Source organism: Vicugna pacos, unplaced genomic scaffold (genome assembly GCF_048564905.1).
Source record: "Vicugna pacos unplaced genomic scaffold, VicPac4 scaffold_20, whole genome shotgun sequence".
Taxonomy (NCBI): Eukaryota; Metazoa; Chordata; class Mammalia; order Artiodactyla; family Camelidae; genus Vicugna; species Vicugna pacos.
In genome coordinates, this window is record NW_027328741.1 from 52515062 (window position 1) to 52587150 (window position 72089).

Sequence of the window (72089 nt, forward strand, 5' to 3'; positions counted from 1 at the left end):
CCATGATCTAAATTCTGGGTTCTACATTCTGTTTTCCATATTCTATATCCTGTGTTCTACATTCTATATTCTGTATACTCTTTTCTGCATTCCGTTTTCTACATTCTATATTCTGTGTTCTACATGCTATATTATAAATTCTATATTCAGTATTCTGTATTCTATATTCTAAATTCGGTGTACTGCATTCAATGTACTAAATACTGTGTTCTGCATTTAATGTTCTAATTCCTGGGTTCTATATTCTCTATTCTATATTATATATTCTGTGTTCCGCATTCTATGTTCCAAATTGTATATTCAGTATTCTGTGTTCTATATACGAAATTCTGTGTTCTGCATCCCATGTTCTAAATTCTGTGTTCTGTATTCTGTTTTCAATAGTCTATATACTGTTTTCTGCATTCTATATACTGTATACTATATTCTGTATTCCGTATTCTATATTCTATATTCTGTGTTCTACATTCTATATTCTAAATACTTTATTCACTATTCCGTATTCTATATTCTAATTTCTGTGTTCTGAATTCTGCGTTCTGTATTCTGTTTTCCGTATTTTATATTCTGTGTTTTATATTCAATATTCTGTATTCTATATTCTACATTCCGTATTCTGTACTCTATATAATGTGTTCTTCATTCTATATTCTACATTCTATATTCTGAATTCCGTAATCTATATTCTATATACTCTGTTCTACATTCTTATTTTAAATTCTATATTCAGCTTTCTGTATTTTATATTCTATATTCTGTGTTCTGGATTCCATGTTCTAAATTCTGGGTTCTATAATCTATATCCTATATTCTATATGCTGTGTTCTATATTCTATATTCTAAATACTATATTCAACTTTCTGTATTTTATATTCTATATTCTGTGTTCTGGATTCCATGTTTTAAATTCTGGGTTCTATACACTGTTTTCCATATTTTTTATTCTGTGTTCTAAATTCTATATTCTGTATTCTATATTCTGCATTCCGTTTTCTACATTATATATACTGTGTTCTACTTTCTATATTCAAAATTCTATATTCAGTATTCTGTATTCTAAATTTATATTCTGTGTTCTGCATTCCATGTTATAAATTCTCTATTCTATATTCTATATTCTGTGTTCTACTTTCTATATTCTAAATTCTATATTCAGTATTCTGTATTCTATATTCTAAATTCTGTGTTCTGCACTCAATGTTCTCAATTCTATATTCAGTATTCTGTATTCCATATTCTAAATTCTCTGTTCTGCATTCTATGTTTCAAGTTCTATGTTCAATATACTGTATTATATATTCTAATTTCTGTGTTTTGCATTCCATGTTCTAAATTCTGGTTCTTTAATGTATATTCTATATTCTATATCTGTGTTCTACATTCTAAATTCAAAACACTATATTCAGCTTTCTGTTTTCTCTATTATAAATTTGGTGTTCTACATTCTATATTCTAAATTCTATATTCAGTGTTATGTAATCTATATTCTAAATTCTGTGTTCTGCTAGCATGTTCTTTATTCTGGATTCTATATTCTGTATTCTACATTCTATATTCAGTGTTCTACATTCTATATTCTAAATTCTATATTCAGTAATCTTTATTCTATATTCTAAATTCTGTGTTCTACATTCTATATTCTTAATTGCATATTCAGTATTCTGTATTCTATATTCTAAATTCTGAGTTCTGCTTTCCATGTTCCAAAATCTGGCTTCAATATCCTCTAAGCTATATTTTTTATTCTGTTTTCTACATTCTTTATTCTAAATTATATATTCAGTGTTATGTATTTTATATTCTATATTCTGTGTTCTACATTCAATTATTTAATTGTTTATAAAGTGTTCTGTATATTATATTCAAAATTCTGTGTTCTTCATTCCATGTTCTAAATTCTGGGTTCTATATTCTGTATTCTATATTCTATATTCTGTTTTCTACATTCTATATTCTAAATTATATATTCATTATTATGTATTTTATATTCTATATTCTGTGTTCTACATTCAATTTTTATTGTTTATTAAGTATACTGTATACTATATCCTAAATTCAGTGTTCTGCAATTCAATGTTCTAAATTCGGGGTTCTATATACTCTATTCTATATTTTCTATTTTGTGTTCTTCATTTTATATTCTACATTCTATATTCTGCATTCCGTATTCTATATCCTTTATACTATGTTCTACATCCTATATTGTAAATAATATCTTCAGTATTCTGTTTTCTATATTGTAGATTCTGTGTTCTGCATTCCATGTTCTAAATTATGGGTTCAATATTCTTTATTCTATATTCTATATACTCTGTTCCTCACACTATATTCTAAATTCTATATTCAGTATTCTCTATTCTATATTCTTTATAATGTGTTCTGCATTGCATATTCTAAATTCTATATTCAGTATTCTGTATTCTATATTCTAAAATCTGTGTTCCGCATTCCACATTCTAAATTCTATATGCACTATTCTCTATTCTATATTCTAAATACTGTGTTCTGCATTCCATGTTCTAAATTCTGTATTCTGTATTCTTTTTTCCATATTCTATAATCTGTTTTCTACATTCTATATTCTCTATTCTATATTCTGCATTTCGTATTCTATATTCTATATTCTGTGTTCTACATTCTATATTCTAAATTCTATATTCAGTATTCCGTATGCTATATTCTAAAATCTGAGTTCTGCATTCCATGTTCTAAATTATGGGTTCAATATTCTTTATTCTATATTCTATATACTCTGTTCCTCACACTATATTCTAAATTCTATATTCAGTATTCTCTATTCTATATTCTTTATAATGTGTTCTGCATTGCATATTCTAAATTCTATATTCAGTATTCTGTATTCTATATTCTAAAATCTGTGTTCCGCATTCCACATTCTAAATTCTATATGCACTATTCTCTATTCTATATTCTAAATACTGTGTTCTGCATTCCATGTTCTAAATTCTGTATTCTGTATTCTTTTTTCCATATTCTATAATCTGTTTTCTACATTCTATATTCTCTATTCTATATTCTGCATTTCGTATTCTATATTCTATATTCTGTGTTCTACATTCTATATTCTAAATTCTATATTCAGTATTCCGTATGCTATATTCTAAAATCTGAGTTCTGCATTCCATGTTCTAAATTCTGGGTTCTATAATCTATATCCTATATTCTATATGCTGTGTTCTATATTCTATATTCTAAATACTATATTCAACTTTCTTTATTTTATATTCTATATTCTGTGTTCTGGATTCCATGTTTTAAATTCTGGGTTCTATACTCTGTTTTCCATATTTTTTATTCTGTGTTCTAAATTCTATATTCTGTATTCTATATTCTGCATTCCGTTTTCTACATTATATATACTGTGTTCTACTTTCTATATTCAAAATTCTATATTCAGTATTCTGTATTCAAAATTTATATTCTGTGTTCTGCATTCCATGTTATAAATTCTCTATTCTATATTCTATATTCTGTGTTCTTCTTTCTATATTCTAAATTCTATATTCAGTATTCTGTATTCTATATTCTAAATTCTGTGTTCTGCACTCAATGTTCTCAATTCTATATTCAGTATTCTGTATTCCATATTCTAAATTCTCTGTTCTGCATTCTATGTTTCAAGTTCTATGTTCAATATACTGTATTATATATTCTAATTTCTGTGTTTTGCATTCCATGTTCTAAATTCTGGTTCTTTAATGTATATTCTATATTCTATATCTGTGTTCTACATTCTAAATTCAAAACACTATATTCAGCTTTCTGTTTTCTCTATTATAAATTTGGTGTTCTACATTCTATATTCTAAATTCTATATTCAGTGTTATGTAATCTATATTCTAAATTCTGTGTTCTGCTAGCATGTTCTTTATTCTGGATTCTTTATTCTGTATTCTATATTCTATATTGTGTGTTCTATATTCTATATTCCAAACTCTATATTCAGTATTCTTTATTATATATTCTAAATTCTGTGTTCTAAATTCTATATTCTAAATTGTATATTCAGTATTCTATATTCTATATTCTAAATACTGAGCTCTGATATCCATGTTCCAAAATCTGGCTTCAATATTCTCTAAGATATATTTTTTTTTCTGTTTTCTACATTCTATATTCTAAATTATATATTCAGTATTATGTGTTTAATATTCTATATTCTGTGATCTACATTCAATTTTTTAATTGCTTATAAAGTATTCTGTATTCTATTATCTAAATTCTGTGTTCTGCATTCCATGTTCTAAATTCTGGGTTCTATATTCTCTTTTTTATTTTCTATATTCTGTGTTCTACATTCAATTTTTTAATTTTTTATTAAGTATTCTGTATTCTATAATCTAAATTCTGTGTTCTGCTTTCCATGTTCTAAATTCTGGGTTCTCTATTCTCTATTCTCTATTCTATATTCTGTGTTCTACATTCTATATTCTGTAGTCTGTATTGTATACTCTAAATTCTGTTCTGCATTTCATGTTCTAAATCTGGCTTCTATAATCTTTATTCTATTTTCTATATTTTGTGTTATTCATTCTATATTCTACATTCTATATACTGCTTTCCGTTTACTATATTCTGTATTCTGTTTTCTGCAATCTATATTCTAAATTCTATATTCAGGATTCAGTATGCTATATTCTAAACTTTGTGTTCTGCATTCCATGTTCTAAATTCTTGGTTCTGTAATCTATATTCTATTTTCTATATTCTGTGTTCTACGTTCTATTCTCTAAATACTATATTCAGCTCTCTGTATTCTATATTATAAATTCGGTGTTCTACATTCAATATTCTAAATTTTATATTCAGTATTATATAATCTATATTCTAAATTCTGTATACTTCATAGCATTTTCTTTATTCTGGATTCCATATTCTGTATTCTTCATTCTATATTCTGTGTTCTACATTCTATATTCTAAACTCTATATACATTATTCTTTATTCTGTATTCTAAATTCTGAGTTCTGCTTTCCAAGCTCCAAAATCTGCATTCAATATTCCCTAAGGTATATTTGTTTTCTTTTTTCTACATTCTATATTCAAAATTATTTATTCAGTATTATGTATACTATATACTATATTCTCTGTTCTACATTCAATTTTTTAATTGTTTATTAAATATTCTTTATACTATATTCTAAATTCAGTGTTCTGCATTCCATGATGTAAATTCTGGGTTCTATATTCTCTTTTCTATGTTCTATATTCTGTGTTCTTCATTGTATTTTCTAAATTCTATATTCAGATTTCTGTATTCTATATTCTAAATTTTGTGTTCTACATTCTATATTCTAAATTCTAAATTCAGTATTATTTATTCTATAATCTAAATTCTCTGTTCTGCATTCCATGTTCTAAATTCTCTATTCTTTATTCTTTATTGTATGTTATTCTTTCTATATTCTAAATTCTATATTCAGTATTCTGTTTTCTATATTCTAAATTATGTGTTCTGCATTCCATGTAATAAATTCTGGGTTCTACATTCTCTATTCTATATTCTTAATTGTGTGTTTTTCATTCTAGATTCTACATACTATATTTTGCATTCCGTATAGTGTATTCTATATTCTGTGTTCTACATTCTTTTTTCTAAATTCTATATTCAGTATTCCGTATGCTATATTCTTTTCGGTGTTATGCATTCCATGTTCTAAATTCTATGTTCTATAATCTATATTCTATATACTATATTCTGTGTTCTACTTTCTATATTCTAAATACTATATTCAGTTTTCTGTATACAATAATATAAATTCTGTGTTCTGCATTCTATATTCTTAATTCTATATTCAGTATTATGTAATCTATATTCTTAATTCTGTGTTCTGCATAGAATGTTCATAATTCTGGATTCTATAATCTGTATTCTACATTCTATATTCTGTGTTCTACATTCTATACTCTAAATTCTATATATAGTATTCTTTATTCTATATTCTATATTCTGTGTTCTACATTCTATATTCTAAATTGTATATTCAGTATTCTGTATTCTATATACGAAATTGTGAGTTCTGCTTTCCATGTTCCAAAATCTGGCTTCAATATTCTTTAAGCTATATTTTTTATTCTGTTTTCTACATTCTATATTCTAAATTATATATTCAGTATTATGTATTTTATATTCTATATTCTGTGTTCTACATTCAATTTTTTATTTGTTTATTAAGTATACTGTATACTATATCATAAATTCAGTGTTCTGCAATTCAATGTTCTAAATTCTGGTTTCTATATACTCTATTCCATATTTTCTATTTTGTGTTCTTCATTTTATATTCTACATTCTATATTCTGCATTCCGTATTCTGTATTCTTTATACTATGTTCTACATTCTATATTGTAAATACTATCTTCAGTATTCTGTGTTCTATATTGTAGAATCTGTGTTCTGCTTTACATGTTCTAAATTACGGGTTCAATATTCTTTATTCTATATTCAATATACTGTGTTCCTCACACTATACTCTAAATTCTATATTCAGTATTCTGTATTCTATATTCTAAATAATGTGTTCTGCATTGCATGTTCTAAATTCTATATTCAGTATTCTGTATTCTATATTCTAAAATCTGTGTTCCGCATTCCACATTCTAAATTCTATATGCACTATTCTCTATTCTATATTCTAAATACTGTGTTCTGCATTCCATGTTCTAAATTCTGTTTTCTGTATTCTTTTTTCCATATTCTATAATCTGTTTTCTACATTCTATATTCTGTATTCTAAATTCTGCATTTCGTGTTCTATATTGTATATTCTGTGTTCTACATTCTATATTCTAAATTCTATATTCAGTATTATTTAATCTATATTCTAAATTCTGTGTTCTGCATAGCATGTTCTTTATTCTGGATTCTATATTCTGTGTTCTACATTCTATATTCTGTGTTCTACATTCTATATTCTAAATTCTATATTCAGTATTCTTTATTCTACATCCTAAATTCTGTGTTCTACATTCTATATTCTAAATTGTATATTCAGTATTCTGTATTCTATATTCTAAATTCTGATTTCTGCTTTCTATGTTCCAAAATCTGGCTTCTATATTCTCTAAGCTATATTTTTTATTCTGTTTTCTACATTCTATATTCTAAATTATATATTCAGTATTATGTATTTTATATTCTTTATTCTGTGTTCTACATTCAATATTTTAATTGTTTATAAAGTATACTGTATATTATATTCTAAATTCTGTGTTCTGCTTTCCATGTTCTAAATTCTGGGTTCTATATTCTCTTTTCTATTTTCTATATTCTGTGTTCTACATTCTATATTGTAAATTCTATATTCAGCATTCTGTATTCTGTATTCTAAATTTTGTGTTCTACATTCTATATTCTAAATTCTATATTCAGTATTATGTATTCTGTAACCTAAATTCTGTGTTCTGAATTCCATATTCAAAATACTTGGTTCTTTATTCTCTATTCTCTATTCTATATTCTTTGTTCTACATTCAATATTCTAAATTCTATATTCATTATTCTGTATTCTATATTCTATATTCTGTATTCTACATTCTATATTCTAAATTCTATATTCAGTATTCTGTATTCTATATTCTAAATTCTGTGTCCCGCATTCTATGTTCTAAATTCTATATTAAGTATCTGTATTGTATATTCTATATACTGTGTTCTGCATTCAATGTTTAAATTCTGTATTCTTCATTCCATGTTCTAAATTCTTGGTTCTATATTCTCTCTTCTTTATTCTATATTATGTGTTCTTCTTTCGATATCTGAATTCCATATTCAGTATTCTGTATTCTATATTTTTAATTCTGTGTTCTGCTTTCCATGTTCTAAATTCAGTGTTCTGTATTCTGTTTTCCATATTCAATATTCTGTGTTCTAAATTCTATATTGTGTATTCTTTGTCCTATATTCCGTATTCTATTATCTATATTCTGTGTTCTGCATTCTATATTCTTAATTCTATATACAGTTTTCTCTTTTCCATATTCTTAATTCTGTTTTTGAATTCCGAGTTCTAAATTCTGGGTTCTATATTCTGTATTTTATATTGTATAATTTGTGTTATTCATTCTATTTTCTAAATGCTTTATTCTGCATTCAAAACTCAATGTTCTAATTTCTGTGTTCTACATTCTATATTATAAATTCTATATTCAGTATTCTATATTCTATATTCTAAATTCTGTGTTCTACATTCCGTGTTCTAAATTCTGGGTTCTATATTCTGTGTTCTAAATTGTATATTCTGTGTTATACATTCCATAATCTCAATTCCATATTCAGTATTCTATCTTCAATTTTCTAAATTGTGGGATCTGATTCCATATACTAAATTCTGGGTTTTACATTCTCTATTCTATATTCTATATTCTGTGTTCTACATTATATATTCTAAATTCTATTTTCAGTATTCTGTATTCCATATTCTAAATTCTGTGTACTACATTCTATATTCTAAATTCTTTATTCAGTATCCTGTATTCTATATTCTAAATTCTGTGTTCTGCCTGCCATGATCTAAATTCTGGGTTCTACATTCTGTTTTCCATATTCTATATCCTGTGTTCTACATTCTATATTCTGTATACTCTTTTCTGCATTCCGTTTTCTACATTCTATATTCTGTGTTCTACATGCTATATTATAAATTCTATATTCAGTATTCTGTATTCTATATTCTAAATTCGGTGTACTGCATTCAATGTACTAAATACTGTGTTCTGCATTTAATGTTCTAATTCCTGGGTTCTATATTCTCTATTCTATATTATATATTCTGTGTTCCGCATTCTATGTTCCAAATTGTATATTCAGTATTCTGTGTTCTATATACGAAATTCTGTGTTCTGCATCCCATGTTCTAAATTCTGTGTTCTGTATTCTGTTTTCAATAGTCTATATACTGTTTTCTGCATTCTATATACTGTATACTATATTCTGTATTCCGTATTCTATATTCTATATTCTGTGTTCTACATTCTATATTCTAAATACTTTATTCACTATTCCGTATTCTATATTCTAATTTCTGTGTTCTGAATTCTGCGTTCTGTATTCTGTTTTCCGTATTTTATATTCTGTGTTTTATATTCAATATTCTGTATTCTATATTCTACATTCCGTATTCTGTACTCTATATAATGTGTTCTTCATTCTATATTCTACATTCTATATTCTGAATTCCGTAATCTATATTCTATATACTCTGTTCTACATTCTTATTTTAAATTCTATATTCAGCTTTCTGTATTTTATATTCTATATTCTGTGTTCTGGATTCCATGTTCTAAATTCTGGGTTCTATAATCTATATCCTATATTCTATATGCTGTGTTCTATATTCTATATTCTAAATACTATATTCAACTTTCTGTATTTTATATTCTATATTCTGTGTTCTGGATTCCATGTTTTAAATTCTGGGTTCTATACACTGTTTTCCATATTTTTTATTCTGTGTTCTAAATTCTATATTCTGTATTCTATATTCTGCATTCCGTTTTCTACATTATATATACTGTGTTCTACTTTCTATATTCAAAATTCTATATTCAGTATTCTGTATTCTAAATTTATATTCTGTGTTCTGCATTCCATGTTATAAATTCTCTATTCTATATTCTATATTCTGTGTTCTTCTTTCTATATTCTAAATTCTATATTCAGTATTCTGTATTCTATATTCTAAATTCTGTGTTCTGCACTCAATGTTCTCAATTCTATATTCAGTATTCTGTATTCCATATTCTAAATTCTCTGTTCTGCATTCTATGTTTCAAGTTCTATGTTCAATATACTGTATTATATATTCTAATTTCTGTGTTTTGCATTCCATGTTCTAAATTCTGGTTCTTTAATGTATATTCTATATTCTATATCTGTGTTCTACATTCTAAATTCAAAACACTATATTCAGCTTTCTGTTTTCTCTATTATAAATTTGGTGTTCTACATTCTATATTCTAAATTCTATATTCAGTGTTATGTAATCTATATTCTAAATTCTGTGTTCTGCTAGCATGTTCTTTATTCTGGATTCTATATTCTGTATTCTACATTCTATATTCAGTGTTCTACATTCTATATTCTAAATTCTATATTCAGTAATCTTTATTCTATATTCTAAATTCTGTGTTCTACATTCTATATTCTTAATTGCATATTCAGTATTCTGTATTCTATATTCTAAATTCTGAGTTCTGCTTTCCATGTTCCAAAATCTGGCTTCAATATCCTCTAAGCTATATTTTTTATTCTGTTTTCTACATTCTTTATTCTAAATTATATATTCAGTGTTATGTATTTTATATTCTATATTCTGTGTTCTACATTCAATTATTTAATTGTTTATAAAGTGTTCTGTATATTATATTCAAAATTCTGTGTTCTTCATTCCATGTTCTAAATTCTGGGTTCTATATTCTGTATTCTATATTCTATATTCTGTTTTCTACATTCTATATTCTAAATTATATATTCATTATTATGTATTTTATATTCTATATTCTGTGTTCTACATTCAATTTTTATTGTTTATTAAGTATACTGTATACTATATCCTAAATTCAGTGTTCTGCAATTCAATGTTCTAAATTCGGGGTTCTATATACTCTATTCTATATTTTCTATTTTGTGTTCTTCATTTTATATTCTACATTCTATATTCTGCATTCCGTATTCTATATCCTTTATACTATGTTCTACATCCTATATTGTAAATAATATCTTCAGTATTCTGTTTTCTATATTGTAGATTCTGTGTTCTGCATTCCATGTTCTAAATTATGGGTTCAATATTCTTTATTCTATATTCTATATACTCTGTTCCTCACACTATATTCTAAATTCTATATTCAGTATTCTCTATTCTATATTCTTTATAATGTGTTCTGCATTGCATATTCTAAATTCTATATTCAGTATTATGTATTCTATATTCTAAAATCTGTGTTCCGCATTCCACATTCTAAATTCTATATGCACTATTCTCTATTCTATATTCTAAATACTGTGTTCTGCATCCATGTTCTAAATTCTGTATTCTGTATTCTTTTTTCCATATTCTATAATCTGTTTTCTACATTCTATATTCTCTATTCTATATTCTGCATTTCGTATTCTATATTCTATATTCTGTGTTCTACATTCTATATTCTAAATTCTATATTCAGTATTCCGTATGCTATATTCTAAAATCTGAGTTCTGCATTCCATGTTCTAAATTCTGGGTTCTATAATCTATATCCTATATTCTATATGCTGTGTTCTATATTCTATATTCTAAATACTATATTCAACTTTCTTTATTTTATATTCTATATTCTGTGTTCTGGATTCCATGTTTTAAATTCTGGGTTCTATACTCTGTTTTCCATATTTTTTATTCTGTGTTCTAAATTCTATATTCTGTATTCTATATTCTGCATTCCGTTTTCTACATTATATATACTGTGTTCTACTTTCTATATTCAAAATTCTATATTCAGTATTCTGTATTCAAAATTTATATTCTGTGTTCTGCATTCCATGTTATAAATTCTCTATTCTATATTCTATATTCTGTGTTCTTCTTTCTATATTCTAAATTCTATATTCAGTATTCTGTATTCTATATTCTAAATTCTGTGTTCTGCACTCAATGTTCTCAATTCTATATTCAGTATTCTGTATTCCATATTCTAAATTCTCTGTTCTGCATTCTATGTTTCAAGTTCTATGTTCAATATACTGTATTATATATTCTAATTTCTGTGTTTTGCATTCCATGTTCTAAATTCTGGTTCTTTAATGTATATTCTATATTCTATATCTGTGTTCTACATTCTAAATTCAAAACACTATATTCAGCTTTCTGTTTTCTCTATTATAAATTTGGTGTTCTACATTCTATATTCTAAATTCTATATTCAGTGTTATGTAATCTATATTCTAAATTCTGTGTTCTGCTAGCATGTTCTTTATTCTGGATTCTTTATTCTGTATTCTATATTCTATATTGTGTGTTCTATATTCTATATTCCAAACTCTATATTCAGTATTCTTTATTATATATTCTAAATTCTGTGTTCTAAATTCTATATTCTAAATTGTATATTCAGTATTCTATATTCTATATTCTAAATACTGAGCTCTGATATCCATGTTCCAAAATCTGGCTTCAATATTCTCTAAGATATATTTTTTTTTCTGTTTTCTACATTCTATATTCTAAATTATATATTCAGTATTATGTGTTTAATATTCTATATTCTGTGATCTACATTCAATTTTTTAATTGCTTATAAAGTATTCTGTATTCTATTATCTAAATTCTGTGTTCTGCATTCCATGTTCTAAATTCTGGGTTCTATATTCTCTTTTTTATTTTCTATATTCTGTGTTCTACATTCTATATTCAGCATTCTGTATTCTATATTCTAAATTTTGTGTCCTACATTCTATATTCTAAATTCTATATTCAGTATTCTGTATTCTATATTCTAAATTCTGTGTTCTGCATTCCATGTTGTAAATTCTGTATTCAGTATTCTCTATTGTATATTCTATATTCTGTGTTCTGCATTCTATATTTTAAATTCTATATTCAGTATTCAGTATTCTATAATCTAAATTCTGTGTTCTGCATTCCATGTTCTAAATTCTGGGTTCTGTTTAAGTTTCCATAATCTATATTCTGTGTTCTAAATTCTATATTCTGTATTCTATATTCTGCATTCCGTATTCTATATTCTATATTCTGTGATCAACATTCTGTATTCTAAATTCTATATTCAGTAATCTCTACACTATATTCTAAATTCTGTTTTCTGCATATCTTGTTCTAAATTTTGGGTCCTATATTCTATTTTCCATATTTTATATTCTGTGTTCTAAATTCTATACTCTGTATTCTATATTCTGCATTCCGTATTCTACATTATATATTCTGTGTTCTACATTCTATATTCCAAAATCTATATTCAGTATTCTGTATTCTATATTCTAAATTCTGTGTTCTTCATTCAATGTTCTAAATTCTCTATTCTATATTCTATATTCTGTGTTCTAATTTCTATATTCTAAATTCTATATTCAGTATTCTTTATTCTATACTCTAAATTCTGTGTTCTGCATTCCATGTTCTAAATTCTCTATTGTATATTCTATATTCTGTGTTCTGCTTTCTATATTCTAAATTCTATATTCAGTATTCTGTATTCTATATTCTAAATTCTGTGTTCTGCACTCCATGTTCTCCATTCTATATTCAGTATTCTGTATTCCATATTCTAAATTCTGTGTTCTGCATTCTATTTTCTAAGTTCTATGATCAGTATACTGTATTATATATTCTAATTACTGTGTTTTGCATTCCATGTTCTAAATTCTTGGTTCTATAATCTATATTCTATATTCTATATCTGTGTTCTACATTCTATATTCTAAATACTATATTCAGCTTTCTGTATTCTATATTATAAATTCTGTATTCTACATTCTATATTCTAAATTCTATCTTCAGAATTATGTAATATATATTCTGAATTCTGTGTTCTGCATAGTATGTTCTTTATTCTGGATTCTTTATTCTGTATTCTACAATCTATACTGTGTGTTCTACATTCTATATTCTAAAATCTATATTCAGTATTCTTTATTATATATTCTAAATTCTGTGTTCTACATTCTATATTTTAAATTGCATATTCAGTATTCTGTATTCTATATTCTAAATACTGAGTTCTGATTTCCATGTTCCAAAATCTGGCTTCAATATTCTCTAAGCTATATTTTTTATTCTGTTTTCTACATTCTATTTTCTAAATTATATATTCAGTATTATGTGTTTTATATTCTATATTCTGTGTTCTACATTCAATTTTTTAATAGTTTATTAAGTATTCTGTATTCTATAATCTAAATTCTGTGTTGTGCATTCCATGTTCTTAATTCTGGGTTCTTTATTCTCTATTCTCTATTCTATATTCTGTGTTCTACATTCTATATTCTGTAGTCTGTATTGTATATTCTAAATTCAGTGTTCTGCATTTCATGTTCTAAATCTGGCTTCTATAATCTTTATTCTATTTTCTATATTTTGTGTTATTCATTCTATATTTTACATTCTATATATACTGCTTTCCATTTACTATATTCTATATTCTGTTTTCTGCTATCTATATTCCTAATTCTATATTCAGGATTCCGTATGCTATATTCTAAACTTTGTGTTCTGCATTCCATGTTCTATATTCTGGGTTCTGTAATCAATATTCTATATTCTATATTCTGTGTTCTACATTCTATACTCTAAATACTATATTCAGCTTTCTGTATTCTATATTATAAATTCGGTGTTCTACATTCAATATTCTAAATTCTATATTCAGTATTATGTAATCTATATTCTAAATTCTGTATACTGCATAGCATTTTCTTTATTCTGGATTCTATATTCTGTATTCTACATTCTATATTCTGTGTTCTACATTCTATATTCTAAACTCTATATACAGTATTCTCTATTCTGTATTCTAAATTCTGAGTTCTACTTTCCAAGCTCCAAAATCTGGATTCAATATTCTCTAAGGTATATTTTTTTCCTGTTTTCTACATTCTATATTCAAAATTATTTATTCAGTATTATGTATACTATATACTATATCCTCTGTTCTACATTCAATTTTTAATTGTCTATTAAATATTCTTTATACTATATTCTAAATTCAGTGTTCTGCATTCCATGTTGTAAATCCTGGGTTCTTTATTCTCTTTTCTATATTCTATATTGTGTGTTCTTCATTGTATATTCTAAATTCTATATTCAGCATTCTGTATTCTATATTCTAAATTTTGTGTTCTACATTCTTTATTCTATATTCTAAATTCAGTATTATGTATTCTATAATCTAAATTCTCTGTTCTGCATTCCATATTCTAAATTCTCTGTTCTTTATTCTATATTCTGTGTTATTCTTTCTATATTCTAAATTCTATATTCAGTATTCAGTATTCTGTCTTCTATATTCTGGGTTCTGCGTTCCATGTTATAAATTCTGGGTTCTACATTCTCTATTCTATATTCTAAATTGCGTGTTTTTCATTCTAGATTCTACAAATTATATTCTGTATTAGGTATTCTATATTCTATATTCTGTGTTATACATTCTATATTCTAAATTCTATATTCAGTATTCTGTATTCTATACTCTATATTGTGTGTTCTTCATTCCATGTTCTAAATTCTGGGTTGTGAATTCTGATTTCCATATTCTATATTCTGTGCTCTATATTCTATATTCTGTATTCTATATTCTACATTCCGTATTCTATATTCTATATTCTGTGTACTATATTCTTTATTTTATATCTATGTTCAGTATTCTGTATTCTATATTCTAAATTCTGTGTTCTGCATGCCATGTTCTAAATTCTGGCTTCTATATTCTCTATTCTATATTGTATATTTTGTGTTTTCATTATATATTCTACATTCTGTATTCTGTATTCCGTATTCTATATTCTTTATACTGTGTTCTACATTCTATATTCTAAATTGTATATTCAGTATTCTGTATTCTATATTCTAAATTCTGTTTTCTGCATTCCATGTTCAAAATTCTGGGTTCAATATTCTTTATTCTATATTCTACATTCTGTGTTCTACATTGTATATTCTAAATTCTATATTCAGCATTCTGTATTCTATATTCTTAATTCTGTGTTCTGCATTCCATGTTCAAAATTCTATATTCAGTATTCTGTGTTCTATATACGAAATTCTGCGTTCTGCATTCCATGTTCTAAATTCTGGGTTCTGTATTCTCTATTCTATATTCTGTGTTCTGCATTCTATATTCTAAATTCTATATTCAGTATTCTGTATTCTACATTCTAAATTCTGTGTTTTGAATTACATGTTCTAAATTCTGGGTTCTATATTCTCTATTCTGTATTCTAAATTTTGTGTCTTCATTCTATATTCTACAATCAATATTCTGTATTAGGTATTCTATATTCTATATTCTGTGTTCTACTTTCCATATTCTAAATTCTATATGCATTATTCTGTATTCTATATTCTAAATACTGTGTTCTGCATTCCATGTTCTAAATTCTGTGTTCTATATTTTCTTTTATATTTTCTTTATTTTGTGTTCTACATTCTATATTTAAATTCTATATTCAGCATTCTGTATTCTATATTCTAAATTCTGTGTTCCGCATTCTATATTCTAAATTCTCTATTCTATAATCTAAATTCTGTGTTCTACTTTCTATATTTTTAATTCTATATTCAGTATTCTGTATTCTATATTTTAAATTCTGTGTTCTACTTTCTATATTCTAAATCCTATATTAGGTATACTGTATTCTATATTATAAATTCTGTGTTATGCATACCATGTTCTAATTTCTGGGTTCTATATTCTCTTTTCCATATTTTATATACTGTGTTCTAAATTCTATATTCTGTATTCTATATTCTGCATTCCGTATTCTACATTATATATTCTGTGTTCTACCTTTAATATTCCAAATTCTATATTCAGTGTTCCATATTCTATATTCTATATTCTGTGTTCTACATTCCATATTCTTAATTCTATAAGCACTATTCTGTATTCTATATTCTAAATACTGTGTTCTGCATTCCATGTTCTAAATTCTGGGGTGTGTATTCTGTTTTCCGTATTCTATATTCTGTGTTCTATATTCAATATTATGTATTCTACATTCCGTATTTTATATTCTATATTCTGTGTTCTACATTTTATATTTTAAATTCTATATTCAGTATTCTGTATTCCATATTCTAAATTCTATGTTCTGCATTCCATCTTCTAAATTCTGTGTTGTATTTCTCTATTCTATATTCTATATTTTGTGTTCTTCATTCTATATAGTACATTCTATATTCTGCATTCCGTATTCTATATTTTGTGTTCTGCATTGTATATTCTCAATTCTATATTCAGTATTCTGTACTGTATATTCTAAATTCTGTGTTCTGGATTCCATGTTTTAAATTCTGGGTCCTGTATACTCTATTATATATTCTGTGTTCTGCATGCTATGTTCTAAATTCTATGTTCAGTATGCTGTATTATATATTCTAAATTCTGTGTTCTGCATTCCATGTTCTAAATTCTGTTTTCTGTATTCTTTTTTCCATATTCTAAATTCTGTTTTCTACATTCTATTTTATGTATCCTTTATTCTGAATTCCGTATTCTATATTCAATATTCTGTGTTCTTCTTTCTATATTCTAAATTCTATATTCAGTATTTTGTATTCTATATTCTAAATTTTGTGTTCTGGATTCCATGTTTTAAATTCTGGGTTCTGTATTCTCTATTATATATCCTGTGTACTTCATTCTCTATTCAAAATCCTACATTCAGTATTCTGTATTTATATTCGAAATTCTGTGTTCTGCATTCCATGTTCTAAATTCTGGCTTCTATATTCTCTATTCTATATTCTATATTTTGCGTACTTCATTCTATAGTCTGCAATCTATATTTTGCATTACGTATCCCATATTCTATATTCTGTGTTCTACATTCTATATTCTAAGTTATTTATTCAGTATTCTGTGTTCTACATTCTATATTCTAAATTCTATATTCAGTAATCTCTATAGTATATTCTAAATTCTGTGTTCTGCATTCCATGTTCTAAGTTCTGTGTTCTATATTCTGTTTTCCATATTTTATATTCTGCGTTCTAAATTCTATATTCTGTATTCTATATTCTGCATTCCGTATTCTACATTATATATTCTGTGTTCTACCTTCTATATTCCAAATTCTATATTCAGTATTCTGTATTCTATATTTTAAATTCTGTGTTCTGCATTCCATGTTCTAAATTCTCTATTCTCTATTCTATATTCTGTGTTCTGCTTTCTATATTCTAAATTCTGTATTCAGTATTCTGTAATCTATTTTCTAAATTCTGTGTTCTGCACTCCATGTTCTCCATTCTATATTCTGTATTCCATATTCTAAATTCTGTGTTCTGCATTCTATTTTCTAAATTCTATGATCAGTATACTGTATTATATATTCTAATTACTGTGTTTTGCATTCCATGTTCTTAATTCTGGTTTCTATAATCTATATTCTATATTCTATATCTGTGTTCTACATTCTATATTCAAAATACTATATTCAGCTTTCTGTATTCTATATTCTAAATTTTGTGTTCTACATTCTATATTCTAAATTCTAAATTCAGTATTATGTATTCTATAATCTAAACTCTCTGTTCTGCATTCCATGTTCTAAATTCTCTATTCTTTATTCTATATTCTGTGTTCTTCTTTCTATATTCTAAATTCTATATTCAGTATTCTGTATTCTATATTCTAAATTCTGTGTTCTGCACTCAATGTTCTCAATTCTATATTCAGTATTCTGTATTCCATATTCTAAATTCTCTGTTCTGCATTCTATGTTTCAAGTTCTATGTTCAATATACTGTATTATATATTCTAATTTCTGTGTTTTGCATTCCATGTTCTAAATTCTGGTTCTTTAATGTATATTCTATATTCTATATCTGTGTTCTACATTCTAAATTCAAAACACTATATTCAGCTTTCTGTTTTCTCTATTATAAATTTGGTGTTCTACATTCTATATTCTAAATTCTATATTCAGTGTTATGTAATCTATATTCTAAATTCTGTGTTCTGCTAGCATGTTCTTTATTCTGGATTCTATATTCTGTATTCTACATTCTAAATTCAGTGTTCTACATTCTATATTCTAAATTCTATATTCAGTAATCTTTATTCTATATTCTAAATTCTGTGTTCTACATTCTATATTCTTAATTGCATATTCAGTATTCTGTATTCTATATTCTAAATTCTGAGTTCTGCTTTCCATGTTCCAAAATCTGGCTTCAATATCCTCTAAGCTATATTTTTTATTCTGTTTTCTACATTCTTTATTCTAAATTATATATTCAGTGTTATGTATTTTATATTCTATATTCTGTGTTCTACATTCAATTATTTAATTGTTTATAAAGTGTTCTGTATATTATATTCAAAATTCTGTGTTCTTCATTCCATGTTCTAAATTCTGGGTTCTATATTCTGTATTCTATATTCTATATTCTGTTTTCTACATTCTATATTCTAAATTATATATTCATTATTATGTATTTTATATTCTATATTCTGTGTTCTACATTCAATTTTTATTGTTTATTAAGTATACTGTATACTATATCCTAAATTCAGTGTTCTGCAATTCAATGTTCTAAATTCGGGGTTCTATATACTCTATTCTATATTTTCTATTTTGTGTTCTTCATTTTATATTCTACATTCTATATTCTGCATTCCGTATTCTATATCCTTTATACTATGTTCTACATCCTATATTGTAAATAATATCTTCAGTATTCTGTTTTCTATATTGTAGATTCTGTGTTCTGCATTCCATGTTCTAAATTATGGGTTCAATATTCTTTATTCTATATTCTATATACTCTGTTCCTCACACTATATTCTAAATTCTATATTCAGTATTCTCTATTCTATATTCTTTATAATGTGTTCTGCATTGCATATTCTAAATTCTATATTCAGTATTCTGTATTCTATATTCTAAAATCTGTGTTCCGCATTCCACATTCTAAATTCTATATGCACTATTCTCTATTCTATATTCTAAATACTGTGTTCTGCATTCCATGTTCTAAATTCTGTATTCTGTATTCTTTTTTCCATATTCTATAATCTGTTTTCTACATTCTATATTCTCTATTCTATATTCTGCATTTCGTATTCTATATTCTATATTCTGTGTTCTACATTCTATATTCTAAATTCTATATTCAGTATTCCGTATGCTATATTCTAAAATCTGAGTTCTGCATTCCATGTTCTAAATTCTGGGTTCTATAATCTATATCCTATATTCTATATGCTGTGTTCTATATTCTATATTCTAAATACTATATTCAACTTTCTTTATTTTATATTCTATATTCTGTGTTCTGGATTCCATGTTTTAAATTCTGGGTTCTATACTCTGTTTTCCATATTTTTTATTCTGTGTTCTAAATTCTATATTCTGTATTCTATATTCTGCATTCCGTTTTCTACATTATATATACTGTGTTCTACTTTCTATATTCAAAATTCTATATTCAGTATTCTGTATTCAAAATTTATATTCTGTGTTCTGCATTCCATGTTATAAATTCTCTATTCTATATTCTATATTCTGTGTTCTTCTTTCTATATTCTAAATTCTATATTCAGTATTCTGTATTCTATATTCTAAATTCTGTGTTCTGCACTCAATGTTCTCAATTCTATATTCAGTATTCTGTATTCCATATTCTAAATTCTCTGTTCTGCATTCTATGTTTCAAGTTCTATGTTCAATATACTGTATTATATATTCTAATTTCTGTGTTTTGCATTCCATGTTCTAAATTCTGGTTCTTTAATGTATATTCTATATTCTATATCTGTGTTCTACATTCTAAATTCAAAACACTATATTCAGCTTTCTGTTTTCTCTATTATAAATTTGGTGTTCTACATTCTATATTCTAAATTCTATATTCAGTGTTATGTAATCTATATTCTAAATTCTGTGTTCTGCTAGCATGTTCTTTATTCTGGATTCTTTATTCTGTATTCTATATTCTATATTGTGTGTTCTATATTCTATATTCCAAACTCTATATTCAGTATTCTTTATTATATATTCTAAAATCTGTGTTCTAAATTCTATATTCTAAATTGTATATTCAGTATTCTATATTCTATATTCTAAATACTGAGCTCTGATATCCATGTTCCAAAATCTGGCTTCAATATTCTCTAAGATATTTTTTTTTTCTGTTTTCTACATTCTATATTCTAAATTATATATTCAGTATTATGTGTTTAATATTCTATATTCTGTGATCTACATTCAATTTTTTAATTGCTTATAAAGTATTCTGTATTCTATTATCTAAATTCTGTGTTCTGCATTCCATGTTCTAAATTCTGGGTTCTATATTCTCTTTTTTATTTTCTATATTCTGTGTTCTACATTCTATATTCAGCATTCTGTATTCTATATTCTAAATTTTGTGTCCTACATTCTATATTCTAAATTCTATATTCAGTATTCTGTATTCTATATTCTAAATTCTGTGTTCTGCATTCCATGTTGTAAATTCTGTATTCAGTATTCTCTATTGTATATTCTATATTCTGTGTTCTGCATTCTATATTTTAAATTCTATATTCAGTATTCAGTATTCTATAATCTAAATTCTGTGTTCTGCATTCCATGTTCTAAATTCTGGGTTCTGTTTAAGTTTCCATAATCTATATTCTGTGTTCTAAATTCTATATTCTGTATTCTATATTCTGCATTCCGTATTCTATATTCTATATTCTGTGATCAACATTCTGTATTCTAAATTCTATATTCAGTAATCTCTACACTATATTCTAAATTCTGTTTTCTGCATATCTTGTTCTAAATTCTGGGTCCTATATTCTATTTTCCATATTTTATATTCTGTGTTCTAAATTCTATACTCTGTATTCTATATTCTGCATTCCGTATTCTACATTATATATTCTGTGTTCTACATTCTATATTCCAAAATCTATATTCAGTATTCTGTATTCTATATTCTAAATTCTGTGTTCTTCATTCAATGTTCTAAATTCTCTATTCTATATTCTATATTCTGTGTTCTAATTTCTATATTCTAAATTCTATATTCAGTATTCTTTATTCTATACTCTAAATTCTGTGTTCTGCATTCCATGTTCTAAATTCTCTATTGTATATTCTATATTCTGTGTTCTGCTTTCTATATTCTAAATTCTATATTCAGTATTCTGTATTCTATATTCTAAATTCTGTGTTCTGCACTCCATGTTCTCCATTCTATATTCAGTATTCTGTATTCCATATTCTAAATTCTGTGTTCTGCATTCTATTTTCTAAGTTCTATGATCAGTATACTGTATTATATATTCTAATTACTGTGTTTTGCATTCCATGTTCTAAATTCTTGGTTCTATAATCTATATTCTATATTCTATATCTGTGTTCTACATTCTATATTCTAAATACTATATTCAGCTTTCTGTATTCTATATTATAAATTCTGTATTCTACATTCTATATTCTAAATTCTATCTTCAGAATTATGTAATATATATTCTGAATTCTGTGTTCTGCATAGTATGTTCTTTATTCTGGATTCTTTATTCTGTATTCTACAATCTATATTGTGTGTTCTACATTCTATATTCTAAAATCTATATTCAGTATTCTTTATTATATATTCTAAATTCTGTGTTCTACATTCTATATTTTAAATTGCATATTCAGTATTCTGTATTCTATATTCTAAATACTGAGTTCTGATTTCCATGTTCCAAAATCTGGCTTCAATATTCTCTAAGCTATATTTTTTATTCTGTTTTCTACATTCTATTTTCTAAATTATATATTCAGTATTATGTGTTTTATATTCTATATTCTGTGTTCTACATTCAATTTTTTAATAGTTTATTAAGTATTCTGTATTCTATAATCTAAATTCTGTGTTGTGCATTCCATGTTCTTAATTCTGGGTTCTTTATTCTCTATTCTCTATTCTATATTCTGTGTTCTACATTCTATATTCTGTAGTCTGTATTGTATATTCTAAATTCAGTGTTCTGCATTTCATGTTCTAAATCTGGCTTCTATAATCTTTATTCTATTTTCTATATTTTGTGTTATTCATTCTATATTTTACATTCTATATACTGCTTTCCATTTACTATATTCTATATTCTGTTTTCTGCTATCTATATTCCTAATTCTATATTCAGGATTCCGTATGCTATATTCTAAACTTTGTGTTCTGCATTCCATGTTCTATATTCTGGGTTCTGTAATCAATATTCTATATTCTATATTCTGTGTTCTACATTCTATACTCTAAATACTATATTCAGCTTTCTGTATTCTATATTATAAATTCGGTGTTCTACATTCAATATTCTAAATTCTATATTCAGTATTATGTAATCTATATTCTAAATTCTGTATACTGCATAGCATTTTCTTTATTCTGGATTCTATATTCTGTATTCTACATTCTATATTCTGTGTTCTACATTCTATATTCTAAACTCTATATACAGTATTCTCTATTCTGTATTCTAAATTCTGAGTTCTACTTTCCAAGCTCCAAAATCTGGATTCAATATTCTCTAAGGTATATTTTTTTCCTGTTTTCTACATTCTATATTCAAAATTATTTATTCAGTATTATGTATACTATATACTATATCCTCTGTTCTACATTCAATTTTTAATTGTCTATTAAATATTCTTTATACTATATTCTAAATTCAGTGTTCTGCATTCCATGTTGTAAATCCTGGGTTCTTTATTCTCTTTTCTATATTCTATATTGTGTGTTCTTCATTGTATATTCTAAATTCTATATTCAGCATTCTGTATTCTATATTCTAAATTTTGTGTTCTACATTCTTTATTCTATATTCTAAATTCAGTATTATGTATTCTATAATCTAAATTCTCTGTTCTGCATTCCATATTCTAAATTCTCTGTTCTTTATTCTATATTCTGTGTTATTCTTTCTATATTCTAAATTCTATATTCAGTATTCAGTATTCTGTCTTCTATATTCTGGGTTCTGCGTTCCATGTTATAAATTCTGGGTTCTACATTCTCTATTCTATATTCTAAATTGCGTGTTTTTCATTCTAGATTCTACAAATTATATTCTGTATTAGGTATTCTATATTCTATATTCTGTGTTATACATTCTATATTCTAAATTCTATATTCAGTATTCTGTATTCTATACTCTATATTGTGTGTTCTTCATTCCATGTTCTAAATTCTGGGTTGTGAATTCTGATTTCCATATTCTATATTCTGTGCTCTATATTCTATATTCTGTATTCTATATTCTACATTCCGTATTCTATATTCTATATTCTGTGTACTATATTCTTTATTTTATATCTATGTTCAGTATTCTGTATTCTATATTCTAAATTCTGTGTTCTGCATGCCATGTTCTAAATTCTGGCTTCTATATTCTCTATTCTATATTGTATATTTTGTGTTTTCATTATATATTCTACATTCTGTATTCTGTATTCCGTATTCTATATTCTTTATACTGTGTTCTACATTCTATATTCTAAATTGTATATTCAGTATTCTGTATTCTATATTCTAAATTCTGTTTTCTGCATTCCATGTTCAAAATTCTGGGTTCAATATTCTTTATTCTATATTCTACATTCTGTGTTCTACATTGTATATTCTAAATTCTATATTCAGCATTCTGTATTCTATATTCTTAATTCTGTGTTCTGCATTCCATGTTCAAAATTCTATATTCAGTATTCTGTGTTCTATATACGAAATTCTGCGTTCTGCATTCCATGTTCTAAATTCTGGGTTCTGTATTCTCTATTCTATATTCTGTGTTCTGCATTCTATATTCTAAATTCTATATTCAGTATTCTGTATTCTACATTCTAAATTCTGTGTTTTGAATTACATGTTCTAAATTCTGGGTTCTATATTCTCTATTCTGTATTCTAAATTTTGTGTCTTCATTCTATATTCTACAATCAATATTCTGTATTAGGTATTCTATATTCTATATTCTGTGTTCTACTTTCCATATTCTAAATTCTATATGCATTATTCTGTATTCTATATTCTAAATACTGTGTTCTGCATTCCATGTTCTAAATTCTGTGTTCTATATTTTCTTTTATATTTTCTTTATTTTGTGTTCTACATTCTATATTTAAATTCTATATTCAGCATTCTGTATTCTATATTCTAAATTCTGTGTTCCGCATTCTATATTCTAAATTCTCTATTCTATAATCTAAATTCTGTGTTCTACTTTCTATATTTTTAATTCTATATTCAGTATTCTGTATTCTATATTTTAAATTCTGTGTTCTACTTTCTATATTCTAAATCCTATATTAGGTATACTGTATTCTATATTATAAATTCTGTGTTATGCATACCATGTTCTAATTTCTGGGTTCTATATTCTCTTTTCCATATTTTATATACTGTGTTCTAAATTCTATATTCTGTATTCTATATTCTGCATTCCGTATTCTACATTATATATTCTGTGTTCTACCTTTAATATTCCAAATTCTATATTCAGTGTTCCATATTCTATATTCTATATTCTGTGTTCTACATTCCATATTCTTAATTCTATAAGCACTATTCTGTATTCTATATTCTAAATACTGTGTTCTGCATTCCATGTTCTAAATTCTGGGGTGTGTATTCTGTTTTCCGTATTCTATATTCTGTGTTCTATATTCAATATTATGTATTCTACATTCCGTATTTTATATTCTATATTCTGTGTTCTACATTTTATATTTTAAATTCTATATTCAGTATTCTGTATTCCATATTCTAAATTCTATGTTCTGCATTCCATCTTCTAAATTCTGTGTTGTATTTCTCTATTCTATATTCTATATTTTGTGTTCTTCATTCTATATAGTACATTCTATATTCTGCATTCCGTATTCTATATTTTGTGTTCTGCATTGTATATTCTCAATTCTATATTCAGTATTCTGTACTGTATATTCTAAATTCTGTGTTCTGGATTCCATGTTTTAAATTCTGGGTCCTGTATACTCTATTATATATTCTGTGTTCTGCATGCTATGTTCTAAATTCTATGTTCAGTATGCTGTATTATATATTCTAAATTCTGTGTTCTGCATTCCATGTTCTAAATTCTGTTTTCTGTATTCTTTTTTCCATATTCTAAATTCTGTTTTCTACATTCTATTTTATGTATCCTTTATTCTGAATTCCGTATTCTATATTCAATATTCTGTGTTCTTCTTTCTATATTCTAAATTCTATATTCAGTATTTTGTATTCTATATTCTAAATTTTGTGTTCTGGATTCCATGTTTTAAATTCTGGGTTCTGTATTCTCTATTATATATCCTGTGTACTTCATTCTCTATTCAAAATCCTACATTCAGTATTCTGTATTTATATTCGAAATTCTGTGTTCTGCATTCCATGTTCTAAATTCTGGCTTCTATATTCTCTATTCTATATTCTATATTTTGCGTACTTCATTCTATAGTCTGCAATCTATATTTTGCATTACGTATCCCATATTCTATATTCTGTGTTCTACATTCTATATTCTAAGTTATTTATTCAGTATTCTGTAATCTACATTCTAAATTCTGTGTTCTACATTCTATATTCTAAATTCTATATTCAGTAATCTCTATAGTATATTCTAAATTCTGTGTTCTGCATTCCATGTTCTAAGTTCTGTGTTCTATATTCTGTTTTCCATATTTTATATTCTGCGTTCTAAATTCTATATTCTGTATTCTATATTCTGCATTCCGTATTCTACATTATATATTCTGTGTTCTACCTTCTATATTCCAAATTCTATATTCAGTATTCTGTATTCTATATTTTAAATTCTGTGTTCTGCATTCCATGTTCTAAATTCTCTATTCTCTATTCTATATTCTGTGTTCTGCTTTCTATATTCTAAATTCTGTATTCAGTATTCTGTAATCTATTTTCTAAATTCTGTGTTCTGCACTCCATGTTCTCCATTCTATATTCTGTATTCCATATTCTAAATTCTGTGTTCTGCATTCTATTTTCTAAATTCTATGATCAGTATACTGTATTATATATTCTAATTACTGTGTTTTGCATTCCATGTTCTTAATTCTGGTTTCTATAATCTATATTCTATATTCTATATCTGTGTTCTACATTCTATATTCAAAATACTATATTCAGCTTTCTGTATTCTATATTCTAAATTTTGTGTTCTACATTCTATATTCTAAATTCTAAATTCAGTATTATGTATTCTATAATCTAAACTCTCTGTTCTGCATTCCATGTTCTAAATTCTCTATTCTTTATTCTATATTCTGTGTTCTTCTTTCTATATTCTAAATTCTATATTCAGTATTCTGTATTCTATATTCTAAATTATGTGTTCAGCATTCCATGTTATAAATTCTGGGTTCTACATTCTGTATTCTATATTCTAAATTGTGTGTTTTTCATTCTAGATTCTACATCCTATATTTTGCATTCCGTATACTGTATTCTATATTCTGTGTTCTACATTCTTTATTCTAAATTCTATATTCAGTATTCCGTATACTACATTCTTTTCTGTGTTATGCATTCCATTTTCTAAATTCTGGGTTCTATAATGTATATTCTATATACTATATTCTGTGTTCTACTTTCTATATTCTAAATTCTATATTCAGTTTTCTGTATACAATATTATAACTTCTGTGTTCTGCATTCATTATTCTTAATTCTATATTCAGAATTATGTAATCTATATTCTTAATTGTGTGTTCTGCATAGAATGTTCTTAATTCTGGATTCTATAATCTGTATTCTACATTCTATATTCTGTGTTCTACATTCTATACTCTAAATACTATATTCAGTATTCTTTATTCTATATTCTATATTCTGAGTTCTACATTCTATATTCTAAATTGTATATTCAGTATTCTGTATTCTATATACGAAATTGTGAGTTCTGCTTTCCATGTTCCAAAATCTGGCTTCAATATTCTTTAAGCTATATTTTTTATTCTGTTTTCTACATTCTATATTCTAAATTATATATTCAGTATCATGTATTTTATATTCTATATTCTGTGTTCTACATTCAATTTTTTATTTGTTTATTAAGTATACTGTATACTATATCCTAAATTCAGTGTTCTGCAATTCAATGTTCTAAATTCTGGGTTCTATATACTGTATTCTATATTTTCTATTTTGTGTTCTTCATTTTATATTCTACATTCTATATTCTGCATTCCATATTCTATATTCTTTATACTATGTTCTACATTCTATATTATAAATACTATCTTCAGTATTCTGTGTTCTATATTGTAGATTCTGTGTTCTGCATTCCATGTTCTAAATTATGGGTTCAATATTCTTTATTCTATATTCTATATACTGTGTTCCTCACACTATATTCTAAATTCTATATTCAGTATTCTGTATTCTATTTTCTAAATAATGTGTTCTGCATTCCATGTTCTAAATTCTATATTCAGTATTCTGTATTCTATATTCTAAAATCTGTGTTCCGCATTCCACATTCTAAATTCTAAATGCACTATTCTGTATTCTATATTCTAAATACTGTGTTCTGCATTCCATGTTCTAAATTCTGTTTTCTGTATTCTTTTTTCCATATTCTATAATCTGTTTTCAAAATTCTATATTCTGTATTCTATATTCTGCATTGCGTATTCTTTATTGTATATTCTGTGTTCTACATTCTATATTCTAAATTCTATATTCAGTGTTATTTAATCTATATTCTTAATTCTGTGTTCTGCATAGCATGTTCTTTATTCTGAATTCTATATTCTGTATTCTACATTCTATAATCTGTGTTCTACATTCTATATTCTAAATTCTATATTCAGTATTCTTTATTCTACATTCTAAATTCTGTGTTCTACATTCTATATTCTAAATTGTATATTCAGTATTCTGTATTCTATATTCTAAATTCTGATTTCTGCTTTCTATGTTCCAAAATCTGGCTTTTATATTCTCTAAGCTGTATTTTTTATTCTGTTTTCTACATTCTATATTCTAAATTATATATTCATTATTATGTATTTTATATTCTTTATTCTGTGTTCTACATTCAATATTTTAATTGTTTATAAATTATACTGTATAATATATTCTAAATTCTGTGTTCTGCATTCCATGTTCTAAATTCTGGGTTCTATATTCTCTTTTCTATTTTCTGTATTCTGTGTACTACATTCTATTTTGTAAATTCTATATTCAGCATTCTGTATTCTATATTCTAAATTTTGTGTTCTACATTCTATATTCTAAATTCTATATTCAGTATTATGTATTCTGTAACCTAAATTCTGTGTTCTGTATTCCATGTTCTAAATACTGGGTTCTTTATTCTCTATTCTCTATTCTATACTCTTTGTTCTACATTCAATATTCTAAATTCTATATTCATTATTCTGTATTCTATATTCTATATTCTGTATTCTACATTCTATATTCTAAATTCTATATTCAGTATTCTGTATTCTGTATTCTAAATTCTGTGTTCTGCATTCCATGTTATAAAGTCTGGGTTCTACATTCTCTATTCTATATTCTTAATTGCGTGTTTTTCATTCTAGATTCAACAAATTATATTCTGTATTAGGTATTCTATATTCTATATTCTGTGTTATACATTCTATACTCTAAATTCTATATTCAGTATTCTGTATTCTATACTCTATATTCTGTGTTCTTCATTCCATGTTCTAAATTCTGTATTATGTATTCTGATTTCCATATTCTATATTCTGTGCTCTATATTCTATATTCTGTATTCTATATTGTACATTCCGTATTCTATATTCTATACTTTGTGTTCTATATTCTTTATTTTATATCTATATTCAGTATTTTGTTTTCTATATTCTAAATTCAGTGTTCTGCGTGCCATGTTCTAAATTCTGGCTTCTATATTCTCTATTCTATATTGTATATTTTGTGTTTTCATTATATATTCTACATTCTGTATTCTGTTTTCCGTATTCTATATTCTTTATACTGTGTTCTACATTCTATATTCTAAATCCTATATTCAGTATTCTGTATTCTATATTCTAAATTCTGTGTTCTGCATTCCATGTTCAAAATTCTGGCTTCAATATTCTTTATTCTATATTCTATATTCTGTGTTCTACATTCTATATTATAAATTCTATATTCAGCTTTCTGTATTCTATATTCTAAATTCTGTGTTCTGCATTCCATGTTCAAAATTCTATATTCAGTATTCTGTGTTCTATATACGAAATTCTGTGTTCTGCATTCCATGTTCTAAATTCTGGCTTCTGTATTCTCTATTCTTTATTCTGTGTTCTGCATTCTATATTCTAAATTCTATATTCAGTATTCTGTATTCTACATTCTAAATTCTGTGTTTTGAATTCCATGTTCTAAATTCTGGGTTCTATATTCTCTATTCTTTATTCTAAATTTTGTGTCTTCATTCTATATTCTACAATCAATATTCTGTATTAGGTATTCTATATTCTATATTCTGTGTTCTACATTCCATATTCTTAATTCTATATGCATTATTCTGTATTCTATATTCTAAATACTGTGTTCTGCATTCCATGTTCTAAATTCTGTGTTCTATATTTTCTATTATATTTTCTATATTTTGTGTTCTACATTCTATATTTAAATTCTATATTCAGCATTCTGTTTTCTATATTCTAAATTCTGTGTTCCGCATTCTATATTCTAAATTCTCTATTCTATAATCTAAATTCTGTGTTCTACTTTCTATATTTTAATTCTATATTCAGTATTCTGTATTCTATATTTTAAATTCTGTGTTCTACATTCTGTATTCTAAATCCTATATTAGGTATACTGTATTCTATATTATAAATTCTGTGTTATGCATACCATGTTCTAATTTTGGGTTCTATATTCTCTTTTCCATATTTTATATACTGTGTTCTAAATTCTATATTCTGTATTCTATATTCTGCATTCCGTATTCTACATTATATATTCTGTGTTCTACCTTTAATATTCCAAATTCTATATTCAGTGTTCCATATTCTATATTCTATATTCTGTGTTCTACATTCCATATTCTTAATTCTATAAGCACTATTCTGTATTCTATATTCTAAATACTGTGTTCTGCATTCCATGTTCTAAATTCTGGGGTGTGTCTTCTGTTTTCCGTATTCTATATTCTGTGTTCTATATTCAATATTATGTATTCTACATTCTACATTCCGTATTTTATATTCTATATTCTGTGTTCTACATTTTATATTTTAAATTCTATATTCAGTATTCTGTATTCCATATACTAAATTCTATGTTCTGCATTCCATCTTCTAAATTCTGTGTTGTATTTCTCTATTCTATATTCTATATTTTGTGTTCTTCATTCTATATAGTACATTCTATATTCTGCATTCCGTATTCTATATTTTGTGTTCTGCATTGTATATTCTCAATTCTATATTCAGTATTCTGTACTGTATATTCTAAATTCTGTGTTCTGGATTCCATGTTTTAAATTCTGGGCCCTGTATACTCTATTATATATTCTGTGTTCTGCATGCTATGTTCTAAATTCTATGTTCAGTATGCTGTATTATATATTCTAAATTCTGTGTTCTGCATTCCATGTTCTAAATTCTGGGTTCTGTATTCTCTATTCTATATTCTGTGTTCTGCATTCTATATTCTAAATTCTATATTCAGTATTCTGTATTCTACATTCTAAATTCTGTGTTTTGAATTCCATGTTCTAAATTCTGGGTTCTATATTCTCTATTCTTTATTCTAAATTTTGTGTCTTCATTCTATATTCTACAATCAATATTCTGTATTAGGTATTCTATATTCTATATTCTGTGTTCTACATTCCATATTCTTAATTCTATATGCATTATTCTGTATTCTATATTCTAAATACTGTGTTCTGCATTCCATATTCTAAATTCTGTGTTCTATATTTTCTTTTATATTTTCTATATTTTGTGTTCTACATTCTATATTTAAATTCTATATTCAGCATTCTGTTTTCTATATTCTAAATTCTGTGTTCCGCATTCTATATTCTAAATTCTCTATTCTATAATCTAAATTCTGTGTTCTACTTTCTATATTTTAATTCTATATTCAGTATTCTGTATTCTATATTTTAAATTCTGTGTTCTACATTCTGTATTCTAAATCCTATATTAGGTATACTCTATTCTATATTATAAATTCTGTGTTATGCATACCATGTTCTAATTTTGGGTTCTATATTCTCTTTTCCATATTTTATATACTGTGTTCTAAATTCTATATTCTGTATTCTATATTCTGCATTCTGTATTCTACATTATATATTCTGTGTTCTACCTTTAATATTCCAAATTCTATATTCAGTGTTCCATATTCTATATTCTATATTCTGTGTTCTACATTCCATATTTTAATTCTATAAGCACTATTCTGTATTCTATATTCTAAATACTGTGTTCTGCATTCCATGTTCTAAATTCTGGGGTGTGTATTCTGTTTTCCGTATTCTATATTCTGTGTTCTATATTCAATATTATGTATTCTACATTCTACATTCCGTATTTTATATTCTATATTCTGTGTTCTACATTTTATATTTTAAATTCTATATTCAGTATTCTGTATTCCATATTCTAAATTCTATGTTCTGCATTCCATCTTCTAAATTCTGTGTTGTATTTCTCTATTCTATATTCTATATTTTGTGTTCTTCATTCTATATAGTACATTCTATATTCTGCATTCCGTATTCTATATTTTGTGTTCTGCATTGTATATTCTCAATTCTATATTCAGTATTCTGTACTGTATATTCTAAATTCTGTGTTCTGGATTCCATGTTTTAAATTCTGGGTCCTGTATACTCTATTATATATTCTGTGTTCTGCATGCTATGTTCTAAATTCTATGTTCAGTATGCTGTATTATATATTCTAAATTCTGTGTTCTGCATTCCATGTTCTAAATTCTGTTTTCTGTATTCTTTTTTCCATATTCTATATTCTGTTTTCTACATTCTATTTTATGTATCCTTTATTCTGAATTCCGTATTCTATATTCAATATTCTGTGTTCTTCTTTCTATATTCTAAATTCTATATTCAGTATTTTGTATTCTATATTCTAAATTTTGTGTTCTGGATTCCATGTTTTAAATTCTGGGTTCTGTATTCTCTATTATATATCCTGTGTACTTCATTCTCTATTCAAAATCCTACATTCAGTATTCTGTATTTATATTCGAAATTCTGTGTTCTGCATTCCATATTCTAAATTCTGGCTTCTTTATTCTCTTTTCTATATTCTATATTTTGCGTACTTCATTCTATAGTCTGCAATCTATATTTTGCATTACGTATCCCATATTCTATATTCTGTGTTCTACATTCTATATTCTAAGTTATTTATTCAGTATTCTGTAATCTACATTCTAAATTCTGTGTTCTACATTCTATATTCTAAATTCTATATTCAGTAATCTCTATAGTATATTCTAAATTCTGTGTTCTGCATTCCATGTTCTAAGTTCTGTGTTCTATATTCTGTTTTCCATATTTTATATTCTGCGTTCTAAATTCTATATTCTGTATTCTATATTCTGCATTCCGTATTCTACATTATATATTCTGTGTTCTACCTTCTATATTCCAAATTCTATATTCAGTATTCTGTATTCTATATTTTAAATTCTGTGTTCTGCATTCCATGTTCTAAATTCTTTATTCTATATTCTATATTCTGTGTTCTGCTTTCTATATTCTAAATTCTATATTCAGTATTCTGTAATCTATATTCTAAATTCTGTGTTCTGCACTCCATGTTCTCCATTCTATATTCTGTATTCCATATTCTAAATTCTGTCTTCTGCATTCTATTTTCTAAGTTCTATGATCAGTATACTGTATTATATATTCTAATTACTGTGTTTTGCATTCCATGTTCTTAATTCTGGTTTCTATAATCTATATTCTATATTCTATATCTGTGTTCTACATCCTGTATTCTAAATAATATATTCAGCTTTCTGTATTCTATATTCTAAATTTTGTGTTCTACATTCTATATTCCAAATTCTAAATTCAGTATTATGTATTCTATAGTCTAAACTCTCTGTTCTGCATTCCATGTTCTAAATTCTCTATTCTTTATTCTATATTCTGTGTTCTTCTTTCTATATTCTAAATTCTATATTCAGTATTCTGTATTCTATATTCTAAATTATGTGTTCTGCATTCCATGTTATAAATTCTGGGTTCTACATTCTGAATTCTATATTCTAAATTGTGTGTTTTCCATTCTAGATTCTACATAGTATATTTTGCATTCCGTATACTGTATTCTATATTCCGTGTTCTACATTCTTTATTCTAAATTCTATATTCAGTGTTCTGTATGCTATATTCATTTCTGTGTTATGCATTCCATGTTCTAAATTCTGGGTTCTATAGTCTATATTCTATATACTATATTCTGTGTTCTACTTTCTTTATTCTAAATACTATATTCAGTTTTCTGTATACAATATTATAAATTCTGTGTTCTGCATTCTATATTCTTAATTCTATATTCAGTATTATGTAATCTATATTCTTAATTCTGTGTTCTGCATAGAATGTTCATAATTCTGGATTCTATAATCTGTATTCAACATTCTATATTCTGTGTTCTACATTCTATACTCTAAATTCTATATTCAGTATTCTTTATTCTATATACGAAATTGTGAGTTCTGCTTTCCATGTTCCAAAATCTGGCTTCAATATTCTTTAAGCTATATTTTTTATTCTGTTTTCTACATTCTATATTCTAAATTATATATTCAGTATTATGTATTTTATATTCTATATTCTGTGTTCTACATTCAATTTTTTATTTGTTTATTAAGTATACTGTATAGTATATCCTAAATTCAGGGTTCTGCAATTCAATGTTCTAAATTCTGAGTTCCATATACTCTATTATATATTTTCTATTTTGTGTTCTTCATTTTATATTCTACATTCTATATTCTGCATTCCATATTCTATATTCTTTATACTATGTTCTACATTCTATATTATAAATACTATCTTCAGTATTCTGTGTTCTATATTGTAGATTCTGTGTTCTGCATTCCATGTTCTAAATTATGGGTTCAATATTCTTTATTCTATATTCTATATACTGTGTTCCTCACACTATATTTTAAATTCTATATTCAGTATTCTGTATTCTATTTTCTAAATAATGTGTTCTGCATTCCATGTTCTAAATTCTATATTCAGTATTCTGTATTCTATATTCTAAAATCTGTGTTCCGCATTCCACATTCTAAATTCTAAATGCACTATTCTGTATTCTATATTCTAAATACTGTGTTCTGCATTCCATGTTCTAAATTCTGTTTTCTGTATTCTTTTTTCCATATTCTATAATCTGTTTTCAAAATTCTATATTCTGTATTCTATATTCTGCATTGCGTATTCTTTATTGTATATTCTGTGTTCTACATTCTATATTCTAAATTCTATATTCAGTGTTATTTAATCTATATTCTTAATTCTGTGTTCTGCATAGCATGTTCTTTATTCTGAATTCTATATTCTGTATTCTACATTCTATAATCTGTGTTCTACATTCTATATTCTAAATTCTATATTCAGTATTCTTTATTCTACATTCTAAATTCTGTGTTCTACATTCTATATTCTAAATTGTATATTCAGTATTCTGTATTCTATATTCTAAATTCTGATTTCTGCTTTCTATGTTCCAAAATCTGGCTTTTATATTCTCTAAGCTGTATTTTTTATTCTGTTTTCTACATTCTATATTCTAAATTATATATTCATTATTATGTATTTTATATTCTTTATTCTGTGTTCTACATTCAATATTTTAATTGTTTATAAATTATACTGTATAATATATTCTAAATTCTGTGTTCTGCATTCCATGTTCTAAATTCTGGGTTCTATATTCTCTTTTCTATTTTCTGTATTCTGTGTACTACATTCTATTTTGTAAATTCTATATTCAGCATTCTGTATTCTATATTCTAAATTTTGTGTTCTACATTCTATATTCTAAATTCTATATTCAGTATTATGTATTCTGTAACCTAAATTCTGTGTTCTGTATTCCATGTTCTAAATACTGGGTTCTTTATTCTCTATTCTCTATTCTATACTCTTTGTTCTACATTCAATATTCTAAATTCTATATTCATTATTCTGTATTCTATATTCTATATTCTGTATTCTACATTCTATATTCTAAATTCTATATTCAGTATTCTGTATTCTGTATTCTAAATTCTGTGTTCTGCATTCCATGTTATAAAGTCTGGGTTCTACATTCTCTATTCTATATTCTTAATTGCGTGTTTTTCATTCTAGATTCAACAAATTATATTCTGTATTAGGTATTCTATATTCTATATTCTGTGTTATACATTCTATACTCTAAATTCTATATTCAGTATTCTGTATTCTATACTCTATATTCTGTGTTCTTCATTCCATGTTCTAAATTCTGGGTTATGTATTCTGATTTCCATATTCTATATTCTGTGCTCTATATTCTATATTCTGTATTCTATATTGTACATTCCGTATTCTATATTCTATACTTTGTGTTCTATATTCTTTATTTTATATCTATATTCAGTATTTTGTTTTCTATATTCTAAATTCAGTGTTCTGCGTGCCATGTTCTAAATTCTGGCTTCTATATTCTCTATTCTATATTGTATATTTTGTGTTTTCATTATATATTCTACATTCTGTATTCTGTTTTCCGTATTCTATATTCTTTATACTGTGTTCTACATTCTATATTCTAAATCCTATATTCAGTATTCTGTATTCTATATTCTAAATTCTGTGTTCTGCATTCCATGTTCAAAATTCTGGCTTCAATATTCTTTATTCTATATTCTATATTCTGTGTTCTACATTCTATATTATAAATTCTATATTCAGCTTTCTGTATTCTATATTCTAAATTCTGTGTTCTGCATTCCATGTTCAAAATTCTATATTCAGTATTCTGTGTTCTATATACGAAATTCTGTGTTCTGCATTCCATGTTCTAAATTCTGGCTTCTGTATTCTCTATTCTTTATTCTGTGTTCTGCATTCTATATTCTAAATTCTATATTCAGTATTCTGTATTCTACATTCTAAATTCTGTGTTTTGAATTCCATGTTCTAAATTCTGGGTTCTATATTCTCTATTCTTTATTCTAAATTTTGTGTCTTCATTCTATATTCTACAATCAATATTCTGTATTAGGTATTCTATATTCTATATTCTGTGTTCTACATTCCATATTCTTAATTCTATATGCATTATTCTGTATTCTATATTCTAAATACTGTGTTCTGCATTCCATGTTCTAAATTCTGTGTTCTATATTTTCTATTATATTTTCTATATTTTGTGTTCTACATTCTATATTTAAATTCTATATTCAGCATTCTGTTTTCTATATTCTAAATTCTGTGTTCCGCATTCTATATTCTAAATTCTCTATTCTATAATCTAAATTCTGTGTTCTACTTTCTATATTTTAATTCTATATTCAGTATTCTGTATTCTATATTTTAAATTCTGTGTTCTACATTCTGTATTCTAAATCCTATATTAGGTATACTGTATTCTATATTATAAATTCTGTGTTATGCATACCATGTTCTAATTTTGGGTTCTATATTCTCTTTTCCATATTTTATATACTGTGTTCTAAATTCTATATTCTGTATTCTATATTCTGCATTCCGTATTCTACATTATATATTCTGTGTTCTACCTTTAATATTCCAAATTCTATATTCAGTGTTCCATATTCTATATTCTATATTCTGTGTTCTACATTCCATATTCTTAATTCTATAAGCACTATTCTGTATTCTATATTCTAAATACTGTGTTCTGCATTCCATGTTCTAAATTCTGGGGTGTGTCTTCTGTTTTCCGTATTCTATATTCTGTGTTCTATATTCAATATTATGTATTCTACATTCTACATTCCGTATTTTATATTCTATATTCTGTGTTCTACATTTTATATTTTAAATTCTATATTCAGTATTCTGTATTCCATATACTAAATTCTATGTTCTGCATTCCATCTTCTAAATTCTGTGTTGTATTTCTCTATTCTATATTCTATATTTTGTGTTCTTCATTCTATATAGTACATTCTATATTCTGCATTCCGTATTCTATATTTTGTGTTCTGCATTGTATATTCTCAATTCTATATTCAGTATTCTGTACTGTATATTCTAAATTCTGTGTTCTGGATTCCATGTTTTAAATTCTGGGTCCTGTATACTCTATTATATATTCTGTGTTCTGCATGCTATGTTCTAAATTCTATGTTCAGTATGCTGTATTATATATTCTAAATTCTGTGTTCTGCATTCCATGTTCTAAATTCTGGGTTCTGTATTCTCTATTCTATATTCTGTGTTCTGCATTCTATATTCTAAATTCTATATTCAGTATTCTGTATTCTACATTCTAAATTCTGTGTTTTGAATTCCATGTTCTAAATTCTGGGTTCTATATTCTCTATTCTTTATTCTAAATTTTGTGTCTTCATTCTATATTCTACAATCAATATTCTGTATTAGGTATTCTATATTCTATATTCTGTGTTCTACATTCCATATTCTTAATTCTATATGCATTATTCTGTATTCTATATTCTAAATACTGTGTTCTGCATTCCATATTCTAAATTCTGTGTTCTATATTTTCTTTTATATTTTCTATATTTTGTTTTCTACATTCTATATTTAAATTCTATATTCAGCATTCTGTTTTCTATATTCTAAATTCTGTGTTCCGCATTCTATATTCTAAATTCTCTATTCTATAATCTAAATTCTGTGTTCTACTTTCTATATTTTAATTCTATATTCAGTATTCTGTATTCTATATTTTAAATTCTGTGTTCTACATTCTGTATTCTAAATCCTATATTAGGTATACTGTATTCTATATTATAAATTCTGTGTTATGCATACCATGTTCTAATTTTGGGTTCTATATTCTCTTTTCCATATTTTATATACTGTGTTCTAAATTCTATATTCTGTATTCTATATTCTGCATTCTGTATTCTACATTATATATTCTGTGTTCTACCTTTAATATTCCAAATTCTATATTCAGTGTTCCATATTCTATATTCTATATTCTGTGTTCTACATTCCATATTTTAATTCTATAAGCACTATTCTGTATTCTATATTCTAAATACTGTGTTCTGCATTCCATGTTCTAAATTCTGGGGTGTGTATTCTGTTTTCCGTATTCTATATTCTGTGTTCTATATTCAATATTATGTATTCTACATTCTACATTCCGTATTTTATATTCTATATTCTGTGTTCTACATTTTATATTTTAAATTCTATATTCAGTATTCTGTATTCCATATTCTAAATTCTATGTTCTGCATTCCATCTTCTAAATTCTGTGTTGTATTTCTCTATTCTATATTCTATATTTTGTGTTCTTCATTCTATATAGTACATTCTATATTCTGCATTCCGTATTCTATATTTTGTGTTCTGCATTGTATATTCTCAATTCTATATTCAGTATTCTGTACTGTATATTCTAAATTCTGTGTTCTGGATTCCATGTTTTAAATTCTGGGTCCTGTATACTCTATTATATATTCTGTGTTCTGCATGCTATGTTCTAAATTCTATGTTCAGTATGCTGTATTATATATTCTAAATTCTGTGTTCTGCATTCCATGTTCTAAATTCTGTTTTCTGTATTCTTTTTTCCATATTCTATATTCTGTTTTCTACATTCTATTTTATGTATCCTTTATTCTGAATTCCGTATTCTATATTCAATATTCTGTGTTCTTCTTTCTATATTCTAAATTCTATATTCAGTATTTTGTATTCTATATTCTAAATTTTGTGTTCTGGATTCCATGTTTTAAATTCTGGGTTCTGTATTCTCTATTATATATCCTGTGTACTTCATTCTCTATTCAAAATCCTACATTCAGTATTCTGTATTTATATTCGAAATTCTGTGTTCTGCATTCCATATTCTAAATTCTGGCTTCTTTATTCTCTTTTCTATATTCTATATTTTGCGTACTTCATTCTATAGTCTGCAATCTATATTTTGCATTACGTATCCCATATTCTATATTCTGTGTTCTACATTCTATATTCTAAGTTATTTATTCAGTATTCTGTAATCTACATTCTAAATTCTGTGTTCTACATTCTATATTCTAAATTCTATATTCAGTAATCTCTATAGTATATTCTAAATTCTGTGTTCTGCATTCCATGTTCTAAGTTCTGTGTTCTATATTCTGTTTTCCATATTTTATATTCTGCGTTCTAAATTCTATATTCTGTATTCTATATTCTGCATTCCGTATTCTACATTATATATTCTGTGTTCTACCTTCTATATTCCAAATTCTATATTCAGTATTCTGTATTCTATATTTTAAATTCTGTGTTCTGCATTCCATGTTCTAAATTCTTTATTCTATATTCTATATTCTGTGTTCTGCTTTCTATATTCTAAATTCTATATTCAGTATTCTGTAATCTATATTCTAAATTCTGTGTTCTGCACTCCATGTTCTCCATTCTATATTCTGTATTCCATATTCTAAATTCTGTCTTCTGCATTCCATTATCTAAGTTCTATGATCAGTATACTGTATTATATATTCTAATTACTGTGTTTTGCATTCCATGTTCTTAATTCTGGTTTCTATAATCTATATTCTATATTCTATATCTGTGTTCTACATCCTGTATTCTAAATAATATATTCAGCTTTCTGTATTCTATATTCTAAATTTTGTGTTCTACATTCTATATTCCAAATTCTAAATTCAGTATTATGTATTCTATAGTCTAAACTCTCTGTTCTGCATTCCATGTTCTAAATTCTCTATTCTTTATTCTATATTCTGTGTTCTTCTTTCTATATTCTAATTTCTATATTCAGTATTCTGTATTCTATATTCTAAATTATGTGTTCTGCATTCCATGTTATAAATTCTGGGTTCTACATTCTGAATTCTATATTCTAAATTGTGTGTTTTCCATTCTAGATTGTACATAGTATATTTTGCATTCCGTATACTGTATTCTATATTCCGTGTTCTACATTCTTTATTCTAAATTCTATATTCAGTGTTCTGTATGCTATATTCATTTCTGTGTTATGCATTCCATGTTCTAAATTCTGGGTTCTATAGTCTATATTCTATATACTATATTCTGTGTTCTACTTTCTTTATTCTAAATACTATATTCAGTTTTCTGTATACAATATTATAAATTCTGTGTTCTGCATTCTATATTCTTAATTCTATATTCAGTATTATGTAATCTATATTCTTAATTCTGTGTTCTGCATAGAATGTTCATAATTCTGGATTCTATAATCTGTATTCAACATTCTATATTCTGTGTTCTACATTCTATACTCTAAATTCTATATTCAGTATTCTTTATTCTATATACGAAATTGTGAGTTCTGCTTTCCATGTTCCAAAATCTGGCTTCAATATTCTTTAAGCTATATTTTTTATTCTGTTTTCTACATTCTATATTCTAAATTATATATTCAGTGTTATGTATTTTATATTCTATATTCTGTGTTCTACATTCAATTTTTTATTTGTTTATTAAGTATACTGTATACTATATCCTAAATTCAGTGTTCTGCAATTCAATGTTCTAAATTCTGGGTTCTATATACTGTATTCTATATTTTCTATTTTGTGTTCTTCATTTTATATTCTACATTCTATATTCTGCATTCCATATTCTATATTCTTTATACTATGTTCTACATTCTATATTATAAATACTATCTTCAGTATTCTGTGTTCTATATTGTAGATTCTGTGTTCTGCATTCCATGTTCTAAATTATGGGTTCAATATTCTTTATTCTATATTCTATATACTGTGTTCCTCACACTATATTCTAAATTCTATATTCAGTATTCTGTATTCTATTTTCTAAATAATGTGTTCTGCATTCCATGTTCTAAATTCTATATTCAGTATTCTGTATTCTATATTCTAAAATCTGTGTTCCGCATTCCACATTCTAAATTCTAAATGCACTATTTTGTATTCTATATTCTAAATACTGTGTTCTGCATTCCATGTTCTAAATTCTGTTTTCTGTATTCTTTTTTCCATATTCTATAATCTGTTTTCAAAATTCTATATTCTGTATTCTATATTCTGCATTTCGTATTCTTTATTGTATATTCTGTGTTCTACATTCTATATTCTAAATTCTATATTCAGTGTTATTTAATCTATATTCTTAATTCTGTGTTCTGCATAGCATGTTCTTTATTCTGAATTCTATATTCTGTATTCTACATTCTATAATCTGTGTTCTACATTCTATATTCTAAATTCTATATTCAGTATTCTTTATTCTACATTCTAAATTCTGTGTTCTACATTCTATATTCTAAATTGTATATTCAGTATTCTGTATTCTATATTCTAAATTCTGATTTCTGCTTTCTATGTTCCAAAATCTGGCTTTTATATTCTTTAAGCTGAATTTTTTATTCTGTTTTTACATTCTATATTCTAAATTATATATTCATTATTATGTATTTTATATTCTTTATTCTGTGTTCTACATTCAATATTTTAATTGTTTATAAATTATACTGTATAATATATTCTAAATTCTGTGTTCTGCATTCCATGTTCTAAATTCTGGGTTCTATATTCTCTTTTCTATTTTCTGTATTCTGTGTACTACATTCTATTTTGTAAATTCTATATTCAGCATTCTGTATTCTATATTCTAAATTTTGTGTTCTACATTCTATATTCTAAATTCTATATTCAGTATTATGTATTCTGTAACCTAAATTCTGTGTTCTGTATTCCATGTTCTAAATACTGGGTTCTTTATTCTCTATTCTCTATTCTATACTCTTTGTTCTACATTCAATATTCTAAATTCTATATTCATTATTCTGTATTCTATATTCTATATTCTGTATTCTACATTCTATATTCTAAATTCTATATTCAGTATTCTGTATTCTGTATTCTAAATTCTGTGTTCTGCATTCCATGTTATAAAGTCTGGGTTCTACATTCTCTATTCTATATTCTTAATTGCGTGTTTTTCATTCTAGATTCTACAAATTATATTCTGTATTAGGTATTCTATATTCTATATTCTGTGTTATACATTCTATACTCTAAATTCTATATTCAGTATTCTGTATTCTATACTCTATATTCTGTGTTCTTCATTCCATGTTCTAAATTCTGGGTTATGTATTCTGATTTCCATATTCTATATTCTGTGCTCTATATTCTATATTCTGTATTCTATATTGTACATTCCGTATTCTATATTCTATACTTTGTGTTCTATATTCTTTATTTTATATCTATATTCAGTATTTTGTTTTCTATATTCTAAATTCAGTGTTCTGCGTGCCATGTTCTAAATTCTGGCTTCTATATTCTCTATTCTATATTGTATATTTTGTGTTTTCATTATATATTCTACATTCTGTATTCTGTTTTCCGTATTCTATATTCTTTATACTGTGTTCTACATTCTATATTCTAAATCCTATATTCAGTATTCTGTATTCTATATTCTAAATTCTGTGTTCTGCATTCCATGTTCAAAATTCTGGCTTCAATATTCTTTATTCTATATTCTATATTCTGTGTTCTACATTCTATATTATAAATTCTATATTCAGCTTTCTGTATTCTATATTCTAAATTCTGTGTTCTGCATTCCATGTTCAAAATTCTATATTCAGTATTCTGTGTTCTATATACGAAATTCTGTGTTCTGCATTCCATGTTCTAAATTCTGGGTTCTGTATTCTCTATTCTTTATTCTGTGTTCTGCATTCTATATTCTAAATTCTATATTCAGTATTCTGTATTCTACATTCTAAATTCTGTGTTTTGAATTCCATGTTCTAAATTCTGGGTTCTATATTCTCTATTCTTTATTCTAAATTTTGTGTCTTCATTCTATATTCTACAATCAATATTCTGTATTAGGTATTCTATATTCTATATTCTGTGTTCTACATTTTATATTTTAAATTCTATATTCAGTATTCTGTATTCCATATACTAAATTCTATGTTCTGCATTCCATCTTCTAAATTCTGTGTTGTATTTCTCTATTCTATATTCTATATTTTGTGTTCTTCATTCTATATAGTACATTCTATATTCTGCATTCCGTATTCTATATTTTGTGTTCTGCATTGTATATTCTCAATTCTATATTCAGTATTCTGTACTGTATATTCTAAATTCTGTGTTCTGGATTCCATGTTTTAAATTCTGGGTCCTGTATACTCTATTATATATTCTGTGTTCTGCATGCTATGTTCTAAATTCTATGTTCAGTATGCTGTATTATATATTCTAAATTCTGTGTTCTGCATTCCATGTTCTAAATTCTGGGTTCTGTATTCTCTATTCTATATTCTGTGTTCTGCATTCTATATTCTAAATTCTATATTCAGTATTCTGTATTCTACATTCTAAATTCTGTGTTTTGAATTCCATGTTCTAAATTCTGGGTTCTATATTCTCTATTCTTTATTCTAAATTTTGTGTCTTCATTCTATATTCTACAATCAATATTCTGTATTAGGTATTCTATATTCTATATTCTGTGTTCTACATTCCATATTCTTAATTCTATATGCATTATTCTGTATTCTATATTCTAAATACTGTGTTCTGCATTCCATATTCTAAATTCTGTGTTCTATATTTTCTTTTATATTTTCTATATTTTGTGTTCTACATTCTATATTTAAATTCTATATTCAGCATTCTGTTTTCTATATTCTAAATTCTGTGTTCCGCATTCTATATTCTAAATTCTCTATTCTATAATCTAAATTCTGTGTTCTACTTTCTATATTTTAATTCTATATTCAGTATTCTGTATTCTATATTTTAAATTCTGTGTTCTACATTCTGTATTCTAAATCCTATATTAGGTATACTGTATTCTATATTATAAATTCTGTGTTATGCATACCATGTTCTAATTTTGGGTTCTATATTCTCTTTTCCATATTTTATATACTGTGTTCTAAATTCTATATTCTGTATTCTATATTCTGCATTCCGTATTCTACATTATATATTCTGTGTTCTACCTTTAATATTCCAAATTCTATATTCAGTGTTCCATATTCTATATTCTATATTCTGTGTTCTACATTCCATATTCTTAATTCTATAAGCACTATTCTGTATTCTATATTCTAAATACTGTGTTCTGCATTCCATGTTCTAAATTCTGGGGTGTGTCTTCTGTTTTCCGTATTCTATATTCTGTGTTCTATATTCAATATTATGTATTCTACATTCTACATTCCGTATTTTATATTCTATATTCTGTGTTCTACATTTTATATTTTAAATTCTATATTCAGTATTCTGTATTCCATATTCTAAATTCTATGTTCTGCATTCCATCTTCTAAATTCTGTGTTGTATTTCTCTATTCTATATTCTATATTTTGTGTTCTTCATTCTATATAGTACATTCTATATTCTGCATTCCGTATTCTATATTTTGTGTTCTGCATTGTATATTCTCAATTCTATATTCAGTATTCTGTACTGTATATTCTAAATTCTGTGTTCTGGATTCCATGTTTTAAATTCTGGGTCCTGTATACTCTATTATATATTCTGTGTTCTGCATGCTATGTTCTAAATTCTATGTTCAGTATGCTGTATTATGTATTCTAAATTCTGTGTTCTGCATTCCATGTTCTAAATTCTGTTTTCTGTATTCTTTTTTCCATATTCTATATTCTGTTTTCTACATTCTATTTTATGTATCCTTTATTCTGAATTCCGTATTCTATATTCAATATTCTGTGTTCTTCTTTCTATATTCTAAATTCTATATTCAGTATTTTGTATTCTATATTCTAAATTTTGTGTTCTGGATTCCATGTTTTAAATTCTGGGTTCTGTATTCTCTATTATATATCCTGTGTACTTCATTCTCTATTCAAAATCCTACATTCAGTATTCTGTATTTATATTCGAAATTCTGTGTTCTGCATTCCATATTCTAAATTCTGGCTTCTTTATTCTCTTTTCTATATTCTATATTTTGCGTACTTCATTCTATAGTCTGCAATCTATATTTTGCATTACGTATCCCATATTCTATATTCTGTGTTCTACATTCTATATTCTAAGTTATTTATTCAGTATTCTGTAATCTACATTCTAAATTCTGTGTTCTACATTCCATGTTCTAAGTTCTGTGTTCTATATTCTGTTTTCCATATTTTATATTCTGCGTTCTAAATTCTATATTCTGTATTCTATATTCTGCATTCCGTATTCTACATTATATATTCTGTGTTCTACCTTCTATATTCCAAATTCTATATTCAGTATTCTGTATTCTATATTTTAAATTCTGTGTTCTGCATTCCATGTTCTAAATTCTTTATTCTATATTCTATATTCTGTGTTCTGCTTTCTATATTCTAAATTCTATATTCAGTATTCTGTAATCTATATTCTAAATTCTGTGTTCTGCACTCCATGTTCTCCATTCTATATTCTGTATTCCATATTCTAAATTCTGTCTTCTGCATTCCATTATCTAAGTTCTATGATCAGTATACTGTATTATATATTCTAATTACTGTGTTTTGCATTCCATGTTCTTAATTCTGGTTTCTATAATCTATATTCTATATTCTATATCTGTGTTCTACATCCTGTATTCTAAATAATATATTCAGCTTTCTGTATTCTATATTCTAAATTTTGTGTTCTACATTCTATATTCCAAATTCTAAATTCAGTATTATGTATTCTATAGTCTAAACTCTCTGTTCTGCATTCCATGTTCTAAATTCTCTATTCTTTATTCTATATTCTGTGTTCTTCTTTCTATATTCTAAATTCTATATTCAGTATTCTGTATTCTATATTCTAAACTATGTGTTCTGCATTCCATGTTATAAATTCTGGGTTCTACATTCTGAATTCTATATTCTAAATTGTGTGTTTTTCATTCTAGATTCTACATAGTATATTTTGCATTCCGTATACTGTATTCTATATTCCGTGCTCTACATTCTTTATTCTAAATTCTATATTCAGTGTTCTGTATGCTATATTCATTTCTGTGTTATGCATTCCATGTTCTAAATTCTGGATTCTGTAGTCTATATTCTATATACTATATTCTGTGTTCTACTTTCTTTATTCTAAATACTATATTCAGTTTTCTGTATACAATATTATAAATTCTGTGTTCTGCATTCTATATTCTTAATTCTATATTCAGTATTATGTAATCTATATTCTTAATTCTGTGTTCTGCATAGAATGTTCATAATTCTGGATTCTATAATCTGTATTCAACATTCTATATTCTGTGTTCTACATTCTATACTCTAAATTCTATATTCAGTATTCTTTATTCTATATACGAAATTGTGAGTTCTGCTTTCCATGTTCCAAAATCTGGCTTCAATATTCTTTAAGCTATATTTTTTATTCTGTTTTCTACATTCTATATTCTAAATTATATATTCAGTATTATGTATTTTATATTCTATATTCTGTGTTCTACATTCAATTTTTTATTTGTTTATTAAGTATACTGTATAGTATATCCTAAATTCAGGGTTCTGCAATTCAATGTTCTAAATTCTGAGTTCCATATACTCTATTCTATATTTTCTATTTTGTGTTCTTCATTTTATATTCTACATTCTATATTCTGCATTCCGTATTCTATATTCTTTATACTATGTTCTACATTGTATATTGTAAATACTATCTTCAGTATTCTGTGTTCTATATTGTAGATTCTGTGTTCTGCATTCCATGTTCTAAATTATGGGTTCAATATTCTTTATTCTATATTCAATATACTGTGTTCCTCACACTATATTCTAAATGCTATATTCAGTATTCTGTATTCTATATTCTAAATAATGTGTTCCGCATTCCACATTCTAAATTCTATATGCACTATTCTGTATTCTATATTCTAAAATCTGTGTTCCGCATTCCACATTCTAAATTCTATATGCACTATTCTGTATTCTATATTCTAAATACTGTGTTCTGCATTCCATGTTCTAAATTCTGTTTTCTGTATTCTTTTTTCCATATTCTATAATCTGTTTTCTACATTCTATATTCTGTATTCTATATTCTGCATTTCGTGTTCTATATTGTATATTCTGTGTTCTACATTCTATATTCTAAATTCTATATTCAGTATTATTTAATCTATATTCTAAATTCTGTGTTCTGCATAACATGTTCTTTATTCTGGATTCTATATTCTGTATTCTACATTCTATATTCTGTGTTCTACATTCTATATTCTAAATTCTATATTCAGTATTCTTTATTCTACATCCTAAATTCTGTGTTCTACATTCTATATTCTAAATTGTATATTCAGTATTCTGTATTCTATATTCTAAATTCTGATTTCTGCTTTCTATTTTCCAAAATCTGGCTTCTATATTCTCTAAGCTATATTTTTTATTCTGTTTTCTACATTCTATATTCTAAATTATATATTCAGTATAATGTATTTTATATTCTTTATTCTGTGTTCTACATTCAATATTTTAATTGTTTATAAATTATACGGTTTATTATATTCTAAATTCTGTGTTCTGCATTCCATGTTCTAAATTCTGGGTTCTATATTCTCTTTTCTATTTTCTATATTCTGTATTCTACATTCTATATTGTAAATTCTATATTCAGCATTCTGTATTCTATATTCTAAATTTTGTGTTCTACATTCTATATTCTAAATTGTATATTCAGCATTCTGTATTCTATATTCTAAATTCTGTGTTCTGCATTCCATGTTATAAATTCTGGGTTCTACATTCTCTATTCTATATTCTATATTGTGTGTTTTTCATTCTAGATTCGACATACTATATTTTGCATTCCGTATACAATATTCTATATTCTGTGTTCTACATTCTATATTCTAAATTCTATATTCAGTATTCCGTATGCTATATTCTAAATTCTGTGTTCTGCATTGCATGTTTTAAATTCTGGGTTCTATAATCTATATTCTATATTCTATATTCTGAGTTCTATATTCTATTGTCTAAATACTATATTCAGCTTTCTGTATTCAATATTATAAATTCTGGGTTCTACATTCTTTATTCTAAATTCTATATTCATTATTATGTAATCTATATTCTTAATTCTGTGTTCTGCATAGCATGTTCTTTATTCTGGATACTATATTCTGCATTCTACATTCTATATTCTGAGTTCTACACTCTATATTCTAAATTCTATATTCAGTAATGTTTATTCTATATTCTAAATTCTGTGTTCTACATTCTATATTCTAAATTGTATATTCAGTATTCTATATTATATATTCAAAATTCCGAGTTCTGCTTTCCATGTTCCAAAATCTGGTTTCAATATTCTCTAAGCTATATTTTTTATTCTGTTTTCTACATTCTTTATTAAAAATTCTATATTCAGTATTATGTATTTTATATTCTATTTTCTGTGTTCTACAGTCAATATTTTAATTGTTTGTTAAGTATTCTTTTTACTCTATTCTAAATTCTGTGTTCTGCAAATCATGTTCTAAATTATGGATTCTATATTCTCTTTTCTATTTTCTATATTCTGTGTTCTACATTCTGTATTCAAAATACTTTATTCTGCATTCTGTATTCTATATACTAAATTTTGTGATCTACATTCTATATTGTATATTCTATATTCAGTATTATGTATTCTAAAATCTAAATTCTGTGTTCTTCATTCCATTGTGTAAATTCTATAGTCAGTATTCTGTATTCTACATTCTAAATTCTGTGTTCTACATTCTATATTCTAAATTCTATATTCAGTATTCTGTATTCTATATTCTAAATTCTGTGTTCTGCGTTCCATCTTCTAAATTCTGGGTTCAATATTCTTTATTCTCTATTCTATATTCTGTGTTCCTCATTCAATATTCCTAATTCTATATTCAGTATTCTGTATTCTATATTCTAAATCCTGTGTTCTGCATTCCATGTTCTAAATTCTATATTCAGTATTCTGTATTCTATATTCTATATTCTGTGTTCTGCATTCAATGTTGTAAATTATGAGTTTTGTATTCTGTTTTCAATAATTTATATTCTGTTTTCTACATTCCATATTCTGTATTCTATATTCTGCTTTCCGTATTCTATGGTCTTTATTCTGTGTTCTACATTATATATTCGAAATTCTATATTCAGTATTCCATATTGTATATTATAAATTCTGTGTTCTATACTCAATGTAGTAAATTATGAGTTTTGTATTCTGTTTTCAATATTTTATATTCTGTTTTCCACATTCTATATACTGTATTCTATATTCTGCATTCCATAATATATGTTATATATTCTGTGTTCTACATAATATAATCGAAATTCTATATTCAGTATCCCGAATTGTATATTCTAAATTATGTGTTATGCATTCCATGTTATAAATTCTGTGTTCTCATTCTCTACTCTATATTCTATATTCTGTTTTGTACAGTCAATATTCTAAATATTTTATTTAGCATTCTGTATTCTATATTCTAAATTCTGTGTTCTGCATTCCATGTTCTAAATTCCTGATTCTATATTCTCTATTCTCTATTCTATATACTGTGTTCTACATTCTATATTCTACATATTATATTCAGTATTCTGTAATCTATATTCTAAATTCTGTGTTCTGCATTCTATATTCTAAAATCTATATTCAGTATTCTGTGTTCAATTTTCTAAATTATGTGTTCTGCATTCCATGTTCTAAATTCTGGCTTCTATAATCTCTATTCTATATTCTATATTTTCTGTTTTTCATTCTATACTCTACATTATATATAATGCATTCGGTATACTATATTCTATATTCTGATATCTACATTCTATATTCTTCATTCTATATTCAGTATTCTGTATTCTAAATTCTGTGTTTTGCTTTCTATGTTCTAAATTATATATTCAGTATACTGTGTTCCATATTCTAAATTCTGTGTTCTGCATTCCATGTTCTAAATTCTGGGTTCTGTATTCTGTATTCCATAATCTATTTTCTGTTTTCTACATTCTATATACTGTTTTCTATATTCTGAATTCCGTAATCTATATTCTATACACTGTGTTCTACATTCGTATTCTAAATTCTATATTAAGTATTCTGTATTCTATATTCTAAATTCTGTGTTCAGCATTCCATGTTCCAAATTCTGTGTTCTACATTCTCTATTCCATATTCTATATTTTGTGTTATTCATTTTATATTCTAAATTCTGTGTTCTGCCTTCCATATTCTAAATTCTGTTTACTGTATTCTTTTTCCCATATTCTATATTCTGTTTTCTACATTCTATATTCTGTTTTCTATACTCTGTATTTCTTATTCTATATACAATATTCTGTGTTCTACATTCTATATTCTAAATTCTATATTCAGTATTATTTAATCTATATTCTAAATTCTGTGTTCTGCATAGCATGTTCTTTATTTTGGATTCTATATTCTGTATTCTATATTCTATATTCTGTGTTCTACATTCTATATTCTAAATTCTATATTCAGCATTCATATTCTATATTCTAAATTCTGTGTTCTACATTCTATATTCTCAATTGTCTATTCAGTATTCTGTATTGTATATTTTAAATTCTGAGTTCTGATGTCCATGTTCCAAAATCAGGCTTCAATATTCTCTAAGCTATATTTTTTATTCTGTTTCCTACATTCAAATTCTAAATTATATATTCAGTATTATGTATTTTATATTCTATATTCTGTGTTCCACATTCAATTTTTTAATTGTTTATTATGTATTTTGTATTCTATATTCTAAATTCTGTGTTCTGCATTTCATGAAATAAATTCTGTTTTCTATATTCTCTTTTCTATTTTTATATTCTGTGTTCTACATTCCATTTTGTAAATTCTATATTCAGCATTCTGTATTCCATATTCTAAATTTTGTGTTCTACATTCTATATTATATAATCTATATTCAGTGTTATGTATTCTATAATCTAAATTCTGTGTTCTGCATTCCATGTTCTAAATACTGTGTTCTATATTCTCTAATCAATATTCTATATTCTGTGTTCTACATTCTATATTCTAAACTCTATATTCAATATTCTGTATTCTATATTCTAAATTCTGTGTTCTGCATTCCATGTTCAAAATTCTATATTCAGCATTCTGTATTCTATATATATTCTAAATTTTGTGTTCTACATTCTATATTCTAAATTCTATATTCAGTATACTCTATTCTATATTCTAAATTCTGTGTTCTGGATTCCATATTCTTAATTCTGGCTTCTATATTCTTTATTCTATGTTATATATGTTGTGTTATTCATTCTATATTCTACATTCTATATACTTCATTCCGTATACTATATTCTGTATTCTGTGTTCTAATTTCTATATTCTAAATTCTATTTTCAGTGTTCTGTAGTCTATATTCTAAATTCAGTGTTCTGCATTCCATGTTCTAAATTCTTTATTCAGTATTCTTTTTTGTATAATCTAAATTCTTTATTCTGCATTTTTTGTTGTAAATTCTGCGTTCTGTATTCTGTTTCCATATTCTATCATCTGTTTTCTAAATTCTATATTCTGTATTCTATATTCTGCATTCCGTATTCTATAATTTATATTCTGTGTTCTACATTCTATATTCTTAATTCTATATTCAGTATACTGTGGTCTATATTTTAAATTCTGTGTTCTGCATTCCATGTTATATATTTATGATTCTATATTCTCTATTCTATATTCTATACTCTGTGTTCTACTTTCAATTTTCTTAATCCTATATTCAGTATTCATTGGTCTATATTTTTAATTGTGTGTTCTACATTCTACATTCTATATACTATATTAAGCAATTTGTATTCAATATTCTTAATTCTGTGTTCCGAAATCTATATTCTAAATTCTATATTCAGTATTCTGTATTCTATATTCTATATTCTGTGTTCTGCTTTCAATATTTATTTACTATATTCAGCTTTCTGTATTCTATATTATAATTTCTGTGTTCTACATTGTATATTATAAATTCTATATTCAGTATTATGTAATCTATATTCTTAATTATGTGTTCTGCCTAGCATATTCTTAATTCTGGATTCTATATTTTGTATTCTACATTCTATATTCTGTGTTCTACATTCTATATTCTAAAGTCTACATTCAGTATTCTTTATTCTATATTCTAAATTCTGTGTTCTACATTCTATATTCTAAATTCTATATTCAGTATTCTGTATTCTATATTCTAAATTCTGAGTTCTGCTTTCCATGTTCCAAAATCTGGCTTCAATATTCTCTAAGTTATATTTTTTATTTTTTTTCTACATTCTATATTTTAATTATATATTTATTATTATGTATCCTATATTATGAATTGTGTTCTACATTCAATTTTTTTAATTTTTTAGTAAGTATTCTTTATACTATATTCTAAATTCTGTGTTCTGCATTCCATGTTCTAAATTCTGGGTTCTATTATTTATATTCTCTATTCTCTATTCTGTGTTATACCTTCTATAATCTAAATACTATATTCAGGTTTCTGTATTCAATAATATATATTCTGTGTTCTACATTCTATATTCTTGATTCTATATTCAGTATTATGTAATCTATATTCTTAATTCAGTGTTCTGCGTAGCATGTTCTTAATTCTGGGTTCTTAATTCTGTATTCTACATGCTATATATTGTCTTCTAATTTCTATATTCTAAATTCTATATTCAGTATTCCTTATTCTATATTCTAAATTCTATATTCTACATTCTATATTCTAAATTGTATATTCAGCATTTTGTATTCTATATTCTAAATTCTGTGTTCTGCATTCCATGTTATAAATTCTGGGTTCTATATTCTCTATTCTATATTCTATATTGTGTGTTTTTCATTCTAGACTCGACATACTATATTTTGCATTCCGTATACAATATTCTATATTCTGTGTTCTACATTCTATATTCTAAATTCTATATTCAGTATTCCGTATGCTATATTCTAAATTCTGTGTTCTGCATTGCATGTTTTAAATTCTGGGTTCTATAATCTATATTCTATATTCTATATTCTGAGTTCTAAATTCTATTGTCTTAATACTATATTCAGCTTTCTGTATTCAATATTATAAATTCTGGGTTCTACATTCTATATTCTAAATTCTATATTCATTATTATGTAATCTATATTCTTAATTCTGTGTTCTGCATAGCATGTTCTTTATTCTGGATACTATATTCTGCATTCGACATTCTATATTCTGAGTTCTACACTCTATATTCTTAATTCTACATTCAGTAATGTTTATTCTATATTCTAAATTCTGTGTTCTACATTCTATATTCTAAATTGTATATTTAGTATTCTATATTATATATTCAAAATTCCGAGTTCTGCTTTCCATGTTCCAAAATCTGGTTTCAATATTCTCTAAGCTATATTTTTTATTCTGTTTTCTACATTCTTTATTAAAAATTCTATATTCAGTATTATGTATTTTATATTCTATTTTCTGTGTTTTACAGTCAATATTTTAATTGTTTGTTAAGTATTCTGTTTACTATATTCTAAATTCTGTGTTCTGCAAATCATGTTCTAAATTATGGATTCTATATTCTCTTTTCTATTTTCTATATTCTGTGTTCTACATTCTGTATTCAAAATACTTTATTCTGCATTCTGTATTCTATATACTAAATTTTGTGTTCTACATTCTATATTGTATATTCTATATTCAGTATTATGTATTCTAAAATCTAAATTCTGTGTTCTTCATTCCATTGTGTAAATTCTATATTCAGTATTCTGTATTCTACATTCTAAATTCTGTGTTCTACATTCTATATTCTATATTCAGTATTCTGTATTCTATATTCTAAATTCTGTGTTCTGCGTTCCATCTTTTAAATTCTGGGTTCTATATTCTCTATTCTATACTCTAAATTTTGTGTTTTTAATTCTATATTCTACAATGTATATTCTGTATTAGGTATTCTATATTCTATATTCTGTGTTATACATTCTGTTTTCTAAATTCTATATTCTGAATTCTGTATTCTATATTCTTAATTGTGTGTTCTTCCTTCCATGTTCTAAATTCTGGAATGTGTATTCTGTATTCCATATTCTATATTCTATGTTCTATATTCTATATTCTGTATTCTATATTCTAAATTCTGAGTTCTGATTTCCATGTTCCAAAATCAGGCTTCAATATTCTCTAAGCTATATTTTTTATTCTGTTTTCTATATTCTATATTCTAAATTATATATTCAGTATTATGTATTTTATATTCTACACTCTGTGTTCTACATTCAATTTTTTAATTGTTTATTGTGTATTCTGTATTCTATATTCTAAATTCTGTGTTCTGCATTCTATGTTCTATATTCTATGTTCAGTATACAGTATTATATATTCTAAATTCTGTGTTCTGCATTCCTAGTTCTAAATTCTGTTTCCTGTATTATTTTTTCCATATTCTATATTCTGTTTCCAACATTCTATATTTTGTATTCTATATTCTGCATTCCGTATTCTACATTGTATATTATGTGTTCTACCTTCTATTTTCTAAATTCTATATTCAGTATTCTTTATTCTATATTCTAAATTCTGTGTTCTGCATTCCATGTTCTAAATTCTCTTTTCTAAATTCTATATTCTGTGTTCTACTTTGTATATTCTAAATTCTATTTTCAGTATTCTGTAATCTATATTATAAATTCTGTTTTCTGCATTCCATTTCTAATTTATGGGTTCTATATTCACTTTTATATATTCTATATTCTGTGTTCTTCATTCTAGATTCTACATTCTAATTTGTGCATTCCGTATTCTATATTATATATTCTTTGTTCTAAATTCTGTATTCTAAAATCTATATTCAGTATTCTGTATTCTATATTCTAAATTCTGTGTTCTGCATTCCATGTTATAAATTGTGGGTTCTACATTCTCTATTCTGTATTCTATATTTTATGTTATTCATTCTAGATTCTACATACTATATTTTACCTTCCGTATACTATATTTTATATTCTGTGTGCTACATTCTATATTCTACAGTCTATATTCTGCGTTTCGTATTGTATATTCTATATTCTGTGTGCTACATTCTATATTCTAAATTCTATATGCAGTATACTGTATTCTATATTCTACATTCTGTGTTCTGTGTTCCATTTCTAAATTATTGGTTCTGTATTCTGTTTTCCATATTCTATATTCTGTTTTCTAAATTCTATATTCTGTATTCTATATTCTGCATTCCGTATTATATATTCTATATTTTGTGTTCTATATTCTATATTCTTAATTCTATATTAAGTATTCGTATTCTATATTCTAAATTCTGTGTTCTGCATTCCATGTTCGAAATTCTGTGTTCTATATCCTCTATTCTATATTCTACATCCTTTTTTCTATATTCTATATTCTAAACCCTATATTCAGCATTCTGTATTCTTTATTATAAATTCTGTGTTCTGCATTACATGTTCTAAATTCTGGGTTCTATATTCAGTTTTCCATATTTTATATTCTGTGTTCTACATTCTATATTCTGTATTCTATATTCTACATTCCGTATTCTACTTTATATATTCTGTGCTCGACCTTCTATTTTCTAAATTCTATATTCAGTAGTCTGTATTATATATTCTAAATTCTGTGTTCTGCATTCCATGTTCTAAATTCTGGGTTCAATATTCTTTATTCTCTATTCTATATTCTGTGTTCCTCATTCAATATTCCTAATTCTATATTCAGTATTCTGTATTCTATATTCTAAATCCTGTGTTCTGCATTCCATGTTCTAAATTCTATATTCAGTATTCTGTATTCTATATTCTATATTCTGTGTTCTGCATTCAATGTTGTAAATTATGAGTTTTGTATTCTGTTTTCAATAATTTATATTCTGTTTTCTACATTCCATATTCTGTATTCTATATTCTGCTTTCCGTATTCTATGGTCTTTATTCTGTGTTCTACATTATATATTCGAAATTCTATATTCAGTATTCCATATTGTATATTATAAATTCTGTGTTCTATACTCAATGTACTAAATTATGAGTTTTTTATTCTGTTTTCAATATTTTATATTCTGTTTTCTACATTCTATTTACGGTATTCTATATTCTGCATACCGTAATGTATGTTATATATTCTGTGTTCTACATAATATAATCTAAATTCTATATTCAGTATCCCGAATTGTATATTCTAAATTCTGTGTTATGCATTCCATGTTATAAATTCTGTGTTCTCATTCTCTACTCTATATTCTATATTCTGTTTTCTACAGTCAATATTCTAAATATTTTATTTAGCATTCTGTATTCTATATTCTAAATTCTGTGTTCTGCATTCCATGTTCTAAATTCCTGATTCTCTATTCTCTATTCTCTATTCTATATTCTGTGTTCTACATTCTATATTCTACATACTATATTCAGTATTCTGTAATCTATATTCTAAATTCTGTGTTCTGCATTCTATATTGTAAAATCTATATTCATTATTCTGTATTCAATTTTCTAAATTATGTGTTCTGCATTCCATGTTCTTAATTATGGGTTCTATATTCTCTATTCTATATTCTATATTTTGTGTTTTTCATTCTATACTCTTCATTATATATAATGCATTCGGTATACTATATTCTATATTGTGATATCTACATTCTATATTCTTCATTCTATATCCAGTATTCTGTATTCTATATTCTAAATTCTGTGTTTTGCATTCCATGTTCTAAATTCTGGGTTCTGTATTCTGTATTCCATAATCTATTTTCTGTTTTCTACATTCTATATACTGTTTTCTATATTCTGAATTCCGTAATCTATATTCTATACACTATGTTCTACATTCTTATTCTAAATTCTATATTAAGTATTCTGTATTCTATATTCTAAATTCTGTGTTCAGCATTCCATGTTCCAAATTCTGTGTTCTACATTCTCTATTCCATATTCTATATTTTGTGTTATTCATTTTATATTCTAAATTCTGTGTTCTGCCTTCCATATTCTAAATTCTGTTTTCTGTATTCTTTTTCCCATATTCTATATTCTGTTTTCTACATTTTATATTCTGTTTTCTATACTCTGTATTTCTTATTGTATATAGAATATTCTGTGTTCTACATTCTATATTCTAAATTCTATATTCAGTATTATTTAATCTATATTCTAAATTCTGTGTTCTGCATAGCATGTTCTTTATTTTGGATTCTATATTCTGTATTCTATATTCTATATTCTGTGTTCTACATTCTATATTCTAAATTCTATATTCAGCATTCATATTCTATATTCTAAATTCTGTGTTCTACATTCTATATTCTCAATTGTATATTCAGTATTCTGTATTCTATATTTTAAATTCTGGGTTCTGATGTCCATGTTCCAAAATCAGGCTTCAATATTCTCTAAGCTATATTTTTTATTCTGTTTCCTACATTCAAATTCTAAATTATATATTCAGTATTATGTATTTTATATTCTATATTCTGTGTTCCACATTCAATTTTTTAATTGTTTATTATGTATTTTGTATTCTATATTCTAAATTCTGTGTTCTGCATTTCATGATTTAAATTCTGTTTTCTATATTCTCTTTTCTATTTTTATATTCTGTGTTCTACATTCCATTTTGTAAATTCTATATTCAGCATTCTGTATTCCATATTCTAAATTTTGTGTTCTACATTCTATATTATAAAATCTATATTCAGTGTTATGTAGTCTATAATCTAAATTCTGTGTTCTGCATTCCATGTTCTAAATACTCTGTTCTATATTCTCTAATCAATATTCTATATTCTGTGTTCTACATTCTATATTCTAAACTCTATATTCAATATTCTGTATTCTATATTCTAAATTCTGTGTTCTGCATTCCATGTTCAAAATTCTATATTCAGCATTCTGTATTCTATATATATTCTAAATTTTGTGTTCTACATTCTATATTCTAAATTCTATATTCAGTATACTCTATTCTATATTCTAAATTCTGTGTTCTGGATTCCATATTCTTAATTCTGGCTTCTATATTCTTTATTCTATGTTATATATATTGTGTTATTCATTCTATATTCTACATTCTATATACTTCATTCCGTATACTATATTCTGTATTCTGTGTTCTACTTTCTATATTCTGAATACTATTTTCAGTGTTCTATAGTCTATATTCTAAATTCTGTGTTCTGCATTCCATGTTCTAAATTCTTTATTCAGTATTCTTTATTGTATAATCTAAATTCTTTATTCTGCATTTTTTGTTGTAAATTCTGCGTTCTGTATTCTGTTTCCATATTCTATCATCTGTTTTCTAAATTCTATATTCTGTATTCTATATTCTGCATTCCGTATGGTATAAATTTTATTCTGTGTTCTACATTCAATATTCTTAATTCTATATTCAGTATTCTGAGGTCTATATTTTAAATTCTGTGTTCTGCATTCCATGTTATAAATTTATGATTCTATATTCTCTATTCTATATTCTATACTCTGTGTTCTACTTTCAATTTTCTAAATCCTATATTCAGTATTATTTGGTCTATATTTTTAATTCTGGGTTCTACATTCTATTGTCTAAATACTATATTCAGAATTTTGTATTCAATATTCTAAATTCTGTGTTCCGAAATCTATATTCTAAGTTCTATATTCAGTATTCTGAATTCTATATTCTATATTCTGTGTTCTGCTTTCAATATTGTAAATAATATATTCAGCTTTCTGTATTCTATATTATAATTTCTGTGTTCTGCATTCTATATTATTAATTCTATATTCAGTATTATTTAATCTATATTCCTAATTATGTGTTCTGCATAGTATATTCTTAATTCTGGATTCTATATTCTCTATTCTACATTCTATATTCTGTGTTCTACATTCTATATTCTAAAGTCTACATTCAGTATTCTTTATTCTATATTCTAAATTCTGTGTTCTACATTCTATATTCTAAATTCTATATTCAGTATTCTGTATTCTATATTCTAAATTCTGAGTTCTGCTTTCCATGTTCCAAAATCTTGCTTCAATATTCTCTAATTTATATTTTTTATTCTTTTTTCTACATTCTATGTTCTAAATTATATATTTAGTATTATGTATCCTATATTATGTATTCTGTGTTCTACATTCAATTTTTTTAATTGTTTAGTAAGTATTCTGTATACTATATTCTAAATTCTGTGTTCTGCATTCCATTTTCTAAATTCTGGGTTCTATAATTTATATTCTATATTCTCTATTCTGTATTATACATTCTATAATCTAAATACTATATTCAGGTTTGTGTATTCAATAATATATATTCTGTGTTCTACATTCTATATTCTTAATTCTATATTCAGTATTATGTAATCTATATACTTAATTCAGTGTTCTGCGTAGCATTTTCTTTATTCTGGATTCTTAATTCTGTATTCTACATGCTATATATTCTGTTCTAATTTCTATATTCTAAATTCTATATTCAGTATTCTTTATTCTATATTTTAATTCTATGTTCTACATTCTATATTCTATAATGTATATTCAGCATTCTGTATTCTATATTCTAAATTCTGTGTTCTGCATTCCATGTTATAAATTCTGGGTTCTACATTCTCTATTCTATACTCTATATTGTGTGTTTTTCATTCTAGATTCGACATACTATATTTTGCATTCCGTATACAATATTCTATATTCTGTGTTCTATATTCTATATTCTAAATTCTGTATTCAGTATTTCGTATGCTATATTCTAAATTCTGTGTTCTGCATTCCATGTTCTAAGTTCTGGGTTCTATAATCTATATTCTATATTCTATATTCTGAGTTCTACATTCTATTGTCTAAAAACTATATTCAGCTTTCTGTATTCAATATTACAAATTCTGGGTTCTACAATCTATATTCTAAATTCTATATTCATTATTATGTAATCTATATTCTTAATTCTGTGTTCTGCATAGCATATTCTTTATTCTGGATACTATATTCTGCATTCTACATTCTATATTCTGAGTTCTACATTCTATATTCTAAATTCTATATTCAGTTATGTTTATTCTATATTCTAAATTCTGTGTTCTACATTCTATATTCAAAATACTATATTCTGCATTCTGTATTGTATATACTAAATTTTGTGTTCTACATTCTATATTGTAAGTTCTATATTCAGTATTATGTATTCTAAAACCTAAATTCTGTGTTCTTCATTCCATTGTGTAAATTCTATATTCAGTATTCTGTATTCTACATTCTAAATTCTGTGTTCTGCAATCTATATTCTAAATTCTACATTCAGTATTCTGTATTCTATATTCTACATTCTGTGTTCTGCATCCCATGTTCTAAATTCTGGGTTCTGTATTCTGTTTCCATATTTTATATTCTGTGTTCTAAATTCTATATTCTGTATAATATATTCTGCATTCCGTATTCTATATTCTATATTCTGTGTTCTACATTCTATATTCTAAATTCTATATTCAGAAATCTGTATAATATATTCTAAATTCTGTGACCTGCAGTCTATGTTCTAAATTCTTGGTTCTATATTCGGTTTTCCATATTTTATATTCTGTGTTCTAAATTCTATATTCTGTATTCTATATTCTGCATTCCGTAATCTACATTGTATATTCTATGTTCTACATTCTATATTCTAAATTCTATATTCAGCATTCTGTATTTTATATTATAAATTCTGTGTTCCATATTCTATATTCTAAATTCTATATTCAGTATTATGTATTGTATAATCTAAATTATGTGTTCTGCATTTAATGTTCTAAATTCTGTATTCAAATTCTCTATTCTACATTCTATATTCTGTGTTCTACATTCTATATTATAAATTCTATATTCAGTATTCTTTGTTCTATATTTTAAATTCTGTGTTCTACATTCTATATTCTAAATTGTATATTCAGTATTCTGTATTCTATATTTGACAATCTGAGTTCTGATTTCCATGTTCCAAAATCTGGCTTCAGTATTCTCTAAGCTATATTTTTATTGTGTTTTCTACATTCTATATTCTAAATATATATTCAATATTATGTATTCTATATTCTATATTCTGTGTTCTACATTCAATTTTTTTAATTGTTTATTAAGTATTCTGTATATTATATTCTAAATTCTGTGTACTGCATTGCATATTGTAAATTCTGGGTTCTATATTCTCCTTTATATATTCTATATACTGTGTTCTTCATTCAATATTTTAAATTCTATACTCAGTATTCTGTATTCTATATTCTAAATTATGTATTCTGCGTTCCATTTCTAAATTCAGTGTTCTGTATTCTGTTTTCCATATTCTATATTCTGTTTCCTAAATTCAATATTCTGTATTCTATATTCTGCATTCCGTATTATATATTCTATATTTTGTGTTCTATATTCTATTTTCTAAATTCTATATTCAGTATTCCATATTCTATATTCTAAATTCTGTGTTCTGCATTCCATGTTCTAAATTCTAGTTTCTATATCCTCTATTCTATATTCTATATACTGTGTTATATATTCTATACTCTAAATCCTATATTCAACGTTCTTTATTCTATATTCTAAATTCTGTGTTTTGGATTCCATGTTCTAAATCCTGGATTGTATATTCTCTTTTCCATATTTTATTTTATGTGTTCTATATTCTATATTCTGTATTCTATATTCTTCATTCCGTATTCTACATTATATATTATGTGTTCTACCTTCTATTTTCTAAATTCTATATTCAGTATTCTTTATTCTATATTCTAAATTCTGTGTTCTGCATTCCATGTTCTAAATTCTCTTTTCTAAATTCTATATTCTGTGTTCTACTTTGTATATTCTAAATTCTATTTTCAGTATTCTGTATTCTATATTATAAATTCTGTTTTCTGCATTCCATGTCTAAATTATGGGTTCTGTATTCACTTTTATATATTCTATATTCTGTGTTCTTCATTCTAGATTCTACATTCTAATTTGTGCATTCCGTATTCTATATTCTATATTCTTTGTTCTAAATTCTATATTCTGAAATCTATATTCAGTATTCTGTATTCTATATTATAAATTCTGTGTTCTGCATTACATGTTCTAAATTCTGGGTTCTATATTCAGTTTCCATATTTTATATTCTGTGTTCTACATTCTACATTCTGTAATCTATATTCTACATTCCGTACTCTACTTTATATATTCTGTGCTCGACCTTCTATTTTCTAAATTCTATATTCAGTAGTCTGTATTATATATTCTAAATTCTGTGTTCTGCATTCCATGTTCTAAATTCTGGGTTCAATATTCTTTATTCTCTCTTCTATATTCTGTGTTCCTCATTCTATATTCTAAATTCTATATTCAGTATTCTGTATTCTATATTCTAAATCCTGTGTTCTGCATTCCATGTTCTAAATTCTATATTCAGTATTCTGTATTCTATATTCTATATTCTGTGTTCTGCATTCAATGTTGTAAATTATGAGTTTTGTATTCTGTTTTCAATAATTTATATTCTGTTTTCTACATTCTATATTCTGTATTCTATATTCTGCATTCCGTATTCTATGGTCTTTATTCTGTGTTCTACATTATATATCCGAAATTCTATATTCAGTGTTCCATATTGTATATTCTAAATTCTGTGTTCTATACTCAATGTACTGAATTATGAGATTTGTATTCTGTTTTCAATATTTTATATTCTGTTTTCTACATTCTATATACTGTATTCTATATTCTGCATTCCGTATTGTATGTTATTTATTCTGTGTTCTACATAATATATTCAAAATTCTATATTCAGTATCCCGAATTGTATATTCTAAATTCTGTGTTACGCATTCCATGTTATAAATTCTGTGTTCTCATTCTCTACTCTACATGCTATATTTTGTTTTCTACAGTCAATATTCTAAATATTTTATTTAGCATTTTGTATTCTATATTCTAAATTCTGTGTTCTGCATTCCATGTTCTAAATTCCTGATTCTAAATTCTCTATTCTCTATTCTATATTCTGTGTTCTACATTCTATATTCTACATACTATATTCAGTATTCTGTAATCTATATTCTAAATTCTGTGTTCTGCATTCTATATACTAAAATCTATATATTGAATATTCTGTATTCAATTTTCTAAATTATGTGTTCTGCATTCCATGTTCTAAATTCTGGCTTCTATATTCTCTATTCTATATTCTATATTTTGTGTTTTTCATTCTATAATCTACATTATATATAATGCATTCGGTATACTATATTCTATATTCTGATATCTACATTCTATATTCTAAATACTATATTCAGTATTCTGTATTCTATATTCTAAATTCTGTGTTCTACATTCCATGTTCTAAATTATGGGTTCAATATTCTTTATTCTATATTCTATATTCTGTGTTCCTCATTCTATATTCTAAATTCTATATTCAGTATTCTGTATTCTATATTCTAAATAATGTGTTCTGCATTCCATGTTCTAAATGCTATAATCAGTATTCTGGAATCTATATTCTAATATCTGTTTTCCGCATTCTATGTTCTAAATTCTAAATTCAGTATTATGTGTTCTTTATACGAAATTCTGTGTTGTGCATTCCATGTTCTAAATTCTGTCTCCTATATTCTCTATTCCATATTCTATATTTTGTGTTCTTCATTCTATATTCACCATTCAATATTCTGCATTCCGTATTCTATATTCTTTATATTGTGTTCTACATTCTGTATTCTAAATTATATCTTCAGTATTCTGTATTCTATAATTTGAATTCTGTGTTCTGCATTCCATGTTCTAAATTCTGGGTTCAATATTCTTTATTCTATATTCTATATTCTGCGTTCCTCATTCTTTATTCTAAATTCTATATTCAGTATTCTGTATTCTATTTTCTAAATAATTTGTTCTGCATTCCCCGTTCTAAATTCTATATTCAGTATTCTGTATTCTATATTCTAAAATCTGTTTTCCGCATTCTATGTTCTAAATACTATATTCAGTATTCTTTGTTGTATATACAAATTCTGTGTTCTGCATTGCATGTTTAAATTCTGGGGTCTGTATTCTGTTTCCCATATTCTATATTCTGTGTTCTATATTCTATATTCTGTATTTTATATTCTACATTCCGTATACTATTTTCCATATTCTGTGTTCTACATTACTATTCTAAATTCTACATTCAGTTTACAGTTTCTATATTTTAAATTCTGTGTTCTGCATTCCATGTTAAAATTCTGGCTTCTATATTGTCTACTCTATGTTCTATATTTTGTCTGCATCATTCTATATTTTACATTCTATATTCTGCATTCCTTATTCTATATTCTTTGTACTGTGTTCTACATTCTATATTCTTATTTCTATATTCAGTATTCTGTATACTATATTCGAAATTCTGTGTTCTGCATTCCATGTTCTTAATTCTGTTTCCTGTATTCTTTTTTCCATATTCTATATTCTGTTTCCAACATTCTATATTTTGTATTCTATATTCTGCATTCCGTATTCTATATACAATATTCTGTGTTCTTCATTCTGTATTCTAAATTCTATATTCAGCATTCCATATGCTATATTCTAAATTCTGTGTTCTGCCTTCCATGTTCTAAATTCTGGGATCTATAATCTATATTCTATATTCTAAATTCTGTGTTCTGCATTCTATAATCTAAATACTATATTCAGCTTTCTGTATTCTATATTATATATTTGTGTTCTACATTCTGTATTCTAAATTCTATATCCAGTATCATTTAATCTATATTCCAAATTCTGTGTTCTGCATTCCATGTTCTAAATTCTGTCTCCTATATTCTCTATTCCATATTCTATATTCTGTGTTCCTCATTCAATATTCTAAATTCTATATTCAGTATTCTGTATTCTATATTCTAAATCCTGTGTTCTGCATTCCATGTTCTAAATTCTATATTCAGTATTCTGTATTCTATATTCTATATTCTGTGTTCTGCATTCAATGTTGTAAATTATGAGTTTTGTATTCTGTTTTCAATAATTTATATCCTGTTTTCTACATTCTATATTCTGTATTCTATATTCTGCATTCCGTATTGTATGGTCTTTATTTTGTGTTCTACATTTTATATTCGAAATTCTATATTCAGTATTCCATATTGTATATTCTAAATTCTGTGTTCTATACTCAATGTACTAAATTATGAGATTTGTATTCTGTTTTCAATAATTTATATTCTGTTTTCTACATTCTATGTACAGTATTCTATATTCTGCATTCCGTATTGTATGTTATTTATTCTGTGTTCTACATAATATATTCGAAATTCTATATTCAGTATCCCGAATTGTATATTCTAAATTCTGTGTTATGCATTCCACGTTATAAATTCTGTGTTCTCATTCTCTACTCTATATTCTATATTATGTTTTCTACAGTCAATATTCTAAATATTTTATTTAGCATTCTGTATTCTATATTCTAAATTCTGTGTTCTGCATTCCATGTTCTAAATTCCTGATTCTATATTCTCTATTCTCTTTTCTATATTCTATATTCTGTGTTCTACATTCTATATCTACATAGTATATTCAGTATTCTGTAATCTATATTCTAAATTCTGTGTTCTGCATTCTATATTCTAAAATCTATATTCAGTATTCTGTATTCAATTTTCTAAATTATGTGTTCTGCATTCCATGTTCTACATTCTTGCTTCTATATTCTCTATTCTATATTCTATGTTTTGTGTTATTCATTCTATACTCTACATTAGATATAATGCATTCGGTATACTATATTCTATATTCTGATATCTACATTCTATATTCTAAATACTATATTCAGTATTCTGTATTGTATATTCTAAATTCTGTGTTCTACATTCCATGTTCTAAATTCTGGGTTCAATATTCTTTATTCTATATTCAATATTCTGTGTTCCTCGTTCTATATTGTAAATTGTATATTCAGTATTCTGTATACTTTATTCTAAATAATGTGTTCTGCATTCCATGTTCTAAATCCTATAATCAGTATTCTGGAATCTATATTCTAATATCTGTTTTCCACATTCTATTTTCTAAAGCCTAAATTCAGTATTGTGTGTTCTTTATGCGAAATTCTGTGTTGTGCATTCCATGTTCTAAATTCTGGCTTCTATATTCACTATTCCATATTCTATATGTTGTGTTCTTCATTCTATATTCACCATTCAATATTCTGCATTCCGTATTCTATATTCTTTATACTGTGTTCTACATTCTATATTCTAAATTATATCTTCAGTATTCTGTATTCTGTAATTTGAATTCTGTGTTCTGCATTCCATGCTCTAAATTCTGGGTTCAATATTCTTTATTCTCTATTCTATATTCTGAGTTCCTCATTCTTTATTTTAAATTCTATATTCAGTATTCTGTATTCTATTTTCTTTATAATTTGTTCTGCATTCCCCGTTCTAAATTCTATATTCAGTATTCTGTATTCTATATTTTAAAATCTGATTTCCGCTTTCTGTGTTCTAAATACTATATTCAGTATTCTATGTTGTATATACAAAATTCTGTGTTCTGCATTCCATGTTTAACTTCTGGGTTCTGTATTCTGTTCCCATAATCTATATTCTGTGTTCTATATTCTATATTCTGTATTTTATATTCTACATTCCGTATTCTATTTTCCATATTCTGTGTTCTACATTATCTATTCTAAATTCTACATTCAGTATACTGTATTCTATATTTTAAATTTTGTGTTCTGCATTCCATGTTAAAATTCTGGATTCTATATTCTCTACTGTATATTCTATATTTTGTCTGCATCATTCTATATTTTACATTCTATATTCTGAATTCCTTATTCTATATTCTTTGTACTGTGTTCTACATTCTATATTCTTATTTCTATATCCAGTATTCTGTATACTATATTCTAAATTCTGTGTTCTGCATTCCATATTCTTAATTCTGGGTTCAATATTCTCTATTCTATCTTCCATAGTTTGTGTTCTTCATTCTATCTTCTTCATTTTATATTCAGTATTCTGTATTCTATACTCTAAATTCTGTGTTGTGCATCAAGTTCTAAATTCTGGCTTCTATATTCTCTATTCTATATTCTATATATTCTGTTCTTTATTCTATATTCTACATTCCGTATTGTATATTCTTTATACTGTGTTCTACATTCTATGTTCGAAATACTATATTCATTCCATGTTTAAATTCAGTGTACTCTATTCTGTTTTCCATATTTTATTTTCTGTATTTTCATCTAGACACGTGTACCCATTTTCACAATCTTTTCCTAACACCAGTTTCGAACTTGTGCATTTTTTTCAGAAAAATACTTCTGGAGCGATTTCCACCAAACAGATATTCAATTTACATGAATTCAATCAACATGGCATTCCGGGTTCCGTACATGCTACATGCATGACGGATTCGGCAAACATGTGCTTCTGAGATCTCAGCATGTGGATTACTGACCATTCATCCACCAAACAAGACATATATACACTTAGAAATATTTCCTCAGACTTCATAGGTTTTTTTCTGTCACCAGGTACTAAAATCGGACATTTGGCACTAGAAAAGCCTCTTTGAGCGAATTCTCACCAATACTCATGTAATTTACATTGTTTACATAACCATTCCATTCCACATTCCGAACATGTTTCATGCAATACCGATTCCTCAAACATGCATTTCTGAGTTGTGAATATGCTCATGACTGATGTTCCAATCATTACAAGTTACCTATTCACTTAAATATATATACTTTGTCTTTGTAGCTTCTTCCTATCACCAGGTTCAAGAATCACACTTTGATCCCAGAAAAACCCTCTTGGAGCGAATTCTACCCTAGAGATATGTAATTTGAATAGATTCTATCTACATGATATTCCGTGTTCCGTACATGCTACATGCATGACGGATTCGAAAAACATGCATTCCTGAGTTGAGAGCATGTGGATTACTGATGTTTCATCCTCTATAAAAGGAAAATTTTCTTCTAGACACGTGTACAGATTTTCACAAGCTTTCCCTAACATCAGTTTAGAATTCGTGCATTTCTCACAGAAAAATACTTCTGGAGCGATTTCCACCTAACAGATATGTAATTTAAATGCATTCCATCAACAGGGCATTCCGGATTCCGTAAATGCTACACGCATGACGGATTCGGCAAACATGCGTTTCTGAGTTGTGAGCATGTGGATTAGTGAACTTTCATCCACCAAACAAGGTATATATACACTTTTAAATATTTACTCTGACTTCATAATTTTTTGCATCACCAGGTTCTAAAATCGGACATTTGGAACTAGAAAACACTCTTTGAGCGAATTCTCACCAATACACATGTAATTTACATTGTTTACATAACCATGGCATTCCGAATTCCGAACATGATTCATGCATCACGGATTCCTCAAATTGCATTTCTGAGCTGTGAACATGGACATGACAGATATTTCAACCACCAAACAAGTTACTTATGCACTTTGAAATAGTTCCTTGGACTTCGGTGCTTCTCCTATCACCAGTATCAAGAATCACACTTTGATCCCAGAAAAACCCTCTTGGACCGAATTCTACCCTAGAGATATGTAATTTGAATAGATTCCATCTAAATGATATTCAGTGTTCCGTACATGCTACATGCATGACGGATTCGACAAACATGCATTCCTGAGTTGAGAGCATGTGGATTACTGATTTTTCATCCTCTATAAAAGGAATAATTTCATATAGACTCGTGTACACATTTTCACAAGCTTTCCCTAACACAAGTTTCGAATTCGTGCATTTTTCATAGAAGAATACTTCTGGAGTGTATTCAAACTAATAGATATATAAGTTACATGAATTTCATCAACATGGCATTCCAGGTTGCGTACATGATACATGCATGACGGATTCGAGAAACATGAGTTTCTGAGTTGTGAGCATGTGGATTAGTGAACTTTCATCCACCAAAGAAGACATAAATACACTTTGAAATATTTACTCTGACTTCATAGGTTTTTTGTATCACTAGGTTCTAAAATCGGACATTTGGCACTAGAAAACACTCTTTGAGCGAATTCTCACCAATACACATGTAATTTACATTGTTTACATAACCATGGCATTCCGTATTCCGAACATGATTCATGCATCACGGATTCCTCAAACATGCATTTCTGAGCTGTGAACATGCGCATGACAGATGTTTCAACCACCAAAAAACTTACCTATGCACTTTGAAATATTTAATTAGACTTCGTTGCTTCTTCCTTTCACCAGTTTCAAGAATCACACTTTCATCCCAGAAAAACCCTCTTGGAGCGAATTCTACCCTAGAGATATGTAATTTGAATAGATTCCATCTAAATGATATTCAGTGTTCCGTACATGCTTCATGCATGACGGATTCGACAAACATGCATTCCTGAGTTGAGAGTATGTGAATTACTGATCTTTCATCCTCTATAAAAACAATACTTTCATCTAGACACGTGTACCCATTTTCACAATCTTTTCCTAACACCAGTTTCGAACTCATGCATTTTTCTCAGAAAAATACTTCTGGAGCGATTTCCACCAAACAGATATGTAATTTACATGAATTCCATCAACATGGCATTCCGGGTTCCGTACATGCTACATGCATGATGTATTCGGCAAACGTGTTTCTGAGATCTCAGCATGTGGATTACTGAACTTTCATCCACCAAACAAGGCATATATACACTTAGAAATATTTACTCTGACTTCATAAGTTTTTGTATAACCAGGTTCTAAAATCGGACATTTGGCACGAGAAAACACTCTTTGAGCGAATTCTCACCAATACACATGTAATTTACATTGTTTACATAACCATGGCATTCCATATTCCGAACATGTTTCATGCAATGCCGATTCCTCAAACATGCATTTCTGAGTTGTGAATATGCTCATGACTGATGTTTCAATCATTAAAAGTTACCTATGCACTTAAATATGTATACTTTGTATTTGTAGCTTCTTCATATCACCAGGTTCAAGAATCACACTTTGATCCCAGAAAAACCCTCTTAGAGCGAATGCTACCTTAGAGATATGCAATTTGAATAGATTCCTTCAACATGATATTCCGTGTTCCGTACATGTTATATGCATGACGGATTCGACAAACATGCATTCCTGAGTTGAGAGCATGTGGATTACTGATCTTTCATCCTCTATAAAAGGAAAATTTTCATCTAGACACGTGTACCCATTTTCACAATCTTTTCCTAACACCAGTTTTGAACTCGTGCATTTTTCTCAGAAAAATACTTCTGGAGCGTTTTCCACCAAACAGATATGTAATTTACATGAATTCCATCAACATGGCATTCCGGGTTCCGTACATGCTACATGCATGACGGATTCGGCAAACATGTGTTTCTGAGATGTCAGCATGTGGATTACTGACCTTTCATCCACCAAACAAGGCTTATATACACTTAGAAAAATTTACTCTGACTTCATAGGTTTTTTCTGTCACCAGGTAATAAAATCGGACATTTGGCACTAGAAAAGCCTCTTTGAGCGTATTCTCACCAATACACATGTAATTTACATTGTTTACATAACCATGGCATTCCATAATCCGAACATGTTTCATGCAATACCGATTCCTCAAACATGCATTTCTGAGTTGTGAATATGCTCATGACTGATGTTCCAATCTTTACAAGTTGCCTATGCACTTAAATATATATACTTTGTCTTCGTAGCTTCTTCATATTACCAGGTTCAAGAATCAAACTTTGATCCCAGAAAAACCCCCTTGAGGGAATAATACCTTAGACATATGTAATTTAAATAGATTCTATCTACATGATATTCCGTGTCCGTACATGCTACATGCATGACGTATTCGAAAAACATGCTTTCCTGAGATGAGTGCATGTGGATTACTAATGTTTCATCCTCTATAAATGGAAAATTTTCTTCTAGACACGTGTAAATATTTTCACAAGCTTTATCTAACACCAGTTTAGAATTCGTGCATTTTTCACAGAAAAATAATTCTGGAGCGATTTCCACCAAACAGATATGTAATTTAAATGCATTTCATCAACACGGCATTCCGGATTCCGTAAATGCTACACGCATGACGGATTCGGCAAACATGCGTTTCTGAGTTGTGAGCATGTGGATTAGTGAACTTTCATCCAACAAACAAGGCATATATACACTTTGAAATATTTACTCTG